This window comes from Physcomitrium patens, chromosome 6 (assembly GCF_059467195.1).
Source record: "Physcomitrium patens ecotype Gransden chromosome 6, ASM5946719v1, whole genome shotgun sequence".
NCBI classification, from domain to species: Eukaryota; Viridiplantae; Streptophyta; class Bryopsida; order Funariales; family Funariaceae; genus Physcomitrium; species Physcomitrium patens.
The window spans coordinates 14,474,926-14,547,014 of NC_143415.1; the positions used below are offsets into that span (position 1 = coordinate 14,474,926).

The 72,089-nt window shown below is 31.8% G+C and overlaps 4 protein-coding genes and 2 long non-coding RNA genes across 12 annotated transcripts; 3 read left to right on the forward strand and 3 right to left on the reverse strand.

The window, feature by feature from the left end:
- The first annotated feature begins 6,735 nt into the window (after positions 1–6,735).
- Positions 6,736–8,406, forward strand: LOC141045486 (uncharacterized). The gene is made up of 2 exons (XR_012217640.2): positions 6,736–7,272; positions 7,468–8,406. It is a non-coding gene; the product is annotated as an uncharacterized LOC141045486 (long non-coding RNA).
- LOC141045485 (uncharacterized) lies at positions 7,638–10,125 on the reverse strand. 5 transcript variants are annotated; one of them, XR_016503421.1, is made up of 3 exons: positions 9,484–10,125; positions 8,473–8,614; positions 7,638–8,240 (listed from the first exon to the last, which is right to left on the reverse strand). XR_016503421.1 is itself a non-coding variant. In XM_090251380.1 (3 exons), coding segments are annotated over exons 1-3 (225 nt in total). In that variant the 5' UTR covers positions 9,635–10,125; the 3' UTR covers positions 7,638–8,239. The 5 variants fall into 5 exon arrangements, 2 of the variants coding, with proteins under 2 accessions (XP_090107506.1, XP_073390634.1); XR_016503423.1 differs by lacking the exon at positions 9,484–10,125 and adding an exon at positions 8,797–9,473 and having other exon boundaries at positions 8,542–8,614; XR_016503422.1 differs by lacking the exon at positions 9,484–10,125 and adding an exon at positions 8,797–9,473.
- Positions 9,848–10,212, forward strand: LOC141045487 (uncharacterized). The gene is made up of 2 exons (XR_012217641.2): positions 9,848–9,975; positions 10,121–10,212. It is a non-coding gene; the product is annotated as an uncharacterized LOC141045487 (long non-coding RNA).
- Positions 10,213–13,713: 3,501 nt separating this feature from the next.
- Positions 13,714–17,048, reverse strand: LOC112283824 (uncharacterized). Its single transcript, XM_090251575.1, has 3 exons — positions 16,912–17,048; positions 16,005–16,818; positions 13,714–15,785 (listed from the first exon to the last, which is right to left on the reverse strand). The coding sequence occupies exons 1-2, from the start codon at positions 17,046–17,048 to the stop codon at positions 16,221–16,223; spliced, it is 735 nt and encodes a 244-aa protein (XP_090107701.1). The 3' UTR covers positions 13,714–15,785; positions 16,005–16,220.
- LOC112283823 (uncharacterized) lies at positions 16,723–22,600 on the forward strand. Of its 2 annotated transcripts, XM_024523047.3 has the most exons (7): positions 16,723–16,963; positions 17,285–17,369; positions 18,082–20,433; positions 20,596–20,758; positions 20,896–21,059; positions 21,326–21,584; positions 21,781–22,600. In XM_024523047.3, exons 3-7 carry the CDS (start codon positions 18,206–18,208, stop codon positions 21,886–21,888), a joined length of 2,922 nt encoding a protein of 973 aa, XP_024378815.1. In that variant the 5' UTR covers positions 16,723–16,963; positions 17,285–17,369; positions 18,082–18,205; the 3' UTR covers positions 21,889–22,600. The 2 variants fall into 2 exon arrangements, with proteins under 2 accessions (XP_024378815.1, XP_024378813.1); XM_024523045.3 differs by lacking the exon at positions 17,285–17,369.
- Positions 22,601–26,390: 3,790 nt separating this feature from the next.
- On the reverse strand, positions 26,391–31,636 carry LOC112284062 (ABC transporter B family member 29, chloroplastic). 2 transcript variants are annotated; one of them, XR_016503424.1, is made up of 10 exons: positions 30,339–31,523; positions 29,800–29,886; positions 29,356–29,463; positions 28,759–29,028; positions 28,435–28,518; positions 28,037–28,253; positions 27,673–27,758; positions 27,340–27,527; positions 26,963–27,108; positions 26,391–26,675 (listed from the first exon to the last, which is right to left on the reverse strand). XR_016503424.1 is itself a non-coding variant. In XM_024523570.3 (10 exons), exons 1-10 carry the CDS (start codon positions 31,131–31,133, stop codon positions 26,487–26,489), a joined length of 2,154 nt encoding a protein of 717 aa, XP_024379338.1. In that variant the 5' UTR covers positions 31,134–31,636; the 3' UTR covers positions 26,391–26,486. The 2 variants fall into 2 exon arrangements, 1 of the variants encoding a protein (XP_024379338.1); XM_024523570.3 differs by having other exon boundaries at positions 26,963–27,092; positions 30,339–31,636.
- Positions 31,637–72,089: the final 40,453 nt, after the last annotated feature.

Below are 72,089 nucleotides of genomic sequence, written 5' to 3' on the forward strand. Positions count from 1 at the left end.
CTCCTACAGCCAGACGCTCGGCACGTTCTCAAGCAAGATAGCACGTAATACGACACCTGAGTCAATGAAAATCCATCTAGTATTCCACGTGTCTCTTCTTGAACCATACAAGACAGTGGACATACCAAGAAGATGACAAGCTCCACCTCCTCCTATAGAAGTGGACAATAATCAAGAGTTTGAAGTAGAAGAAGTCTTAGATTCAAGGCGGCGTCGAAATAAATTGGAATATCTTGTCTATTGGTACGGATATGGTATTAGTGAACGCACATGGGAGCCAATAAAGAATCTTGCAAATGTAGCAAAGGTAGTGGAGGCTTTTCATTGATGACATCCATCAAAATCAAGATGAAAACCTTCTTTATAAAAGAAACAACATCTAGACAAGATAATATTCTACTTTCAATCCTTGTTTGTAGCTTCTTTGTAGTTGTGACACTCAAGAGATGGAGAACCAACAACCAGTGGATTCGACTCAAGAGCCTTCATTTACTGACTTGTCAGATGAGACATTACGATTGTCACAACCTTCAAGACGATACAATCGAGATGAAGATCTTCAAGAACGACATCTTCTTCCTCGAATAGATGGCGAGATACAACGCGTTTGGTATCACGATTTGGGAAGAGACTCCCGATGTTTGGTGATTTTGCTAGAGGTAAGAACAACTCCTGATGGTGTTCCAAATGTTCTATTCGAAGGAAGTTATGAAGGCCTCAACAATGATCAAATAATTGGGTGGTCTTTCCGCCCTGGTATGGGACACTACGGATGGTTGAGAGGCCCTATCAATCGTCTTCAAAGAGAACAAAGATTAGAGTATGTGGTAAATATAATTCGTCGCATCATAGATTTTCTCAACATATGATGACTGCTTTTCGTGGAACTCGTCCCTAGAAGGAGGGGTAATGTCACGGACATACTCATGTAAGCTAATAATTACATATACAAATAGGTGGAAGTAAGTAAAAGTAGGTAAGAATAAGTTAATTCTGTAGTATTTAATATAGAAGCTTCCTAAAAGCTTCATAGATGCTGCTTTGACTTCATAGGTGTCTTTAATTGACTCTTTGGATTAAAAATGTGGTCAACAAGTTGGCCATGTCCCACACATGTTGTTAGCTTGAAGACCAAGCTAACTATGTGGCCCACATGTAGAAAAACTTGCCTTGTAAGTCAAGGCATGTGTCCTACAAAGTCAATACATATTAGAGGTCCTATAGAACGTCGCCATGTAGCCTCTAGTTAAATAGTATATATAGAGACAAGAGTGAAGCCCTCTTCACTCTTGTCAACTCCTTTCTTGCTTCTAGTCTAGTTTCAAGAGTCTTCATGTTTTCTAGTCTTTGACAATAGCCATTCTAGTTTCTCTTTCAATATACATACTTGTTTATTTATATTTTGTTACATTTCTTTGAGTCGAGGCTCACTTGTCTGAATTGCTTTTTATTGAGTTCTTGTCCTTGACATCTTGTGTCACTCGAAAGGACTAGAAAATCATTCAAAGAGGATAATATATAGAATTAAAATGATTATTATCAAAGACAAGAAGACTAAAAAGTCTTGAAATAAGATTAAAGATTAAAAAGACAAAGACAAGAGTGAAAAAGGCTTTGTTCTTGTATCTATTCATATTCTCTAACTATAAGGTATGAGGCGATATTTTATAGGCCTCCAATATGTGTTGACTTTATTAGATACATATCTTAACTTGCAAGGCAAATTATCTAAATGTATACTACATAGTTAGCTTATTTTACAAGCTACTAATACATGCAATGCGTGGCTAACTTGGTGACCAAGCTTCTTGCCTATGAATTAACTACCAACATTTATAAAGTCAAAGCAACATTTACAAAGCTTCTAAGAAGCTTCTCTGGAAGATATTATGAAATTAATTTACTTTTGTCTATTTCTTCTTAATCATATAGGTATTTATTAGAATAAATATATATATATATATATATATATGTATATATTTTCATGTAATATTGATAAATAATTTTTTTAAATTTGTGCTATAAAATTTTTAATTTTGAAAAGCTAGAAGAATCAAAGTATAAATGGTGATCATAAGTAGCAAAAAAAAAGTATTAAATAGAATATTATACCATATTATTATAAATAAACTTTGCCATTGATAAAAAGAAATTCCAATCATCTTGCTACTTGTTAATGATACATCTTAAATATTGTTCCAAAATTCGATTTATCTGTTTTATTTGTCCATTTGTTTGTAGATATAAAGCCAAAAATAGTTTTATATCTACCTTCAATATCTTGAAAAAGTTTCATTAAAATCTTAATAAAAATTAAATTGTTTTATGTATTATAATATTCTTTGACAATCTATGATATCTATATATAATAGTAAAAAAATAATTTGTAGTTTTTTTAATATGTATTAGTTTTTTTACATAGTATAAAATGTGACATCTTGATGAAATAATCTTCTATCACAAGTATGGAGTAATAAGAACTTAAAATTGAAAGATTTATTATAAAATTTATTGAAACAAAAGACTATGGTAGTATTAATATATATAATGGCAAAAAAAGTGACAATGAGTTTTTGATCTTAAACAAACATCACATGATTGTATAAAGTTTTTCATCGCCTTCTACCTTTACGGTTACAAAAAATATTTAGATATTAATTTTAAAATGTCATATTATTGAAAAAATATATTAAGCTTGAAGAGCATGTATTTGTCTTTTACCTTCTTCAAGATATGAGTATTCTTTGAAATATAATAGATTTTTTTTTAACTCAAATTTAAAAATAAAATGAGATTTAGAAGAATTTTTATTAATGCCCTAAACAAAAATATTCAAAGACATATGTGATTAAACTTGATTAAAAAAAATATGGAATCAACAATTAATATTGATTTCATTGTTTAAAGCTGAAATTGCTTTGACTTCAAAAATAACATTTGTTGTTGATTAAAAGTTGCATCTCCTTCTTTTAGTATAAGATAAAAACATCTAAAAAAGGTGTTTGATAAACCTTGTTATTTTCTTTGTTAATAAGTGATTTTGAATTCAAATATTGACAATAATATGCTTTAATGGACTTAGCAATAATTTAAAATATATGTTGATATGAAATACATGAGGTTCTTATGATTTGTATAAATAATCACTAGATTAAAAGCATCTTCTAGATAATAACACCATTTTTGAAATAAATCCATAATTGTAAAAAGTTTATTGTTTTAGATATTATGATTAATCTTGGATGTTAAAACTTTTTTTAAATAAAAATCTATATAGAGAAGTTTACCATTTATTCTCATTTTATAATTATGTTGTTTTTTAGACAATGTTGAATAGTATATTTAGATTCTTTTTAATATTAGTAGAATCATTTTTTATGATGTCACATTTATTTTACTTTATGAGAGATTTAAAACATATTGTATTAATTTATATAAGGTCATGTTTTAATAAATAAGTTTCTAAAAACTTATGAGTTGTTATTATGACTTGACTAGTTCTTCAATTAAAGCTTTGTTTTTGGTATCTTTCAAAAAGTCAATTGTTGCATGTAATGGCTTATGCAACAAATTATTCTAATGAGTTTGCTTTTGGAATTATAATAATAAGTTTTTGACTCTATTTTTTAATCTATATCAAAATTTATTGATAAAATAATTTTTTTTTATTTTAATTCATGTTATAAACAAGATTTTGCAATTTTGCAACATATTTGATTGCTAAATGTGATCTTTAATGTAAACACAAGAATTTTGTCTTTATTAAATTTTATATTAATTTTCCAAATTTAACCTTCAAAAAATTTAAGAATAAATTTAGATCATATAAAAATTATAAATCATTTTTTCATTCAAGATAGATATTAATAAAGAGCACTTCTAGGTAGGTATGTATCTATGAATATAATTTGAGTAAATCTATTAGAATATTATAAAGGATATAATCTTAGATAGAACTTGCTTTTTTGTAGAAATCCTCAAAATTTTGATCTTATTCTATCAGACTTCCTTGGAATACTAATTATTGTTTCTGTCATACTTACAGTAAAAAAATTTATTGGATTCAATTATAAGATTGATTTACTTGCTTCTTTCAACTATACAATTTCTTGGCATAGATATCAAATATTATTATTGACTTCTACTATAGGTTTATAAATAATATCTTAATAATAAATTTTGTTAATATATCAATTTTTTATTCTAAAAGTGTTGAAAAGCTCATGAAAATTTGCGATAGTTACAAACTTATTTTCACTTTTGTCAAATGTAGCATCTATTGTTTTTCCTTCCATCTCTTCAATAGACAACTTTAACAAATCCACAAGTCAGATAAAAAAAAGTTAATTTGTATTTTTTAATATCAAATGAAAGTTTCTACAAAGAAGCACATTTAATCTCTTTAAGGAAAGAATCAAATAGTGAGGTAATTTATTCATGTCTAAAACAAAACAAAAATAGTGAATTAACATTCTTCTCAAATTATTAAGAATATGAATAAAAAAAAAAAAACAAAGAATCAATACACTCTTGTGTCACAAGAAAAGAATAGATAATCATCCAAAGATGTTATAATATTAAGACTATATAAGTTATTATGAAAGACAAGAAGATTAGAGACTCTTGAAATAAGACTAAAAATAAGAATTGTATTGTAAAAATTCTAAAAGTCATTATTTTTTCTTCTATATATACTATCTAATTAAATGCTATATAGCAATGTTCTATAGGACCTCTAACATATGTCCAACTTGCAAAATATATATCTAACTTGGAAGATTAGTTTCCTATATATGTCCCATATAGCCAACTTACATCACAAGTCACTAATATGTACAACATATGGCTAAGTTTTCAACCTATCAATCACCTACAAACATATAAAAAATCAAATCTTTATTTATAAAGCTTCTAAACGACTTTTCCATAAGATGTTTTCAAATTTATCTACTTTTAATTATTTCTATATTTATTATATAAGTAATTATTAGTATTGGTTATATCTATGATATTATATTAAATCAATAAAAATTTTATAAAGATTAAAACAAACTATGAAATTGAATTAGATAGTAATAGTAAAGAAAAAAATTATATTATTATCTTACTATGATATAAAATAATATTATCTTATGATCTTAAGTACATATGATCTTTTATTCTTATTCTTTGATTAATCAAGTAAAAATGTTAATATATTGTAATCTTAAAATTTACTGTTTGATAAATAAATATATTTTTATATTTTAACTAGTAATTAAAACTATATACATGTAGAATATGTTGAATTGGTTAATCATAGCAATTGTTAGTATTTAATTGAAGCATTGGTAAATGATATGATAATTATTTTTAGTAATATAAATATTAATACATATTTATATAGTATTTTGGATATTATATAAATATACAAGAATTGTAAATAAAATAATGAAATCTAACTTTTTTTTAATAAAAAAAATAAAATTTCTAACACAATATGAAAATATAGAGAGAAATAAACATAGTTTTAAAACTAGTAATAGAATAATAAGACTTGTAAATCATTTCGATGCAATATCAAATATAAATATGTGATTAAATTTTTTGCTTATAAAATTAATAATAATAATAATAATAATAATTTTAAAGTCAAAATTATTTTTCAAAGATATTAAAATTACAAGTACCTAAATTAAATATGTTTTAAACATTCTTCATAAAGAAAATTGTAAAGTATTTAATATATTTATAAATTATATTATTAAAGAAATATTCACAAATGTTGATTTTTTTATTAAATACTACTGTATATATTAAATTTTTTTGTATATAAAATTATAGTTATTGTTTGTAAAATTGAAGATGATAACATTGGAAGACCTAAATATAAGAAGAAATATTTTAAAATATATATAGTGCTTTTTCTAATAATAGATAATTTAAATATTAATATCCTTTAATAATTAATCAAATTTTGGAAACTAATTATATTCTATAGTGTATAATTAATAATCTGAAAAAGTTAATAACCTGAGATTAATTATATTCTAGAGTGTGTAATTAATAATCTGAGATTTTCAATAACTTTTATAAATTAAAAAATGTATGTACTTATACATGGTTGGATGATGTAATGCCATTTGGCTGTCAAGGTGGAAGCACATGATTGGATAAGACAACATGTTGGAAGCAAACAAATTAGATTGTAGGGCTTTGGCAAAGATGATTTCCATCCTTGCTTCAACATATCACTTTTAATGATTAATAATCTTTGATAATTAATACTTTTTCTTTTGCAACAAATGACATTAATTAACAATGGAGCACTATACATGAATTAAATTATTTTTACATATGAATTATTAATGTGAATTATTTTTTAATTTATTTTTATATTTTTACGTTTTTATGTGAATTATATACAAATGATTTATTTATGTAAAATATTTATGTGAATTAAATAGGATATTTTTATTGTTCAACCACAGGATGATGTTGTAAGTTAAAATTGTGTGACACTTTTAGAGCATCATTTATAAACTTAATTTGTAGTTGTTGGTGCAAAATAACTAAATATTATTCATTGAACAAATAACAAAATTAGGCATTAAACTTTGTCACAAGATCTTGCACATTTAAGAATTTCTCACTTAACATGTTGACCACCCAAATAGAAATCACTAAAAGTGGATGTCTGTTTGTTTATTTGTTTGTTTGTTTGTTTTTTTTTGTTTTTTTTTTTTTAATCTTACAAACACTTTGAAAACAGAGATGACAAATAATTACAACAATAAAATACCTACTAAAATTACATTTAAAGACCACATAAATAAATAAAACAATTGAAAACAAACACAAAAGTTGATTATTCTCCAACGTTGTTGAAACAACTCAAAAGCCATCCATACAAAATCCTTGAAAACTAAAAAATCAGCTCCTTCAAAATCCAACAAATATACTCAAAACCCCTACAAAATTCTCAAACAATTAAAATATATTTGAAAACCCTAAAACACCTCCGAAACGCGAGAAACAACACCAAGACTGCAAATAGGCACGACTCCTCATAAATATCTGCGATAACCTTAAAATAGACAATGGTTCTAAAATTAATCACGAAACCCTAAAATATGAGCGAGGCGCAGATAGAAACGGAGTAGTGGTGATGGGTGCCGGAGGAGCACGAGGGCACGCAGCACGCATGAGTTGCGATAATCGAGGACGCGACACGCGAGAGAAAGGGAGCGAGGGAGCCATTCGGTGGAGAAGAATCGGACACGACTTGACCAGGCGTGCATGGCGCTGTTTCCTTCACGCTTTTTCGTTGTTTCTTCATATTGTTTTCCATTTATTTGTTTATTTCTCTGTTTCTGACTGGTTTTTATTATTTTTTTTTATTTTGCTTTTTTCATTCGCCGCCACTGGGACTTTAGAAAAGAGGTGGTGATAGAGTATAAACTTCCAGTGTTGCGGTGGGACCCGCAGCTTGCGACGCATGTTGGCCTGAGGAGCACCGAAGTCAAGCCCCTCCTCCACGACTCCACCATCTTCGTAGCCTCCGACTTTTGCAGCCTGGCGGGGATCTCGGCGCCTCATGGCTTGTAGCACCATTTAATGCGATTATTCGGCATCGACTGTTTCGGTCTTGTCTGGTGTTTTTATACTCCTTTTCCCCTTGCTTTTTCCTAATCCTGTAATTGTTTGCCTCTTTCCATCGTTCATCTCGAACTGTGATGCTCCTGACGTTTACCTGTCTTCAGAGGTATTACCGGATCTAGCGAGGATTGGAGTGCTTCGAGATTTAAGAATACGGAGGTCGAAGATTGACCGTGGTCGGTGTGGCTGTGCATGCGGCGACGGAGAGTTAGTAGGTCAATCTCTATCGTCTGCGACGTCACTTATAGAACAGATTGGACGGCTGAGTTTAAGCATGATCAATCGTAAACTTCAACTTCTTCGTCGATTTTCGGATGTGTCCGTGTGATTTTCTGCGCTCAAGCAATCTTCAACTTTGATTGTATCAATCGCGTGAGTGGGGTAGAATCGACGCCATCGCGTCCACCTTTACATAGTTCGACTTTGTTGTGGAAATGTGCCACATCGGTGTTTCCTTTCTGTATGGAATTCGCGTTTGAAGAAGCAGCTGTTTCCTGTGCTGGTGACGCTGTGAAGTACGGGATGATCACCACCCTTCCCGCGGTTTCGGTGAGGTTCGCGGATTCCATTGAGAGCATTGATTGTATTCGCTAGTGCCTTACCTGCGTTGAATGGTATGAATGGATTTAGGTTTTAGCGAAGAAGGATTTAAACTCAATTCTCTCAACTAGATTTTCATTTTTTCAAATTGAACAAGTAGACTTCATGACAAAGTTCAAGATGTATGCATTACATGTCCACCACTAATTCTGGATTCCACTTCACCTACTAACATGTTTCCTTCCATTGTCAAACTCATCTAATAGCTGAAAGTCAAGATTAAACTTCGTACACCTTCGAATTCACAATACAGGTAACCGTTCCATATTAACAATCATTGTTTTGAAAATTTCAACATCTCACTAGTCCATCAAGAGTGAAAACTGCGCATCATAATTGTTCACATCAAAGCGTCGTCTGTCCCCTCTGCCGATGCCTAAAGAGAATCACACAGTACCCATATTTTTATACTTATCAGACTCCAAAAGCTATGCAACCATAAACAGTGTAAGTTTGATGGAGCAATTATCTAAATCTATGCCAGTGTAAACAGTCGCCTGGCTTGGATCCAGCAGGTGATCATGGAAATATTACACATTGGAAGGCCTAATTACACACCGTTTTTTGCAGAATGTTGGTTGTGTTGTTCAATGAAAAAGGGGATTGATGTTCAGCTTCACTATTTATATTATTAGATTCACATACTCCTCAAAGCATGAAGTTAATTTGTTTGGAATGACGAATTTATAATCTGTGAGAATATCTGGATCATTTCTACCTCATTCAATTTGATGTAGTGATGTTAATGTTCATCGTTAAACTAAAATTCTTCAATTCAACCTGGACTAATTTCATAACCAAAACATAATTGCTGCGTGATTATGTTAATGTTGATTAGTTTTTGAGGAAATTATGTTTTCAAATTAAATTTTGCATTAAAGACCATTCAATGATTCATCCTTCATACATCACTCATGCTCTTGTAATGAGAATCCTTAGAAATATTCAATAATCCTTGATGTTTACTTAAAGTAAATTAAACTTGTTTATAAATTTTCGAATTCAATATAAATCTGGACATTACTTTCCCAGTTTGTTCATTTTGATTTTAACACTTCCAATAAATATTTAAGTGGACAGTCTCAAACCATTCTTTATCCTATTATAAATATGTATGTATATATATATATATATAAAGAGCGAGAGAGAGAGAGAGAGAGAGAGAGAGAGAGATTTTTTCACGCAGTAACAGAGTGGAGAAAAAGTGTCATGAAATTAAATAAATGCAAGGAATGCCTTACAGACCAGACTGGTTGCAGTTGTCGGCCGAATGCTTCGTGTCGGTGGACGCGTCACTACTGCGGCACTCGAATTCGCTCACCCGGCGAAGATCATTCACGGTGACGCCCCACTCTCGATCGCAAGCTGCCGTTTCTATAAACCACATTCTCGCCATTGCCGATTCCAATCGTCTCAATCTCTTAGCGGCGCCGTAATTCAAGCGCCGAGAACAGGCACTCGGCCATAAACTATCAATTTCAGTCTGATCTAAGTGGGCCTGATATTACGGAGTCGAATGTTGTGATCGAAGTGCTATTCTGCATTCGATGATCTTCGGTTTGAGAGGAGTAGGTGGTTGTTGTCCTTATGCCTCCTGTCGAGATATCTTTTTATTCTGGACAATTGGGATTCGTAGTCAGGGTGGCAGAGTTCGAGTCTGACAGCACCGAAGGTGTGTAGTGGGACATGATCACATCCACGACCGGTTGGGGGTTCGCCTTTCGCATGACCTTCTAGGTACTCTTCATACCCTAGACTTCGATTTATAGAGCCTTTTATTAAGCCTCGGTTGCTAGAGTCTGCAAGTGCTAGATTGCATTCCCCATCTGGACAATGACCAAGCGGAGCGTAGATAAAACTCGGTTTGATTGTTCGTGATCAGGAACCATTGGTGTCCAAGAGCATTTCTGATCCAGAAATGCGGTAGTGCGTGGTGTTGGACCCCTTGAGCGCGGCGCAGACGGGAGCAGTGAGGTCCTTCTTGAAAAAGTGATTTACTTCCGGAGCACCGTAACAAACTGCAGTTGACATCAGCAACGTGGGAATGTAGTTCACTCTTAGAGCACAAGCATCGAAAGATGCAGGAGAAGGATTTGTGTTCACCGATCTATTAAACTGCAATCAGTTGAAGGCGGTTACAGTGCTTGCAGCGTAACTTCTCCTTCTCCAGTTACGGGTATGTGCAGACAATGGATTTGGGGAGCTTCTATACCGCTGCACTCGCTAACCCGGCTTTCCCACTCACACAAACATGACGCATTCCGTAGACTACGTCCGTGATTCGATCAGTAACCACAGCACGATCGGAATAACCTTACTGGAGGTACACCGTTACCAATCTCGCGCTTCGATGTACAAGTGTTTGTGCACCAGAACCCATATGCTTGGCACCAGATCCATGCAACCGTCCTCTGAGAGTGGATCCATCTCTTGGTGTTTCCTAATTGCGGTGCAGGAGCTGACGCCACATCTGGACCTCCTCGGTCCTGAATGCTAAATACAGTGCAAAGGGGGATCAGTCACCAGTGTTGGATTGCATCGCAGTCGCAACCTTCATCTCGTGCACGGCATTCCATTCTTTGACATCCGATGCTTTCGTTTGGATCGTTGATGTCGACGACGTGACATGGATCCCTGCACTTTGATATTGTGTTAGTACGCCTTTAATAGTAAGTGAGATCAGTGTATTCTGAGAAAAGATTGTTTATCGACGATTCTGGAGAGGAAATGGTGCGTTTTTCGATGATTGTTTGATTAGGAGTTATTGTAATTCTTGCATGCTCAGTGTTTTGATTGGTGTTGATTCCGTAATTACAGATACAATCAAACAGAGAGGAACATTTTGTAAGAAAAATGGAAACATTTGTAAAGTAAGAATGCTTACATCGATGATAAAAAAAAATCATATATGTAAGCCATATGTATATATATATATGTATGTGAATCGGTAAATGAATGTTCGTTAGATCTGACAGTTGAAGGATAGACTGAAAAAATGCAAGTGAAAATATGTGCCATTTCAATTCCATGCGACTTTTACAATGCAAGTACAAATAAAAATAATTGTACATGCAAACATTATGGAGTTTACATAAAAGACATGCAATAATTTTTAATTTGTATATTACTTATTATTATTTAAATTATAAGTTCAAATCGCACAAGGAGTTGGTACTACAGCAACAACCTATACAATATTAGTATTATTTTGTTAAACCATAAGAAGGACTTGAACATTTGTTATCAAACAACATTTATAATTGATGATAAAGGCCGTATAACTTTGCCTGTGAGACATAGAATCAGTTCCTTTATATTATGGTGGATTGTTGCCTACTTCATAAATTCAGCTTTTTTTCACAAAAACCAATATATTACATTTTAAGAAAATAATCCTTGGTATTCGTATTTTTTCTTTCTTTTCATCTCATATGTTGAAAACATACAATTGTTGTACTTTAATCAAGTTTTCTACTTTCAGTTTAGTTTATATTTATATTTATATATATTTAATCTTAATCATACATTGAATTTAGTTCAAATAAGCTGCTGTTAAAAAAAGAAAAAAACAAACAAAGTTACTTCAAATAGGCAAATATATCAAAAATATTTTTACTTTTCAATTCTGTTTCAACGGACGTTGAAGCTTCCAACTACTCAACATATTACTAATTTTTATAACTTCTTTTGAGTTTTGTAATTACTAGAGTGTCATGTGTATATATTTGAAGCAATCGTCACATAGTTCAATGAATGTTGGAATTATATCTTATGGAATTACTATTGTTTAACATATATATATATATATATAATTGTTAAAGATGGTATCAAGCTAAACATGTACACACACAATCAATTCCCAAGTAGTCATATATCTCAAAAGGAAAATAATGAAAATTTTAGGCATGTGTTAAACTTATCAGTGTATTATATAATTATAGAAAAATATTTGCTACTTTCGAAATTCAATTCTCAAGTTTTCAAACAACAAGAAAAAGTCATAGAATTAATAAGTAGGAAAAGATTTTTTTTATTTGTTATTTTTTTTGAAGTTTATATTGAAAAAAAATATATTCTATTACGATTTTAAATAATATAACAACTCCTGAAGATCTTTTTATCATCATCTTTATGCCCTTCAGCCTTAATGTATAGCCTTACATTTGTAAAGTAAAAGGGAAAAGTATCCAAAAGTGGTGCAAATTTAGAACAACAACATTTATGACTTAATTTGGGAGTAGGTTTATGTGCATATATCAATCTTTAAATATATATACTTTTTTAAAAGTAACAAATTTGTGCTTTGGAATTGAAAAAAGATGAACAGTTGTAATTTTTTATAATTGTGATCAATAAATATTAAAAGGTTGAAATAGTTTATTTTGGGTTATCGCCACAGAAACCAAATCACCATCTGTTAGCCAAATAAAATTTAGATATTCGTTTACACTTTCTAAAAGTTGTTAAACTGTAAATTTTAACCATATTTTAGTATCAACACTTAAAACTCTGTATCAGCTTGATTGTAATCAAAGTTATTACAATCGATAAAATAATCACGTCATGAGAAACATGGCAAGTACACAGTTTTGAATCCAAAATGACAAAGCTTCAATTATGTGTAAAATTAATGAAATTTGCAACAAAGTTGATTGATTGATTGAACTTTTTTATGCTACTATATGATATCATGGTATCCAAATTAATGGCACATTTTATGAAACCACATATGGTACAAATACAAGGGGCGAAAATAAAATAAAATAAAATAAAGTAATTTAGACCTCAGGTCTTAAATTAGAGCTAATAAATAAGCATGTTTGTAAATTTTCATCACAATTGCAAGGGACAAAATAGATGGCAACTGAACTGTGGAGGGAAGGGGGTGGAACTGGCCTGGGAGGTCCAGCCCATTAGGAATGCTACGGCAAACATGGATTATCAGCATTGAATTTAGGATTAGGGTTAGGGTTTGGGAAAAGATAAGAGGAGACATGTTCAACTAGGGTTTTGGCTCCTTTTGGGAGGTTTTGTATCTGTCCACATTGGGGCAATGGGTCCATCCCATTCCTTTGCATTGTGGGGAATGGGAAGGACATCACTTCTTATCATCATCTTCATCCTCACCCATGTTTTATTTTTTGTTTAATTTTTTTTGTTGTTTTGTTTTGTTTTTGGGTCACCATGAGGATGAAATGAGTGGGGTTGACGTCCATATCGCATCGTGTGTGGTTTACATTCCTACATGCACATTGTGTGACTTCCTTCCTTGCAGTTGTTTCTTTCATTCTTGCTTCTTCAAACTCTTTATTATGAACCCATTAAGTTGCCATCAATTTACTCCACCTCCATATTATTGATAATATTATAGATAAATAATGGAGAGAGAGAAAAAAAAAAAAAAAAAAAAGGCAGAAAAAAAGGTATTGTTGCAACCATACATCCTGATTTTATTTATTTAATTGTTTATTTATTTATTGTTCTCAAGGCATATTTAAATATTTATTTATTTATTTATGAAGAAAGCACACTTTTCTGACAATGCAACTCACTATTGTCAAAGGGAAAGGATGCTTAGCTCTAATTGACTTTGAAACCCACCTCTTTTTTTTTCTTTTTTTTTTTTTTTCTCTCTCTCACATTATTCCTTTCTTTGACTATTTAAAGGAATGATCGTTTTAATTTTTAATTTTTAATTTCTTTTTTTACAGTCATGATAAAATATTGCAATTTATTAAATATGCAAATTTGACCGACATTAGCTTATAAATTATCTTATTTTCTTTTTCTATTATCTGTTCTCTTGTCTTCCATGCATTTTTTCTAAAAAGAATGAGAGAAAGTATGTTGTTTTACAATTAAAAATCACTTGCTATAGTAAGCATGCATTTGGTGGCTTGTAAAATTAGGGTTTCCTACATTGAGTTAGTTCATATCACTCAAAAGTAAATTGATCACCATCTCTATACAATTGTTTGTTATTGTTGCGATTTATATGTGAATAAAAGGGTTAACCTCCTCTGTTGTTTGAATATCATAACCTTGAATTTCGTGTTACTTATTTACTTTTAATTTATTTTTCATTAAAAGAATGAAACAAAGCGTTCATAAAATTATCAAGGTGTTCCTTGCAAACAATTGTTGGAAACATGTTACAAACGAAGCTGTGAATTGTAAATCTACCCTACCTCGTTAAAGAATGATATTAAGCCCTATTGGAATTATAGCAAGCACTTTTAAAAAATCTATAAACAGTAATTGAAATACTCTACATGTTGATAAATTCAAACATGGGTGAATCAGCCAAGAGGACAAAATCTGAATCTGGAAATCACGGGCCCACCAACCTCACTCTATTCTGCTGATCTGTTCAGACAGGTTTCCAGTATTCCTACACGTACAACTACCACGTATAAAAATACACCTTCATACCCGCAAAAATTCCAACGTTTGGTCTGAATTCTAGTTCAGCTTAGTTCGTTTTTTCACATAGAAGAGACTCACAAGTAAAATAAATACTTCATACATTCTAGCAAAAAAATAAAAAAAAAAAAAAAAAAAAAAAAACCCAGAATCAAAATAAGCTTGTAGTGACAAACTTTGAGTTTGACCTTCACCCATGGATTCATTTTCTGCAGAACCATCGCAGTAAAATTGGATACATGGCTTGGTATAATGTCACCTGCCAACAGGTTCATTTATTACAAAGGTTTTTGAATCTAAGTCTCAGCCCTATCACTGAAGTGACTGTTAGATAGAGTTATGGGATGTGAAGAATATATATTGGCATGGTGATAAGAAGAAGCGAACGGACATAAGATAGGTAGAAAGAAATATATATATATATATATATATATATAGATGGATAGACGGAGTGGGCAGTATATTTGGTTCACCTGAGTGGGGGCTACGTCGTCAGCAGCGCGGTGGCATATACATACATACAAAGAGATACAAGGTGGTGTTGGAGTACGTGCATGCCAACGCCATTGCATTAACTGCTGAGAAGTGGCTTTTTGAGGGTGATTAGGGCCATGAGGAAGGACAGCGCTACTGCCCTGATGCTGCAATCGTAGCAGACAATGCAACAAAGCAGCAGCAGCAGCAGCAGCAGGGCACGGGGGAGCGGGAGGGAGGGGGGAAAAAGCCTACGCCCAGACCTACGCACAAAAAGGGAAGGCGAGGATGGAAGAGAAGAGAAGAGAAGAGAAGAGACGACTCGAGAGGGGCTACGACCACAGTGACACGAGCAGAAGAGGACGGAAGAGAGAAAGACAGACAAACAGACAGAAAGAAAAAAACAGAAAGGGAGAGAGAGAGAGAGAGAGGGGGGGAGAGAGGACGAGTCTTCACGGAGACCGAAGCGGAGAAAAGGAGGAAGAGGCCAAAAGGCAGATATTGTCAGGCGCCACAATCATCACACTCTCTTCCGCAGCAGAAAGAAACGCATCTCACTCGCTGCTCATGGGTGGGTGGGTGGGTGCTTCTCTCCGCAAACCCTAAAACCCAGGTCCCTCCTCCAGCCCCCCATTGCGGATGCCTTCTCGCTGTAGCAAAAAAATAAAAATAAACAAACAGAAATAAAAATCCCCCTCCCCCAAGGAGGCACCGATGCGGCGTAGTCGACTCGGATCGATTTCTTTGTCGATTGTGGGAAAATAGAAAAGAAAGAAGACAACGCGGAAGTTAATGTACGCGCAACAGTGCAATGCAGAGAGACTGTTGCAGCAGCTACAGGGAGCCACCACAGGGGTCAGGGATTGTACCGTGGTACCAGCCTCGCAGCAAACAGTGAGATTATACAGGATTCTTCCCAAGTCTAGCTGCTGCGATCGAGCTCTTCTGATTGAAGAATGACGAACAGGCAGGCGAGGCAGCGAGAAGGCGCACAGAGACCATGGTAGTAGCCTTGTTTTGAAAGAATGCCCATCAATCAGAAGCTACAGGAAAGGATGAGGAGGGAATGAAGCGGAGAACCCGAGTCACGTGCGAGGCTGCGACAGGTGGGGCACCTCCGTCACTCCGCGATCGATCGATCGGGCCCCTGCTTGCCCTGCTTGCTCCCTCCCTCCCTCCCTGCGTACCAATTTCGGCGCCCCAGAGAATTGAATACTCCCATCCCCGAGTGCATGAAGCAAGCAGGGATTGGGGGGGGGGGGGGGGGGAACGTCGTGGCGAGCACGTACCCTTTGAACTCTTTTATTACTCGTCACGACCCTGGTGGCAGTCGCTGTGCCGCGCTGATCACGGCGCGGGCGTCCGGGAGCCCAGGCGCGGCGCCGCTGGGAGCAGCCCAGCCAAGCATGAATTTTGGTGACGTGAGCGAGACGAGCAGGGTGTGAGAGCCGCAATGGCGCCGTTCGCTGCTGCATTTGCACAGACGGGAAGAACTCGCCGTGCCGCGCCGTGATGTGCCGCCCAATTTCTGTGCCGCACAGGACTGCTGCTGCATCTGCTGCCTCTTCTTCTTCGTCTTCGTCTTCTTCTTCTTCATCAGCATTACACTTCTCGTCCGTTGCCACTCCAGGCCTCCCCGCGTTCGCTCCCCCAGCCCCCGCTTTCCCCCTTTGTGTGCCTGGCCTCTCCCGTCACCACCCGCCGCCTGGCTTTCCCTCCCTTCTCCTCCTCGCTTCCCTAGCCACCATGTCCAAGCTCTTCTGCGCCTTCACAGACAAGAGGCTCCACTCCCTTGCGATGGCGCGGTCTCGGTCGTAATTAATCGATGGTGCGGGCGTCGTCTTTCCCACTCTTGTGTGCTGTATTTCGGGGTCCTTGATTGTTGTGCTGGTTGTTGTGTGGGCTCGGCCCATTGGGGATGCTCAGCCGTGGACGGTGCTATGGCCTCTGTTTCGTGCACGACTCGAGGTGTGTTCGAGGGTGGCGAGATCGGGGACGGATTTGATGAGTAGGGAGTAGTAGGGAGGTGAGTGCGGCTGAGAGGTCTAACGCGGAGGTTGAGTTTTAGGCTGTCCATTACTTTTTATTTCACCTTTGATGGTGGGTTTGCGAGGTTTCTTATTTTGTTTTTGATTTGAGGTGATGACAGTGGTGGTTGGGCTCGGAATTTTGGGCTGGTGGTGATTTTTGGGGTGAGGAAGAGGTCGGTGGAGGTCACCCGGAGTTTCATCGAGGTGCGAGTTGTATTGGCTAGGTTTTGGCTTTGTTAATTGATCGGAGAGGTTGGAGTGGCCGATCGTGGGCGGTGAGAGGACTGAGGAAGGGAATCTGCTGAAAATGATATGTGATGCAGTGGGGGTTTGAGTGGTTTTTCTTGCGGTTGTGTATGCAGTGGCGCGATGGTTGTGCTAGATTGAAGTGCCGCCTCTATCAATCGCGATTGATGGAGACTCTGGTCTGCTCTGGGTGGTTTCGCATTGTTTAGAGTGTATTTTTGAAATTATGTTTGAAATCGTTGCTCTCCTACGACTATTCGATGACGAGGGTTGCCTGACTGTAATAGAGCAGAGTAGCACCGTGTTCGGTTGGCTCCTGGTAGTTCCTGGTTTGGCGATTTTGTCGATTGAGCTGAAAATTGCATCGCGTACCCTGCTTTTTGTAGTGAACTTACGCAATACGTAGTAGAAGCGAGACAATGTGTGCGTTGAAATTGTTATATTCGGCGGTACTTCTGCTGGTTGCATCGGTCTCTCCGCGTTAGGGATTTCCACCGGGGAGAACCTGATTCTACTCGCATAGGGACGTCGTCGTCTGGATTTGTCAGTCGCGTCGGCTGTTTGCAATTGCTTAACATTGCAGGACAGTCCTTAATTTGGAGTCTAATGCACCCTGCATCAGTTAGAAACGACCAAATTGACAAGCCTACACCACCTGTCCTCTGTTCAGGTGTTCCAAGCGAGCGTTACGAGAGGTGATCTTGTATCCGATGATGATCAGAAGTACGGGAAGGGAGTACAAACAGCTTTGAGAATCTTTTAGAAAATTATTGGGCCTTTGAAGCTTTGGAAGGATGGAGCAAGACGACGAGGAGTTCGAGCAACTGCTGCATGAAATTCCCCAAGCCACTTCGCCAGATACGCCGAATGAGGTCCCCCGAGCTACCTCTGCTCCACCTCATTTGGAAGAGCTGCAGCGTATGTATGAGCATAATGTTGATGCACATAATTTTGGGTTGCGGCCGGATGAGCTACCCGTGAAACCCTTCATTGACATTCGATGTGACGAACAATACGAAGATTTCTACAAGTCGTACTCTGGGGCTAAAAAACTGCCCCCACCAATGGACAATCGAGCCTTGTATAACGACCTTCCTGTTCTTTCCCCGAAGGCCAGTCAGCTCTCTTACAGTCTCGCTGGACTTCAACTTGACAGCCCTCGCACTAGACATCGAAAGCATCGACAGCTTGAGGCGCAGCAGAAGCAGGTTCAACAGCAGCAGCAGATGTTTCAACAACAGCGTGAACCCTCCCCTAATCGTCATTCTGCTGCGGCTCATCACTTCCCTAATTCACCTTCAAATCAGATGTTTGGCGAACCGAAGATGACGTCCGCCTTTGGTAACTTGAATTTCGATGGTAACATCAGTAGGGGATTGCAATCAATTCCTGATGACACAGGAGACAGTTTGTCCCTGAGTCATGGTGCGAATGCTGGGCTAAATGGAGGGAACATGGCAAAAACTGGTCAAGGTTCTGTAGAGTCCAATGGTATTTATGGAAAGATGGATGCCTTTGGTGTAGGATCGGGGGGTTACGGTGCAGGATCCGGAACTTCGTTGGAGACATTTACCTCTAGGTCACCCCCTCCAATGGACCTGTTTCCGAGAACTTCGTCTGCAATTGATGCACTTGGTAACGGCCTGTACAATGGCATGGGAGATTTTTCGCAGGTCTCCTCTCAAGCCGTCGAGAAGTTATTGAGGCAGGGTTCACCAGGGTTGAATAGTTATACAGCTGCGAGAGGTGGGGAGGCTTATGGATCTGCTGTTGCATCTCCCTACGAGCAGCAGCAGCAACAACAACAACAACAACAGCAGCAACAGCAGCAATCAGAAGTCTTAGAAGCTGTACATGCGGCAACACGTGTCCAAGCTGCCTCTGCACCTGTTACGGACTTCTACTCACCTTCATCCCAGCAGCAAATTTTGTACGACAAGGATTTTTCCTCTATATACGAGGCTCAGCGTCTCCAGGCACAAATGGCGGCTATTAGGTATGCACAAGCTCAAGCGCAAATGGAGGCGCAGATGGAAGATGAGAAGAGGAAGCAACAGCAGCGTCTGATGATCCAACAGCACCAACAACAGTTAGTTGATCGCCAGAATCAGATTCTTTTGGCTAGTCTGCAAGCCCAGCAGACTACGTATGGTAGGGGGGGTATTGCCCCCACAATGAGCTCTATGCATAATCAAGTTGCTTTACAGAAGTTGCGTCAGCAGCAAATGTTAGAGGGTCTTTGGGCCACCCAGGGGTTGGTGCCAACAGCAAGTTCTCGTACCACTCCTGCCACCAGCACATGCAGGTATTATAATCAGGGTTACTGTAGCCGCGGTGATATTTGTCCATTTCTACATGACCCATCCGGAGGTAGTAATAGAGTATGTCATACAGTTCCTGCATCCCTGAAAGAGGCTGCTCGAAGTGGGCAGTCTACGACTGTGTCTCGGGATGAACGACTGCCTGCATATCCAGAGAAAATACTTCAAAGGCGAAGTCCGCGTGCGAGTAATGGAGGGTCTTCTTCGGCATCTATTTCCACTGTGTTTTGTAGGAAAGGAGATGTATTGACTAATGGGCATGCGAATGGTTACAGCAATGGTCACATTGTCATGGGTGGTACAGCCCACATGCCCTCACCATATATAGCAGACCCGCAGACTCATCGGGCTATTCAGGAAAACGTAGAATTCGATTCTGGACTATCGGTGGCCCATCATTTGCAACAGCAACAACCGAAGTATACTAAGCTCGAAGAGGTTGAGGGCCGTATCTATCTGATTGCAAAGGATCAGCACGGTTGTAGGTTTTTGCAGAAGAAGTTCGATGAGGGTGGGCATGAAGATGTGCAGAAAATATTCCATGAGATAATTGGCCACATTACAGAGCTGATGAAAGATCCATTCGGAAACTACCTGGTACAGAAGTTACTAGAAGTATGCGACGAGTCCCAGCGAATGGAAATCTTACGAGTTGTGACCATGGATGGAGAGCTGGTCAAGATATCCTTGAACATGCACGGGTAAGTCGCTCAGGGTTTTGGTGTACGTAGTTAGTTTTGAGAATTAGGATTGTAGGTCTAAATAATGTTTGTCATTCTAAGTTCATTTACAAACGTTCTGGTAGTAGCTTTTTGAGGATAGCAATTCAAATTTGGACTCATGTTTGTTCGCTGTTCTTTCAGGACTCGAGCTGTGCAGAAGCTCATCGAGACATTGAAGTCTCCTGAGCAGGTGACTATGGTTATTACGGCCCTGACTGAAGGGGTCGTTGAGCTGATCAAGGATTTGAACGGCAATCACGTGGTGCAGAGATGCTTGCAAAAACTCTGTCACGAAGATAGCCAGGTCCGTGGTGGTGTTGTGGACTTTTGTGCATGGGTTAGTTAGTGTTCGGTTCATTGATCTTGGTTGACGAAGATCGCGTTCTGCTTTCGTCAGTTTTAGGGCCAGTACTCATCTATATTGGGTGTTCTATTGAACAGTTCATCTTTGATGCGGCTGCTGCACATTGCGTGGAGATCGCTACGCACCGTCATGGGTGCTGTGTTATGCAGCGATGCGTAGATTTTGCTTCTGCTCCTCAGAAACAACGACTTGTTGCAGTTATTGCTGCAAATGCTCTGGCCTTATCACAAGATCCATATGGGTTAGTAGCTTAAGCTGTTGAGTTGCTCAATAAAGCACTAATTTAGATCTCATGGCAGTACATACTGCTGAATTTACGGTTTGTTTGTTCGTCACTTTTGTTTTTGTTTGTTTTTTTCAGTTGACAATTAATTTCACCCACATGGAATATGATGTTCTCTGTAGTTTTTTTGTGCGATTTATTGTCACTTTCAGTTACAGAGATACGTCACAAAGTATGGTACCACTACAAGAGCTGATGTTCTCAATCTTTGTTCGATGCTGCAGAAACTATGTTGTTCAGTACATCCTTGACCTGAAACAAGGATGGGCAACTTCAGAGGTGATGGTTAGGCTAGAAGGCAGCTATGCCTTTTTGGCTATGCAAAAATTTTCTAGTAATGTGGTTGAGAAGTGTCTTAAATTGGGTATGGAGGAGAATCGTGGTCGCCTGGTGCGGGAGCTGACAGCTAGTTCTCGTCTAGGCCAGTTGCTTCAGGATCAGTATGCCAATTACGTCATTCAGTCCGCTCTTTCAGTGTGCAAGGTGTGTTCTTATGGGAGCTTTTAGTTCAATCCTGGAAAATGTTCTCATCTTGATTTATTCGTGCTTTCTGATGTATCTTCTAGGTTTGTTTTGAAATGGTAGCCAATATGATCATTTACCATAATGCAGTTTTTGTATGAATCAATGCGACACCTAGCCCAGGCTCATAATCTGTATTCCTACTCAATGATTGCAGGGGCCTCTGCATGCTGGGTTGGTGGATGCCATACGACCTTATTTGCCAGCTCTTCGCAACAGTCCTTATGGCAAGCGGATATTATCACGCACTAACATCAAAAAGTGATCAGCCAGCATTGCTTGGAGGCTCAGTGGTTACTTTCTGTACACTTCAATCCCTTTGAGCCTTGTTAAGGAGTAAATCTGCTTAGTGGAATAAAGACACTGAGCAAGGTTTATTTTGTGTACGAACCATAATCTGTCTTTATTAGTAGCTCTGATTTTGATGCACACGCAGGAGATATATATTTGATATTGCATCATGCGTGCAGTTATCAACCATTTAGTATCTTTATGACGGATGTACAAAAAGTACGGCGGTCAATGGTAGCAGGGTAAAGTTTTGGAAGGGGCTCTACTGTCTAGCGAACTGTATTTTGGGTGAGGAGGAGCAGCTATTGGTCTTGTACAACAGAGCCCTGCAAACAAAATTATGGTGCTGGCTACCGCAGTCATGCAGTTGGTTTCAGAGTAGTGAGTGTGTCAATCGACTCCAGAGAAGCTGTTGCAGGATCGCTATCCCCATTCAGTTGAAGGGTAGAGGGTATGTATGAGTAATAAGAGGGCACCCAAGGTGTGGGAGAGCAACTATAGCCAGGTTGTATCAAATGCCAATTTTCTGCTGGCCGTGGTGGAGGAAAAGGATGTATTTTTTTCTGGTGATAGGCATTGTGCCGGAGGTATATGTATCTTACGTGTGCCGCTCTGCACTGTTGTACCGTAGACACACACTTTGTAACTGTTTCACATTCAATACAACATTGCTATTATCTAGCGCATTATGTCTTCGAGGTTTATATATTCCTTCTGCCACTGTAAAATCTTTACTAAGAGCCGATTCTGTGGGGTCGGGGTCTTTGTTTTTTTCTCAAATTGTTATGTGCAATTTTGAGTTGAGTAGCTTTAACAACCATATATGTACTTCATACTTCTACACATCTGATAGACTGTACTGTAACATTTCTAATGTATGCATCTAATATAGTTTACGTATCAGTTTCTGTTTCACGCTCTTTTGTGGACAATAAGGGATGTACCTCGCTTTGACATGATTGGCAATTGAGGTTTCTTTAACTTATGGTACTTCCAGTTGTAATATCTTTAGACTCTGTTGTGTACCCTCTCTATGGACTACCTGCAGCAGATATCAGATTTGACCCTTCCATGCTGATTTTTCTCACTTCTCAATCAGTTCAGTAGATTCAAAGATTCATGCATATTCTGCATGCTTTTTACATCTCCTTGTTTTGTCCTCAGAATATTTGGGAACGATCGCCATGAAATGAGTTTTCAGGGGTATTTTTAGAAACGATGTTTTGTCGTTTTACACATGGCTACAGGACCCACCTTTCCCCGTTGATATTTTCCAGCTAGAGCTGTAGTGTGACCTTCCATTTTCAGTTTTCACACTTTCTGGCATATCAGAACAGCAACGGATCAAAGCAATAACGTGAGATTGTGTGTGGTTCATTAAAATGACACGAAATACATTAATGGGAGGATGGAAGTGCAGCCTTTTCATTGTTGGAGGAGCCAATTTGTGGCTGGAGATGTCGGGTTCACAGAATAGTGAAGCAAAAAAGCAGTGAAGACCTGTCATCCTCCCCCCTCCCTCCTCCTTTTGCATGCGTTTTTCTATATTTTATTTATTAAATTTTTGCTTTCAAAATGATTGCACAGAGACTGCATAATCACAGCTCAGACAACTTGTTAGATTGCATGTACAACACCAAGTGGGTGGTCAGTTCTTGTAGTCACAGGTTGAAAGGGATTTGACTCCTCTGCAGAGATGTCAATTTTATTAGTGTTTGCTGTGGTCTTGTTTACTCTTGTGACAATACGAGTATACCATTGCAGAAATTTTCACATTTTTGTAACGAATTGCTGATTTGCAATGAATATGCAATCATATTAAAACTCGTGTTTAATTTAATATAATTTAATTTTCTGAACTCTCAATCAAATGGCCAATCTTCAAATATATATGTGTGTATATATATATATATATATACACACACACACACTCACTTTTAAAAGATAAGAATTTAACATAAGTTTGATAGTTTATTTTGAAATACTTTTTTTATTTCATAAATTTATAAATTTGGTTAATAATAATACACTACAGATTAACAAAAGCAACTGTAGTTGTTACTAAAGATCAAGTGCTAAGTCCAATAATTCCGTCCCAGACTAATGTATGGGATATTTTAAGTGTGATTCTGTTGGACACTGACAATGCTCAGAATTTGTTTCAAGGCTTCATGTGGAGATAGTTGAAAAATTGAAGTGATTTTAGTGGCAGACTTGAAATATTTTAGAAAATCTCTTTTACATATTGATTTATTTTGAAAATAATTCATTTAAAAATATTACAAATGCAATGTTCAAGAAAAATCACCAGAAACGTTTCCAATCCTATTTTCTTTCAAATTTTTCATGGTGAAGTTGTAGTTATTATTGTTGTTATCTCTCTATTTTCTCAGTATATATATTAAAATTATTTTGAAATAAGGATGACATGGTATGGAGTCATGATACATCTCCAAACTTTATTTAGGCAGAAAAGGCTAATTAAATTTTAAATACTTGAAATTTGAAATTCAAAATACAGATACAAAATATCAGTAATTTTGTTTGTTTGTTTGTGTTGTAACATTGGTCAATGTAATCTTTTCTAGTTATCATTTTACAAATAATTTTAATGTATGATTTCTAATAAGTTGGTTTTTTGGCCAAAATATAAAGAAAATTTACCATTTAATTTTGTGTTAGGCATGCATATATATTGGAAAATGATAAAACAACCCAATTTTTTTTAATAAATCCATCCATATGTTTAAACCATCATTGTACTCTTTCAACCATGTCCTTGTTCCCAACCATTGCCTCCGTTCCAAGCCATTCCTTGCCCTTGACCTTAACAATGGTTGGGAATGGGGAACAATTGGGAACAAGGATGAAGACTGCAAGGGTGCAATGATGATTTAGAGTGAGTCACTTTAGTAAAAGTTTGGGTTGCTTTATCATTCCTCTCTCTCGATATATATATATATATATATATATTAAAAATACATTTGGATAAAATATTGAATAAAGTTATTGATATTTTTAAAAAATATTACATAAGTTTGTTGCTAATGATAAGATTGTTTTCAGGATTTTGTTACTTTGGAAAATATCCTATTTATGTCTTGCAAAAATGAAAATATATTTATATATAAAAAATTTGATAAAATCAGTGAATTAATATTTCTGAGGGAGTGTCATTACTTTTTTGTTAGAAAAAAGTTTAAATTTATAATTTTATAATAATAATTAAAATTTATATTTCTTTTCATATGATTTTTATGTATGTTTTGGATTTATTTTGCATAAATACATGTATCTTTAGCCAAATACAGTGTAATAAAAAAAAATACTTAAATACCTCAATGTTTACAATCACAGAATAATAAATCTGAAATGACATATTTAGTTATAAAATTTATTATATAAACATTGTGGACAAAGAAAAAAATAATATATATATATAGAGAGAGATATAGTGTATATAGTACATTTATTATAAAAATCAATACAATATTTAGAACATGTCATGATAGGTATTTGTATTAATTTTTTTTTGTAAAAAATACAATAGAATATTATTTAATTGAATTAGACTATTTGTATGAAATATTAATAAAGATAATTACATATTTCTAAACAATGCAATGAAAAGAATATAATAATCAAGTAAAATATTAAAAAAAAAAAAGTTTCTATTATAAATAATTGAGAAGTAGTTCTAAACTATGGATGTTGCTAATGCCACTAGAACTTGCCATCACCACATGCTAACACAATTTTTTCTAATGTTACCACAACTTGTCATTCACCACATGTCATCATAGTTTTTACTAGTGCCATCACAAGCTATCCTAAACTTGTGTTGCATATTACAATAAACTTTATAGAACATTGCTACTGCACCACAGTAGATAAAGTGCACATTTTTTATGAATGTGTTTTTAGTGTTCCATAAAGTATATTGTGGTGTGTAATGCAAGTTTAGGGCAACTTGTAATGGCATTAGCAAAAATTGTGGTGACATTAGCAATATCCTAAACTATATAGATCTAATTGAAAATAAATAAATAAATTCTAGAGTAGTCAAAATTAACTTATTATTGCAGTAATTATTATTATTATTATTTTTATTTGTGATAGTTATTATGATTAGTATTATTTCTATCAATTTAGACAATAAGGTTGCTCGCACACAAAATAATTTAATACATTTATAACATGAATTTAATTACTCAATGAATAATTATATTGGATATTTAAGCAATGCATAGGATTAACTAGATCAAAAAAAATAAAAAAAAAAATGTTTTAGGGCAAACGATGATTTAATTTTTTTTTAATACTACACTCATTTCTTCCCATGGTGTCTTAGTCTTGTCCATATGGCATTAGCCCAAAAAAAAGATATGAAATGCACAGATCATGGGGCTCCAAGCATGAATTGATATTGAGTACCAATATAATTTTTCTCTTCTCATCCAAAATGTGTCTGAAGTATTGAAGGCAATCAACTTACAAGTCTATCATTAAATTTTTTAAAAATACAAATCATGTCTATGCTACATTGAATTGTAAGAACGGTTCATTCTCATCTCAAAACGTCTGGCTAGGTATCTTCTGCAGTGTACTATTACTGTCCTGCATGGAAAACAGAGACGCATACTGTCCACCTTTTGCAATTAGGGTGGAGTGCGTTCCTTCTTCAACCAACGTGCCAGAATCTAGTAAGAAAATTCGATCAGCTCGTCGTACTGTTTCGAGTCGATGAGCGATGACAATCACCTACAAGCAAGTTGTAATCCCATCATCAGTAAAATTGCCGATACGTATGTGCTCTTCAAAAAAAGGTATCACAACCTTCTCATCAGATAATCTATCTATGTAGATAATAACATTTCAGACTGATAGATACATCAGATTTTCGGGCTGTCATTTTAGATCAGTCTGCCTTGCGTACGACAAAAAAACAAAACAAAGATGAGTTCCAAGAGTCAGCATCAAAAATCAACATGATTGGCCATCTATAGTTGCATTACCATGAAATCACGTAATCAAGGAGGAAAACTCACAGTGTGGTCGACCATCAGGCCCTCCAAGGCTTCACGCACAAGCTTCTCTGACTTAGTATCAAGAGCAGATGTCGACTCATCGAGTATCAGAACAGACGCCCCTTGGTAAACTGCTCTAGCAATAGCCAACCTAATCACAATGCAAGCTAGGGATGATTATTTTATCAGTGGATTGTGAAGTGACCGATAATAACCATCTATGTTACTATGAATGGCCCAACACTTCTAGTTAGAACTGGCTCCTTCCTTTATCCAACCTTGTAAGAGAAAGAGAGCCAGTAAAGGAGCATATTTTGAAAATAGACAGAAGAAGATGAGACGGAAATAGAAGCGAGACAAAAGTCCACAAGTCAAATGCAACAATAAAGAGGGAATACCTCTGGCGCTGTCCCCCACTGAGGGTTGTAGCACGGTCACCCAAGTGTGTGTAATAACCATTTGGAAGATTCTTTATGAAGTCGTCAGCATTAGCCATTCGTCCAGCTTCCTCTATTCTTTCCATGTCAAGCGTTTCACTGATATCACCATAAGCAATATTCTCTGCCACGGTGCCAGTAAATAATGTCTGTCATCCATAAACTGTGTCAGTTAAATTCTCATGATGTAAACAAAGAATATCAATATCAAAACTAAAACTTTATAGACGAACGAAAAAAGAAAAAGAAAAAAAAGAAAAAAAAGAAACCCAGAACAAAAAGAAGCAAACCGACCGTTTCTTGAGGAACGATCGCAACGTGCTTCCTTAAACTACATATGTCTAAATCGCATATATCATGTCCATCAATTCGTATACTTCCTGCACATCCAGAACCATGAGCTCTACAGCAATCGAAGTGAAATAGACGTTTACAATCTAAATCAACGCAAACATGGACAGTACAAGTGAAATCACTCCGAATGAACCTGGACATATGGCAAACCAACAAGCACTTCTTCATGATGAATCCGAGATTATAAAACACCATTACTTCGTCCACACTTCCAGATCACATTGCAGAAACACAATCATATCATCAAGCGTCGTAGACGATACCATCACTACGAATAAGACAGCCCAGTCCACAAATCAATTACCTTGAACAGGATCGTACAGGCGAAGCAGAAGCTTGGCTAACGTACTTTTCCCACTTCCAGAGGGTCCTACAAGTGCCACTGTCTCTCCCGCACGAACTTTCAAGGAGAAATCATTCAGCACCCACTTAGAAGTATCCTTGTACCGGAATCCAACATTACAGAACTCTATTTCCCCTGCGACCTTCTCCAATATTGCTGTTCGCCCTTCCCCAGCTACCTGTAGGATATAAAATCTCACGTTTAAGATCAAGGAATGTGTACAAAATTTCGAAAAGAGATTAATCATTCCACGCAAAAATACAGATTCGGAAACTAATCATCCTAGTGAAGTCAATGATACGTGACACATAAGAAACAAGATGGCCGCAACAACTCCTAGGATGATATATCATTTAAACCTTGGGTTTGAAATTTGTCAAGTCAAATAGACGTTCAATTGCTGGTTCTCCTTGCTTCAACTCATTGTAGGCTTTGCCCATAGCCTGATTCCAGACAAACCAAGCAAATCCGTTATGATTGAAGTGAACTGTCACATGAGAATTGTATAGGAAATGTAAATCGCAAGAGTGCTTTCTTTGCATGTTACTAAATTAGTACCTATTTACGATCTACAGCATAGACTCACGACAGAGAAAACAAGAGAAGTCTAATCTGGAAACATCAAGTCCATGAAGCCAATTGATATTAATGGGACGGAGATCCAGATATTTCCAGTAGGTAACCTGGATTGGTTCAATCAAAAGGACCAAAGATGTCACGAATGCCACCATGCCGGCGCCATCAAATTTCCCCTGAGATATAATCCACGTGCCCACACCGAAGAGGGCAATAGCAGTAGCTGCATATACAGCAGTGATAATCTCGGGTATAAAAGCCTTCATTCTCTTCTTTCCTAAGTGTGCTTGCCAGTCCGACTTTGCAAGATTCTCAAATTTTCTCCTTTCAAAGGCCTCGGCAGCACGCGATTTCACTACGAACATTGCAGGTAAAACCTAAACATAGAAGAACACGCAATGAATTCAAATTCAAAGTATACAAGAAGATACATGGAAACCTGGCACAAAATGATACCAAAAAGAACCTTCTGGTAGCCTTACAAATACAGTTTTCCCCGTAACCGACGATCTCTGAGCACGGAAAGACTCACAAGCAGTCTATGCAGATCTCAAAATTTCATCACTTTAGTGCCATAAAAAACCAACCCGATGGCCCAATGCAGACCATGCATGCAGAGCAACAATGCAAGAGGGTTTATCTACACAAAGATACATTAGTGTCATTAGCTAAATCCTATAGTATTAATGAACTCCTTTAGATACCTCATTTAAATATGCTGAAATGCCTGCGATACTTGTTTGTGCATTTTTTGAGAGAAGTCGTAACTTTTCCCCCAACATAGCTATAACAACAAACATCAAAGGGATCACCTGAAAAATCCAAGTCAACATACATACGATTAGCTCGCTCTATTTCTCATAAATCAGTAATGTTAGAATATTGAACATAAAAAGCGCTTTTCAAACAAAAGTATGCAACGGAATCACCAGAACTAGCATTTCGACCTTAACGCAATAAAGTTGTGCTTGCAATGTGAAGTCAACGATATTATGTATTCAATTCTATATATTCATCAAATTAGAATGAAGCTGCACTTGACACTTCGGAGGAGCGTGATGGAAGAAGGATGCGACTAAACATTTTTGGAAAAGATCCGCATCCTGCACAATCTACTGTAGATGGATACAAAGTTTGTAAGAACTTACTGATATAGTTGCGATAGAAAGGAGCGGACTCAATGAAACCATCCGAAAACCCATGGCACCCAACTGAAGCGCACTAGGTACCAACATCTGCACATTCAAAGTCCAGTAACTACTTAAATCCGAACTTGAAAAAATACAATTACTTTAACATGGATTCAATAAATAACAATTGTTAAGATAAGATTACCTTACATAAAATATTAGCTTTCCTATCCAGTTAAAAGAAAAATAGACCAGACTAGAATCATGACAAATAACTATAAATTGCATCGGCAGTGATGATATTGGCGACATTAAGCTTTGAAAACTGCAGTGAAGGCAAAGTGAAGACTTAAGGAATTCCACAAGAGTATTAACGAGCACTTAAATATAGGTCCAAAAACAACAAACATAACACTCTATATTTGTTACTCAATGCTAATAGCGTGTTGAATTTATCAAAGGACTCCAAAGCTTCTCGATTTTCTAAAACTCTCGGGCATGCACTTATTCCCAAACGAAGGTTGATAGGTTAAGGCGAGACACATAATTTCTCTTACATGTAACAGGGAATGAACAGTATCACCGACATCTTCTGCCTCAGCTGTCAACCGAAAGGCAACATCTCCAGTTGCAGCACCGCTTTTTCCACCTTCGAAGTAATCCAAGTCTCGCTCTAGCACTCTTTCGTAAACGTGCGCCCGCAGCTTGTATGTAATTTTCAAAGCTGCTTCCCACAGAAACGCTTGCTGCCAAAATTGAGCAATTGACCTCACCATTACCAAGGTCAGTACCACCCCTGCCTTTGGAACCAACTGCTGCATATCACCCTTCGATAACAAGTTGGATAGATTACCAATTTGCGGAACAGTCAAAAACAGTGCGCCCACAGCGATTGCAGTACAAACCCATCCCTGCAGAATTAATCCCACTTCAGTATATATGAAGGGCTCGATAAGCGGAAAGGTTCTTCTCATGGGGATAAAATAACTCCACACTGGTTTATTCCGAAGTTCTTCATTGGGATCCAAAACGTCACTTCCATCAGGTCCTACAGATTCCGAGGCGGCACTAGAGGAAACGGACGACGAAGCACGACATACTGCAGCAGCGCTTCTCCCCAGACGACTCCGAATCATCGCACAAGTATCCCATGGCACCGGGCTTCCAATTCTCTGCCGTCTACTCTCCAAGCACCTAGAATTAGAATTGCCAAACCCTAAACCTCTGCAACCTGCGAATCTCTTCAAATCCATTTGAAAATTTGAGCACATCATCGCCCCCGAAGTCGACCATCCTGTCATGCTCGTCCCCGTCGGCAATGGGCTTCTAACGAGAACACCCATTTTATCCATGAAAGCCAAATTCTCCCTCTTTCTCCTCTATCTCGCTCTCGCCCGCTCAAAAAAACTCTAAATGCGACGACCACACAACTCTTTCCTCATTGCCGTTGCCCATAATCCCTCTCGCAGCAAAATCACACCTCTTCGCCAATTATAGACACAACCAGTTTCATGATTTCCTCACTGGTGGAATCAGCAGGACAGCGTCGAATTCCAGCGATGCCGATGTGCAGGTACGAGCCTCAGGTGCAACAAAACATTCCCTTATCGATGTGCAATTCGCTGCGTGGTCATCGTCGCGGTGGCGATCCAACACCTTCTCGGTGCCAAATCCAACGAGATTTCTTGTCATCCGCTTCGATGGGCTCCAAGTGAGGAACGGGGATTCGTCCACCGCATTATCGACCCTACCAGTGTAGACACCGACGATTCTCACGCAAGCCATCGATTTCACAGCCTACAATTCAAATCCGTGGCTTACTCGCAGAAGAATCTCGTAGATTTTTGCCGACTGCTAGGAGAAGCTTAACTTGTCGTTTCAAGGTCGGAAGCGTAGTCGAGGTTTGTGTAACCCTAAAAGTCCAAGTTTTAGGATAGAGTACATTCGAAGAATTTTGTGAGCATGAATCTTCGGGAGCATCTTCTAGGACATCACTATAATCAATGAAAAAGTTATTGTATTTTTGAAATCTTCAAACAAATCCACCTTTTGTTCTTTGTTTATTTGTATTGTACCACATTATTTCTTTCAATTTTATCAAACAAACTTATTTATTCATGTATGGATATATATATATATATATATATATACAAATATTAATTAAATTTAGGATTTTACAAAATCAAACCATCTATCCTAACCATCATAAAGAAAAATCAAAATAAAAGATGACCTCTAAATTCATTTCTCCACTACTGAATTTGTAACCAATGAAAACCAACCACATTCATTATGCTTATCATATTCTTTATTATGCTTACAATCATGGCTGCCTCTCATTTTTTGCCTTATATAAAAAAAATGTTAATTTTTTGTTTACAAAGGAGTAAGAAATATACCTTAGAATAGTTTTCTTGCCACACTTCCCATCTCTCTCTCTTACTATCTATCTTATCTCATCCATTGTCAATTTCTAGTACTTCTATTTTTTAACCCTTTGTATTAAGCTTCTTCAATAGTCGCATGTATTTATAATACTATTGCTATTGTTATAAGCTTATAATTGGATTTGATTTGCTTTAGTCTCTAGTCTATTTAAGTTGAAGCAAAATTGTAAAAACATCTATAATATATAGAGCTGCAAAGCTTCAATTAGTATTTTGCAGCCACTTGTTGTCAAAGACAAAAACTTGATTGAAGAAAATAAATAAGTGAAACTTTTTTCAATGAAAAATGATAAATGAAAATAAAAAAATATGTATATGCAAAAGAAATTAAAATGGCTATTGCTAAAAAATAAGAAAATTAGAGATCCTTGAAAACTAAATTAGAAGTAAGAAAGGAGTTAATAAGAGTGAAGAAGGCTTCATTCTTGCTTCTATATATACTATCTAACTAAGAGCTTTGTAGCGACGTTTTATATGACTTCAAACACATGTCCAATTTGTAAGACACCTATCTTAATTTGCAAAGTAAGTTTCTTATATGCGTGCAACATGGTTAGCTTCTACCATAAGTTACCAACACATACGACATGTGGCTAATTTGTTGGCCAAGTGTTCAACCTACCAATTATCTTTAGATACATATAAAGATGAAACCACATCTATAAAGCTTTTAGAAAGCTTTTCTACAAGATATTATTAAATTTATCTATTTTTAATTATTTCTACCTATTCTTAGTATCTAAATAATTATTGGCATAAATATATATATTTGTGATATTACTTCTCCTTCTAAGATCAAGTTCCACAAAGAGTCATGATTACATATTGATGAAGTCCAAGATGTGATAAATTGTATTTGCCACATATTTTGATTTTTATTCTTTTTAAAGGTAGTTAATAGGTTTTCTCAACCATTGATAATATTTCATTCTAAGGCAAAAGGTCCATCTTATTATTTAATTATTTTTGAGGCATTCATAACTTCTTTCAAAGAAAACATTTGTAACAGCATCAAGAGTTGCTTCTACATCCAATAAAATCACCAAACATCGAGAGTCTCTTTTAAGATCGTGATACTTAACACATTGTATTTCATCATTTATTCAATAAAAAAATATGTTGTTTTTAAAGGTCTTTGTATATATTATATTGTCTTGAAGGGTGTGACAATCAAAATGTCTTGTTTGATAAGTCAACAAACAATAGTTTTTGAGTTAAATTTGCTTGCTATTGATTCTCTATCTCCTTAGCGCTACAAATATATAGAAACTACAAACAAGGGTAGAAAGTCAAATGCAATATTTTCTAAATTTTGTTTCTTTTATAGCAAAGATTTGCTTGACTTGTCATCTTGGTTTAGATAGATCTCATTGATGAAAAGCTTTGACCTTCTCTTTTTCTTTTGCAAGATTCTTAATTGGTTTCCATGTGCATTCACTAATATCATATCTACGCTAATGAATAAGATATTCCAACTTAACTTGGCGCCATCTCAAATATAAGAATTTTTTCACTTTGTATTCTTAATTATAATCTAGTTTTATAAGAGGCTATGGTATTTGTATTATTTTCAAGAAATTCATTATTTAATATGTCTCAAAAAGAGACACATGAAATATGAGATGGATCTTCATAGACTTTAATAGATGTAATTGATAAGCAACTAAATTGATTTATTCATATATAAGAAATGGTCTAAATCTACAATAATCTAACTTGTTACAAGAACAAATAGTATTGATGTTATAATAATGTAACTATACTTTATTGCCAATGTAGAATTGAGGTTGTTTTTTGCAATAGGTATCTGCATTGATCTTTTGTTGTTCTTAAGCTTCTTTTAATTGTGCTTTCATTATTGTATGTAGCTTAGATAAATGATTCACAAAATCTTCTACCATAAGATCAACTTTTAAAAAATTAAAAGCACTAAGTTATAGAGAATAATCATAATTAGCAAAAAAAGGTGTTTATTGCAAAGAAGAATGTATCATGTTATTATAAGCAAATTTTGCCAATGGTAAAAAAGTTGTCAAATCATCCTATTGGTAGTATACCTCAAATATTATTCCAAAACTTAATTTATATGTTGTGTTTTTCAATTAGTTTGAGGATAGAAGGTTGAAATTAGTTTTATATCTACTTTTAGAATCTTGAAAAGAACTCATAAAAACTTTGGATACTAGCTCCAAAGTCTTGTTATTGAGAAGTTATAATGAGTTTGAAGAATATGTAATTGTGCTTCATATTTTGAAATATATAATCATCATTCAAAATAAAATATATTATTATTGAATTTAAACTTAAAAGCATCATGATTTTTATTTTTATTTTTATTTTTATTTTAATATTATGAACAAAAAATTAAAAGATATATTTAATCAAACTTACTAAAAAAATGAATCAATAATTAATATTATTTTTATTACATGTAGATGAAATTGCTCTAAGAAAATAGTCTGTTGTTGATCAAAACTTATATATACTTTTTTTGGTACAAGGTGAGATTGTCTAGAAAGAACATCTAACAAACTTTGTTGTGAACTTGAAGTCAAATCTAGACAAGAATATGCTTCAAAAAATTTGGCAATGATTCAAAATATGTGTTGATATAAAATATTTAAGGTTCTTGTGATGTATATAAATGGTGATTGGGCCTGAAGTGCCTTCTAAATAATAATACCATTCTTAAAACAAATCCACAATTACAAAAAATTCATATTCTTTTGTAGTCTTAGAGTAGATTAAAATATTGTCTAAGTAACACTAATCTTTAAATAACAAACAATAAAATCATTCAAAAACTCTCAAAAGACATCATTCATTAGATGTTGAAAAGTTTTTGGCATATTTGTAAATTCAAAAGATATGACATTGTATTCAAAATGTCCATACCTAGTTTGAAACATAGTCTTCCATTCATCTTTATTTTTAATGTATATTAGATTATATGCTCTTTGTAGATCTATTTTGGTATAGATTTTTTCTTGATTTAATTGATTAAGAAGTCTTGATATCAAGAGTAGAGTGTACCTATTCTTAAAATGGTAATCTTGTTGAATCCTTGATAATCGACACACATCTCTAATAATCTATTTATTTCTTTACAAATAAGATTAGTGATTCTATTGGAAATTTTGAATAGCGTATGAAATTCTTGGCCAAATTTTTTTTAGTATATTTTTTGAATTTAGCTAATTCAATTTGCAATAAATTATAGATTGGTCCAAATAATGGTTGGACTTCTTTTTGAAGTTCAATTGATCAATTATAAGGACAATGTTCATGAAGAGCATCTACATTTTTATTTTCAAAGATATCTTGATAATCTTAATATTGGCTTAAAATGCCACTTGAAGTCTTTCTACCATTAAAAATAAGTATAGCATAAATAATACAAGGTAATCTTTTTTTTGTACCATGTAAAAATTCTTATGCGTACAAATAAGGATTTAGTTATATTAAACTTTTGATTTTTTATTTGATTGATAAAACTCTTAATTTCACTTTGAAAAAAATTAAGACTAAAATTAATCCAATCTATTTGAAGATTATATTTTTTAGCCATAATAAACTTAAAATGATTAAATTAAAAAAATATCTAATTATATTAAATATCAAAAAGCTATTATGGTTACTAGTTGCTACTTCTATAGTAAAGATTTTATGAATAACATCTCCAAAAGATAACAAATGATCATCTATGATGTTAACCTTAGAAATTATAATTAATAAAAAAAGATATATTAAAAAAATAGAAAAAATAGAATAATATAAAAGAAGAAAAAAAAAATTAAAATTTGGTATAAAAAACAACTTATAGAAACAAGTATAAATAAGGTTAGAAAAGATAAAAGAGTATGAAAAAGAAAAGAAGATAGCCACTCATGTGTTTATAAGATAAGATAATTAAAACCACCTTTGATAGTTATGGTAGTTAGAAATAAATTAATTTTATTATATTTAATTAATATTAGAAGAAATTTACTATAAAAAAACTATAAATAGTTTCAAAGATATGTTATTATTATTAAAAAAAACATAATAAAGAAATTACAATTAACATGCTTGCATGTCATTTCATATACTTTTGGTTTAGTATTGAATGTGAAGAGTTGTCAAAAGAAATAAAATTATAATTTTTTGAAGATTAGGTTGGAGAAGATAAAGACAAGAAGGAAGTAAGGAAAATATAGATGTGTGAAGATTAGATCAAAGTATACAAAGAAAAGATAAAATTGATGAAGATATAGGTGTATGAAGACAATATGAAATTGACAAAAAAATTGAAGATAGTTTCTAAGATAAATTATCAACAACTTTGAGAAAACTAAGAGTCATGAAAGACAAGTACAAGGATAATTCTTATGTGAAGATATAGAAGGGATACTTGAGATTCTTGAGGTATGAAAATCTAGATGTTCATTTGGCAACTATACTGAGGATATATTGTTATCCTTGGTAATTAAATTCATAAAATTTACAAAATTTATAAAGGTGATTTATTAAAGACAAGCAATGTTTTTGAATAGAACTTATCAACTTTATTGTGAGTATTAAAAACCATGAATAAAAATGATATGAAAAAATTCTATATTATACATTAAATTAGAAATATTAAAAAAATAGAATAAAAAAAGAAGAAATAATATCTAATATTAATAAAAAATAAAAATAAGATATACATTGCTTTAGTACTCTATATCAAGAAATGTTGTATGAAAAAAAATGTTGGAAATTAAGAAATAAATAAAAAATTATATATATATATATATATATATATATATATATATATATATATATATATCTGTAAGTTAGACATTATATTAAATAATGATCCAAGAAACTAAATTCTTAAGAAGTCTAAAAATTCCAAAGGAGCAAGGTGTTGAATAGCAAAATATTTATAGAATATTTAAGAAAAAAGAAAGAAAGAATTGATAGTCAAAATGTTGAAAAAAAAGAACATTACAATAGAAGAAAAAATTCTTTTCGAAAATTTAAGTTAAAAAACTTAATAGAAGATATAGCTTCTTATAGTGAAGATAATACAAAAGACAAAGATAGAAGTTCTTCAATTATGAAAGAATTTACAAGAGAATTAAATTTAAGTATAGTATTATTTTTTTTAATATAATACTCTAATTTACTTAAATCATTATAATAAAAAATATCAATATGGTATTAACTATTAGACATACTAAATTAAGATTGCTTAAGTTTAAGGATAAAAGAAATCTAGAAATTTACATTAAGAAATTTAATAATATTTTTCAAGCTAATAAAAAAACATTAGATGAGGACAAATTAGCTCTTTTTTCAGTAACACTAAAAAAAATGGCACTTGAATAGTATGCTTGTTATCTTATAGGATATTTTATTTTATGGAGGAATCTTAGAGAGGCATTTATTATTTGTTTCTAAGAAAAAAAGAGTGATAGAGAAGTCATCAATATTCTTTCACATTTCAAGCAAAAAAATGATAAAGTTGTGGAAGAATTCTTTGAAAGAGTAATACAAGCAATTAATAATTTTTTCCCTCAATTCCATGATCTGTTTAAAAAAAAATAGTTTTAAATGTATTAAAAAAAAGTAGGTAAATATATAGCTTTATTACCAATAGATATATTGAAAGAAGCTCTATAATCAACAAAAAAAAGTTGAATTAAGTATATGAATAAAAAAAAATGATTTTATGATACAAAATCTAAAGATTTGAATAAAGATTCAGATGGAGAAGAAAGGAAAAGAAAATAGGAGAAAAAAAAAACTACTAAAAAAAAATTAAAAGAATTAAAAGAAAAAATGTCTCAATTAAGTATTGAATCAAAGTAATTTAGAGTAGGTGTTATTTGTAGAACATGCAATAATGAAGGGCATTTTCTTTTTGAGTGTTATATGAAATTTTACACAAATTATAATATACACATGTACTAAACTAATGATTATACTTACAATTAATAATATAGAAATAGAAGTTTAGTAATTCATCAAATACAACCACAATTAAATAATATGAGAAGAAGAGAACTTAAAAGAAGAAATTTATTCATAAATCAAGATAGAGCTCAAGGATCCTTGAATCAATAATATTATAGGAAAAATAATACTTATAGAAGGGAAGAAAGATGTCCTTCTAGAGAAGGATATAGATCCAATTATTGTGAAGATAGATTATAGCCAAGATATGAAAGAGAAAAAAATATAAATTTATAAAGAAGAGGTTATATAAATCAAGCAAGAGAGGGTAATCTTAATTATTATTATTATCATGAAAATAAAAATTTAAAAGTAGATTGTCCATTATGGCTTATATACTGAAAAGAAACTAGAGAGGCACAAATTTAAGATCAATTGGTTGTAGTAACAAATGTAATAATTTTAGAAGTTTGTATAATGACTTGAATTCAAAGAGATAAAAAAAGAAATTGAAAATAAAGAAATAAGCAATAGTAGTGACAAAGATGAGGAAGACAAAAGTAGGAACTAACTTGAATTTATAAACTTAGATAAAATATAAGAAAAAGAATTTCAAGAATGGACCAATAAAAGAAGAATACAAAAAGATGTAATGAAAGTAGTACAATAATTACAAAAGGAGTTTAGGAAAAATCCAATTTTAGAATTAAATTCACCTAAAGATGTTAAAGAAAAATTAGCAAGTAATAATATTGAAAGAATATTAGTAGAAAAGGAAGGAAAAATAATTGGTGATGTATTTTTATAAAAAAAAATAAATATATCTATTAGAAAAATATTAGAATTAGCTTCATATTGCAAAAAAAGTTAATAGAAGCATTTTTTTCAAAAAATAATTTTGAATCAAGCATATTAGAAGCTTATGTTATTATGATATAAAAATGCCTATGATCATTGTTAAAATTAAACATCAAATTATATAAGATGTATTATTGGATGGAAGTTGAAGAGTAAATATTATTACAAGTGAATTATATAAAAAACTAGGTTATAATAAAATCAAGCCAGCACCTTTTATAATAAAAATGGCTAATCAATAAAAAATGAATCCAATGGATATTATCAAAGATTTATATACAAAAATCAAGAAAATTTATTTATAACATTATAGTAATAGTTTTTAAAATGAAAAAAGAAACTCAAAGCTATTCTACATTACTAAGTCAACTATAGTTTAAACAAGCACAATCTAAATAAAACTATATTAAAAATATGTCAATTATTTTTTCTAAAAAAAAAACAAAAATATCCAAAACTTTCACCATCAAAACATCATATGTATTTGAAATGTTATGATTGAAAAGAAGGATTAACTGATTAAAAAAAAAAAAAAAACAAATTATTTATCAAGTTATATCTTTTTTATATTCTATAATTGGCATTGAAGTATTTGATTTAAAAGAAATATTAGTTGTAATTGTAACATGGTAGAAAGGATATCACAGAATGATACAAAACCTAAAGAAAAAATAAAAAAAAAATCATATAAATCAATTGAATCAATGATGGAATTAATCAAATATCTTGATAATTTCTATAAATAGAAAATAGAAGCTAAGTAATTAGATAGAATTCCAATTTTAGTAGAAATTAAAGAAAAATCAATCATAAGTTGGACTATCAGTGAAAAAGACTAAATATACGAAGTAAATTCGGAAACTAAAGCTCAATCAAACTTACTGAAAATAGAAAAATAAAATAATGAAGGTTTTAAGAAAGAATTAATAAGACTATTAAAAAAATACAAAGATACTTTTGCATGGAGTTATAAAGATTTAAAAAGAGTGTATTGTCGTATTACAAGTTGTCTTGCTTATGAATGCACCAGGCACCTAGCTGTGAAAGATGAGGTTGTATTTCACAAGTATCCAAGAAACCCTAATAGATTTCACCCATATGAGAAGAATATAATCTGAATTTCAATTCAAAAGTACTAAAAAATACTCTTCTTAGTAGCCTTAATTATACATAAATCCCAATAACCTTATTACTTTTATATTTAAGCAATTTAGATTTTTCTTATAAGCCCCATCCTAATTAGTGAGCTTTAATAAGCTGTAACTTCTAATCTGACTATCTACTTGATGTAAAATTTTTCATGCAATTATCAATGTAAGTCTTCTATACACTCAAAAATTTTCAGCCCAATCCAACTTACAAATTTTGAGAAAACCTTCAAAAATTGTACTAATGCCACTTGGTCTCCAACATGAAAAGTGAAGAAAAAATCTCAATAGTGATTTCTCCTTCTTCAAATTTTAAATTTCACTCAAAATTGGTGTACAGCTTGATCTTCAAGTCCTTCAATACCATGCCAAATTCTACCTTGATCTAATTAGTAGATCTCTAGATATCACAGAAACTCTACCCAACCCCAAACTACCAACTTCTGAAATCCTCTTGTGCTAAAAACTAGATATCTCTAAACTACATTGTCAAATTATTAAAAAATTTTGTATATACTTATTATACTCATTAATCCAAATAGTTTCAAATTTTGAACCATAGATGGTACACCAATTGCACGAACTAGTTAAAATTGCTAATCCTAAATATATTATATAAAACCCAAATCACCAATTCAAACCCTAACTTTGAACAACAATTTCTAAGTCCTCAAAAATCCCCCAAAAAAAATCCTTATGCTTTTAAAAAGAGCTTTAAGCTAGCTCTCAAATTCTAACCTTCGATCTTTAAATAAATCCTTAATTTGCCCTAGGTAGTCATTTTAGTGACTAGAGGTCTGATTTCGACCCTGTCTCACAAACGGTCGACCTTCGGATATCAATCTAACCGATCCTAAGGAATTTTTAGCCCAATCCTACCCTCAACTTGATCCTAGTATCAACTATACCAACCATTACCTCTTCTATTTTGATTTTATCAATTTATGGCCTTTCTAAGATAATAAAAGAATTTTTTTATTCTAGAAGGTAAAAATACTAACTAACTTTTATCTACTTGCTATTAAGATAAGAAAATAGGCTAAGAGGCCTTCATAAAAGCCTTATTAAAATATTTTAAATTTTTGTTGGACTAATATAATAAAGTATTAATTAAAAATTTATTTTTAGTCATATTTTCACCATATAATTGTGTCACAATACGACAACATGCTGAGATTTGTGAATATCAAATTGAACTTAAACTCAATGCTTGACCAATTAAAGGAGTAAGATATTGAATGAATCCAACATATGCTGCTAAAATAAAAGAAAAAATTAATAAGTTGCTCAAGATAGGATTTGTTTATCTTGTAGATCAAATACAATGATTATCTCCAAAATTCATTGTTCTTAGAAAAAATATAAAACTTTGAATTTTCATTAATTATAGAAAACTTAATGGTGTCACAAAAATAGATCTTTTTTCATTATTTTTTATTGATGCAATACTTGAAATAATAGCCAAACATGAATTATTTTTTATATTAGATGGATTCAATGGTTATAATCAAATACCAATGGCTATAAAAGATTAGCTTAAAACTTATTTTACTATAAAATATGAGCCATTTTCTTATCAAATAATGCCTTTTGGTTTGAAAAATGTACTTGTTATATTTCAAAAAATAGTTATGTATGCCTTTGCAAAATAATTGAATAATTTTATGCAAGTTTTTCTTGATGATTTTAGTGTGTATGGAATTCAACTTAAATATTTAGAGAATTTACAAAAATATCTTCAAAGGTATTGAAAATATGAAATTATTCTTAATTCAAAAAAATATACCTTTGGAATTACTTTTAGTACATTATTAGATCATATTGTTTGTAAAGAAGGACTATTAGTGGATTCAATTAATATACAAGCTATCATTACTTTACCACCACCAAAGAATCTTAAAAGTTAGTAAAAATTTATGGATTCTACTAGTTATCATCAAAGATTTGCACATAATTTTGCAAATATATCACAACCATTGAAAAAATTAACAAAATCCAATATAAAGTATACATGGACCATAAAATTTCAATAAGCCTTTGATGTTTTAAAAACAAAATTAACAACCACTCCAATTTTAATCTCACCACATTGGAATAAAAAATTTCATGTATATTGTAATGCTTTAAATGAAGAAATTGGTTGTATTTTGGCTCAAAATAATATAGAAAAATTAGATTAATTAGTTTATTATACAAATTAATTACTAAATCAAGCTGAATAAAATTACAATATCAAAAAAAAGCATTAGCAATAGTTTATTCAATTCAATTTTTTTATCATTATTTGCTAGAAAATTATTTTATATTTTATATCAATCATCAAGAATTAATATATTTAATTAATAGACTAATATTTTTGAGATGAATAGCAAGATGGATTTTATTATTACAAGAATATGATTTTAAAATTATTTATAAGCTAAGACATCAATATGTCTTAGCTTATAAGCTAAGACATCAACTTGTCTAAAATAACTACCAAAGAAGCATCTACATATGTAGAAGATATTTTCTTAGACATGAATTTATTTATGGTCCAAATTAATCTCAAAAAAGACCACCATTGATTACTTTTCATGGATTGGAGAATATCTTTTATTGATTTTTTATAAAATAGATGACTTATTACAATTACTTTAGTTAATATCACATAAAAAATTGCCATACAACGTTGATACTTTTATCTAGTCAAAATAAATAAATTAATGAAAACTTGTTCAGATGGAATAAAATGATTTTGTTTAATAAATCCTATCACAAAAGCTATTATTATTGAAGTACATAAAGGACTTGCTAGAGGTCATTTTTTGACAATAATAACTTTATATAAAATTCTTAATACTTTATTTTGGTAGCCAATGTTGAGATGGCATATATATGATTATTGCAAATAATGTAATGTTTTCTAATAAACAATGATTGAGTCAAATAAAGACAAAAATTCTTTATATTCAATATTACCACTAGAAGTGTTTCAAAGACATGAAATTGATTTTATGGAATCAATAAATCCACTAGCTAGTTTAACAAGGAATTAATATATTATAACCACTATTAATTATACAACCAAGTAGATAGAAGTAAGAACATTAAAAGATAATATAATTAAATCAATTACAAAATTCTTATATGAAGAAATTATTATATAATATTATTGTTCTATTGAATTGATAAGTGATCAAGGGATATATTTTATTAATAAAACAATTCAATTATTAACAATGGAATTTATGATTCAACATTAAAAATTCACTACTTATTATCATCAAGGAAATGGATAAGCTAAATTAACTAATAAAGTTTTCAAAGCTATGTTAATTAAAATAATTAATACAAATCAAAAAAATTAGAATACTAAATTTTATTTGGCACTTTGGGCATATTATATTGCATACAAAGTCACAACAAAATATATACTTTTTTCTTTAGTTTATGGCATGAAAGTACTTTTGCCTATTCAATATATAAATGGAATTAAAAAAGAGACTTAAGTTTTTAATATGCAAACTGTAATGACAAATAGGCTTTGTCAAGTTTATAAGATGGATTTACAAAAAATAGAAGCTGAAGAAAACATAATACAAATTCAATTATAACAAAAATTTTGATATGAGCATTTTTTTGATTTAGTAAAGATAGTACACAAATTATTTGATAGGTTTTGAAAAAAAAAAACCACACCATGCTGATCAACATGTATGGTGAAATAATTTAAAACAATAAAATAAAAATAATCTTAATTTTTTTATAAATATAAAGAAGATTAATTTATTTTATGGTTAAAAACAACCTCAACAAGAAAAAAGAAAAAAATTCAATACAAATAGATGGAACCTTATGTGGTTAATTTGGTGTATTTCAATGGAATAATGGATTTATTGTTATTTGATAATATTATTGTTAGAATTAATATAAATAAAATCAAACCATATAATAAAACAAGAAAAAAAACTATTTACATATTCATTTTTGGTCATAATTTTATAAAATAAAAATAAAAAATAAATGATTGACATAAATTTAATTTAATATATTCAATCAAAATTATCAATAGTTAATAAATTGAGTTACAAAAGTAAGCTAAATATTGTCTCTTTTCAACTGATGAAAGTTTTACTTCCAAAATTTAGCAAAAAAATTCATTATTTTTATAATTTCAATACAAATATAAAAAAATTAAAAAATTATGATTATAATTTTCTAATAAAAAATTTAATCAAAAAATTGAAGGAAACAAGTATTAAATTATTTTACTATGATTTTATAAAATCATAAAAATAATAAGAATAGAATTTATTAAAATAGATAGAAAAATAAAGATTATCACTAAAGTTGCTACAACCATAATAGTTATAATAGATATAATCAAATTGGTTGCAATTAAAATAATTATAATCAAAATATTTAAAAATAATTTAATTATTTTTTGATCATACATTATCAATATATATATGGAAATAGATTTTTTTTTTTATACAATATTTTAAATTTTTGTTTTTCTATCAAGACAATAGCTGAGTGTAGAGACAAATAAATGACAAAAAAAGAAAGAGCTATAGAATTTCAATTTGGTATAGTCAAACAACATCAATAGACTAATGAAGAAGAAGAATTATTGGACATAATGGGATTAAAGAGTTTTGTACAGGAAGTCAATTGGAAGAAGAAAGCACAAATAAATTTTGTAAGAAATACTTTATTAAATATAAGAAAAAGTTTACTATGATAATATAATTAAAGAAAAGAAATTTAATTTTGTTGCTACTCACCATTATGCTTTGTAAAAAATTACATTTTGTTTAGGAGATTGTGTAAAAGTTTAATACCTATTAAATATAAAATAATACTTTATTTATTTCTTGAAAAAAAAATTATAAAGCTTCTATACTAAACATCTCTACTTGTAAATCTGATGCTACAAGACAAGTACTTTATTTCTTGTGTGCAACATTATATTTTTAAAAAAAAACTAATGATGCACCTACAACTTTCATTAAAAATATTCAAAATACATTGAATGGTAAACATGTAGATTGGTTTGTTATTTTAAAAAATAATTTAAAAATAGAATTACAAAAGTTTTAGATAAAATAAAGAATTGATCACAAAGTTATACAAGCAATGGCAGTTGTCCATATTAGCTTATTGATTGTTGAGATCCAAAGGATTAGAATGAATAAGAAGTTAAGAGAGGTTGAATTCAAAAATAAAGAAATTGAAAAAAAATCATTGTAAAGAAGATTTATCTATTTTTATTATTGCTGCTATTATTATAGAAACAAATTCAGTAGTAAGAGTTAAAGCAATGGATAGACAACAAGGTGTGAAATATTTTCTAGTTCTAATTCTTACATACAAAGAAGTTTTAACTAGAACTTCATCTTCTTTGAACAACTTGGTGAGGAGGCCTACATGGTTGAATTGATTATTGTTGTATTTGATGCTGATATTAAGTTGGTTGCTATGATTGACTAGCTGGATATAGAGATGGGCAAAATTATGCTCAATGCCTTGATTGTCCACACCAAGAGTACCAAAAGCCTATTGTATATACTTTAGATTTTTGATAAATTAGTTTTTGTGGGATTTGATTTTGCACTAAATAAGCCATTTGCTCATTGAGGGCTTGTATAGTCTTTAACATTTCTTCTTTCAATCCATCAATGACTTGTTTCACTTCTAATTGGCTACAAATCAAAATTATAAGGAATAGATGCCAATAGAAGAGCTGACTCTTGAGTAGCTAATGGTAGTGGCGGCAACATTAGATATGAAAGCTCTAAATTATGTTTCATGGAATTATATTGATATAGATTATTTGATTGATAGTAGATTAGAGTGAAGGATAGAATTGTTTTTTTTTGATGCCTTATCATCTTATCATTCTCTTTATCAATGATCTTTATATCCAATGCCTTTGTAGTTATTGCTTCTAAATTTTGTGGCTTACAAGTCATTTTTTCTTCAAATAGTTGAAGTTCTTTCAAAGCCTTAAATGAAATAATGTCAAATTGTGTCATTATTAAGAAGCATCCTAGTATAATAATTATACATTGTAAAAAATCTCTATACATAAGAAGTAATATCTTCTATAGATCCTTGATGAAATTCCATAGGACGTGCTAAAGCTTGTTGTTGTCCAATCTTAAGCTATTTTTTTTTACAAAAATATAGTTTGTAGATGGTTCCATGTCCTAAAGGTGGATGTTCTATAGAATTGATACCATGAGTATGCTATATCTTTTAGTATTGTAGAAAATTAAGCAAGATAATACTTGAATTTGTTATCAAATTTGAAATCAAAAGCTCTATAAAACCTCCTATGTGAATTATTGGATCTTTGTTGCAAGACCTTGTAAATTGTGATAGATTGAGTGGTATAAGAATCTTCCATAGACCTTATGGAACTACAATAGGCTATCTTTATGAAAATATTATTAGATATGTCAAGTTTTGATGGATTCTAATATTAAGAGCTATATCTATATTTTGAGGTTGCAATGGAATTGCTTTAAGACCACTAGATGACATTGTAGAAGCCACTAGCTTAGTTAAAAAAACTGTGGAAGTAAAATATATTCCTATGGCTACTAGTAGAATTGCAATAGATGTAGACGGTTCTGTTAGTGGAACTTGAATTAGTATGGAAGTTGATTGAATTAGTACAATTAGAAAAAATATCCTGCTTAAACTTGCTATTTTTAATGTTGATGGAATTGAATCAATCTTATTGTCTTTGGATTCTTGAGCTTATCATTGTTAAGCAGTTGTTGATCTTGTAATCTTCTTTGATGATTTAGATGCCAAAGTATCAGGTTTGGCTTTCGGCATCTAACATTCTATAGTTCTTTCAAAGCTGTAATCAAAAGAATTGAGGGAGAATAAAAAGAGGATTTTAAGATTTACAGCCTTACTTCACCTTGTTATGAGCAATAGAGCTTAAGAAAATTAAGAATAAAAATAAAAAAGAAATAATAGTTTTTTTTTTTTTTTTTTTTTTTTTTTTGAAGTACTTATGGGTAAATAGACAACTTACACCTACAATCCCACCAAACCTATAAAGTCTTACCGACCATTAATCTGACTTCATTCTATGCTCAGCAACATAGATAATGATGTTGGTACAACTTAATAAAAGATACAACTATAAAATTTAAGAAATAACACATCAAGGATAATTAACAATCAATCCAACCATGTAAAACATATTTTTTTAGGTATGATAAGATGTAATGTCTATTAGAATGCACAAACAATTTATACAATAGGACATGATCACTATGATGATATTTTTTGCTCTACAATGACCTATAGGATAAATTAATTTACAAGTCTTTTAGGCAAATTATGTAGTTGGATAATCCCAATTTATAAGGCAATGCAAGAAATAACAATATTGATTCCAATGAAAAGTGAATTGTCACCAAAATCAAGCATACAAGCACAAAATATGAAGAAGAAATTTTAGAAAGTTAAAATTTATACTTGAAGCAAATTTACAACTACCACCTCGCTGCACATGCACCAAAATGTGAGCCCAAATTTGACTACTTTGTGAAACTAGACCTATACAATAGGTTTGAGAGGAAGAATAGAGAACTTCCAATTGTGAAATTGCTAAATTAATTCAATTGTGGATATTTATAATTTAATTTAACTTATTATCTTTTAAAAAATGATTATCAATGTTAATTAATATTTATTCTTATTATTATTTTATTTTATGTATTCTTATTTATTTATTTATTTATTTATTAAAATAAATTTAATTTATTATTTTATTAATTTATCAACTTTAATATAAATATATAACCATAAATTATGATAATAATGATTTATTGATTTATTTTATCATATAAAAGTTAATTTTTATATAGAAAAAAAAGAAAAAAATTAAAATAAAATAATATAAAAATTAAAATTAAAAAATAAAATAAAAATTAAAGTAAATAAAATTTAAAATAAATTAAAGATTGAAAGTTAAAATTTGAATTAAGGTTAAACCAAAAGTTGGAAGGTGAAGAGTAAAAAGAAAAAAACAAGGTAAAGTTGGAAAGAACTAACTTCAATCGTGCTCCACTTGAGGGCATCAGGCCTCTTTCTACTCCAAAATTTTCCAAAAATTTGGATCAGCTCCAAATCTAATGATTCTTGCTTGATTGAAAATCCATCTTAAAAGCGCTCTTCCTTCAAAAATCTTTATATTAATCCAATACTTGAGCCACGAAAAATGACCCTTCAAAGTTAAGTTATTGGGATTGCCACAACAGCTAACTCCCCTTTACTTGGAAATTCACCAAAAATTCAAATCGGCATTAATTTCTATGGAAATAGTGTCCTTGAAAGATCAGCTTATAATTTTTTTTTTTATCATAAATTCAAAATGATCCAATTATATGCACTGAGGATTACCTTTTCAAAATATAGTAATTCAAACTTCCAAGATAATTGACCCCCTTGCACTCAGCAATTCACCAAAAATTCATTCTAACTCCAAATCAAGCAAGCCTTAGCTTGCTAGAAAGCTGAAAACAAGAGGTATGTGCTCAAAAATATTTTATTTTCAATATCCTAAAAAGCACAAACTGATTGAGGAAAATCCGAAGCCGTTCAATCCCCTTTGACTATCAAAGTATTTTAAAACCACTAATTCCAATGGAGTGCCTTCTAAATCACAATAATCACCACTTACATACAAAATCAATGACTCCACACATTCATAAGGTACACAATGAGATCTAAAATCCAATTGAGATTAAAGTTATAATTTAAGGCCAAAATTTGGTAAAGCTTCATCCTTCGCTAAAAAAAAGAGAGACCAAAAGCTTGGGCAACCAAACCCTCTTATATAAGTGAATGGAGGCTCACAAGAGGCAACGACATTTCCACCCTTGATCTCCAAGATCCCTAATCTAGATCTATGGCCTTCATTCATCTAAAAACTAATTTCGTTATTAAGGCTGATGGCTACTATAAATAGTCAAGAAAATATTTTTTGATAAATCTAAAACATCTTTTTATGTTAAGATCAACTACTCACATGTCCTTATCTTTGTTCATATGTAATTTTTATAAAGATACTTACTTCCAAAGATTTTAGCAATTATTGAAAACTCTTTCAAAAATGACATCTTCATGGCTCCATTTTTATTTTAGTAGAGAAAATGCTGATATTTTTTTTTCACTCCATGAGATGAATCTAATGTTGTCAATATATTTGAAAGGCTTCCTTTAATTAAAAAAGTTCCTTTGCTACTTAAATTTTTTGAATTTGAAAAAAAACTTTAAAACTACCATTGTTAATCTTCTTGAAAATCTTTTAGAAAATGAAAATTTTAATTTCCTTTAAATCATATGAAATGATTATAAGTGAACTCATAGGTTGTCAATCAACTCTTATAGAAATGACTAACAACTTGTAAATTATAAAAAATTAACTAAATTACTATTTTAATTTTTAAAATATATATCTTTTTTATTTTAATAAATCTAATTTAAGAAATTAGATTAGAATTTATACTATCAAAGATTATAACTCTCAAAATTTTATAAAATTAGATTTTTCTTATATAAATCATAATCTAATCTATTCAATTATTATAAAATAAGAAAAAAAAATTTGGAGCATAATTAAGAGTTCACATGGACTAAAGGTGTATTAGTAAGGTGATGCAAAATGTCTTAAAACTAATAGCAATGGTATAGTAAATATTGGCATTTTTAATTTTTTTTAGCTTAAAAGATATCATTTAATTCAAAAATAATGATTGCATTGTTATCTCAATTATGACATTATATATGTATTGATAGTATAGCAAATGTACACATCTAAAGAAAAAAAATAAGCTTCTCAATTTTAATGAAAATGTGACTATCCAATTCGAAGGCTATAATGGTGGCATTAACAAATCAGAAGACTCAAGTAAGATATAGCTTACAGTTTTAGATCCTACAAGAAAATGCATTCTTGTGATTATAAAGGATATCCATTGGATTCTTCGAGTATATAATACTTTGTTATTAATTAAAATTTTATACAAAAAAGATTAAAAATTTAACTTAGATGTCAATAGAATTGATTGGATTCTAACTTCAAGTGACTTATTTATATAAGGCATGCTCGTAAGTAAAGCTTATCTTATGCCTTGTGAAATTGAAGAAATTACTATAATTTTAAGCTCATCTATTTTAAATTATATGCTTATTGAATAACATCAAATATTAGCATATACTTCAATTCATACAATAAGAGAGAAAGAGCAGATGAATTATATTGAAGGATTAAAGAGCAAAGGAGAACAACATAAAATACACATATGTGAATCATGCATTATTGGCAAGGCCCATAGGTAACTTTTTTCACACAAGAATAAACATGCCAATAGTATTTTAGATGTAATAGTGTTTGATCTTAGTTATTTTGATACGACTAGGTTTGGTGGCAACAAATAGTTAGCTATATAGATTGATGAATATTTTGGCTATTGTAGCCTTACATTTCTTCAAATTAAAGATTAAATACATGTTTTTTTATAAGATTTAGAAAGCGGAGATACAAAGAAGAACTAGAAGAAAGATAAAAACTTTTTTCATTAATTAAGGCATTGAATTCTTAAATAATAATCTTGATTTTTACTTCAAAACTAAAGGCATTCACCACATGATTACTCTCATACATATATATGAAATCGTTGGAATGATAGAGCATATGATATGGACCATTTTTGAAGGAGTACAAATACTTTTAGATGATACCAAGCTAAATAGTCAATATGAAGCATTTGTGACAAAATTTGTGATTGAGACTCACAATTGCCTTCAACTTATAAGTCTCAATGGTAAGATACTACATGAAATTTTTTATGGTAAAAGACCTTTTCTTCAAAATGCTCATTGCTTTTATTTTTTTGCTTCGTATTATATATCAAAGAAAAAACATCAAAAGCTCAATGCAAAGGCAAAGAAGGATATTTTTGTTGGATACTTAAAAGTGGCAAAAGGATATGAAATTTTTCTACCTAAGGAGAAGAAGATGATTCTTAATTGAGATGTGATCTTTTTCAATAATAAGGATGAATTATGTAATAAGCCACTAACTCCTTAAGAAAAAAATAGAAAAGATATGGATGATAGAGATAATCTTAATATATTAGATTTTTAACATTAAAATAAATTAAAAATATCCCAACCTCAAGCTTTAAGATAAGATGTACACAATGCATTAGATGGAAAAATGGTTGAAGAAGAAACAAATCTTATACCAATACAAGTAGTAGAATTCTGTCAAAAAGAAGTGGAGGCATTTACTCAAGCTCCATGACTAAGACATTGTTATGTAGGTGGCATTGACCTAACAAATATTATAAGTAGTAGGAAGATGCATCACATGATTTGAAAAAAAGATAATAATTTTATTTGAGGAGATTATGAGTTACCAATTGAAACAGTGGATATGGTTCATGTTGATGAATATGTAGAATCAGAGACTATTGAGCAAGCTATGAATTCACTTTTTTACAAAGAATAGAGTCATGCCATAAAAAAGAACTTGATTCTTTGAAAGATCATGGTATATGGAAATTTTTATTTTTATCCAATCATAAAAAGGCTACAAATTTAAAATAGATTTTTGAAAAACAAACTTGCCAGCGATGGCTCCATTAAGTGTTTTAAAGCACAATTGATTGCAAAAGATTTTACACAAATAAAAGGGCTTGATTATCAAGAATTTTTTTTTCCAGTTGCTTGCCTTGTAATAATTTTTATATTTATTATAATTTCTACCATCCTTAATTGGAATATATTATAACTTAATGTTGTTTCATCTTATTTAAATGACAAACTTAAAAAAGAAATATTTATATAAAAATTCTAAAAAATTTGGAAGTTCCATTAAAATACAAAGGCAAGATGTTGCAATTGCTAAAGAATTTATATGATTTGAAGCTATTTGAACATGGATAGAACAAGAATTTGGATAAATCATTATTAAATCTTACTTAAAAGTATTTAGAATCAAATCCTTATTTATACACAATGTACATAGAAAGACTAATTCTTATATTAATTATCTATGTTGATGATATATTTATTGGTAGAAAGAACTTTGAAATCCTTTTGAAATATAAAGATAAATGGCAAGAATGGTATAAGATGAAAGACCTTAATAAGCCTGGTAATTTTTTTTTTGCATTGATTTTTTGAAAGATAAAAAAAAATAATACTATTAATTTGAGCCAAATTAAGTACATTTAATAAAAATTGGAAGAATTTCGAATAAAAGATGCAAAAGCAATTGCTACACCAATTTTATAAAATTATATTACTAAACATGAGAATGATGATCTTTTAGATATAAAAGATGTAAAGTTTTATTGAAAGGATTTAGATTTGTTATTGTATCTTATAAATGATACAAGGTATGATATTACATTTTCTTGTCAATACTTTGCTTAATATATGGCATATCTATATGTTTTACATTTGCAAAGAATTAAATAAATATTTTATTATTTATAATAAATAAAATATTTGCTATTGCAATATGGAAGAAAATAAGTAAATTTATAATTTGTAGGCTACAATGATGTAGATGGAGCAAGTTGTGTAGAGATATGCCATTCAATAAGAGATTATGCATTTATATTGAATGAGATAATTATCACTTGATTAAAAAAATAAAAAAAATGTTTTGTAAACAAAAGCACAGTATTTAGTCCTTGATACTAAAAACAAAGGAGACTTTATGGCTTCATAAAATACTTAGGAATATTGATATTTTCAAGCCAAAAAGGATTTTTATTTATTTGGATAATCAAAATGCCATTGCTATTGCCTAGAATGTAGTACACCATGGTCATACCAATTTAAAGCATGAAAATTTTAATCTAGCATTTGTCGCTTATAATTTGTCAAATGTTGCCTTCCTCAATACAACACAATTTTTGCCACACTACTTGCAAAGAAGGAATCAAGATTATTTAGCCTAAAATCAAAGACTCTTGGTATTGCAACAATACTTGAGTTACCAAGCTACTTAGAACTATGCAAAAGAAGATGGAAATTCTTAGCTACAAATCTTGATGACATGAAGCTTATTCCATATACAAGAAAAGAAAATAAAAAGAATAAAAATACCAGAACAAATTTGGTCTAATACATAAAGCATATACATTGTAATAATAATGTGGGGCTCTCAATTCAATACTAGAACCAAAAAAACAAGAGTAGAACTTTGTAGGAATTCTTCACAAAGAAATAATAATAAAAAAAAAAAATAAATAAATAAAAAATAAAAAAAGAGGCAAAGACCTAGGTGGCTAGAATCCTATCAACAAAGAAGATTTTGTTATTCATAGGCAACCTTTTATCTTCTTGATCGTCTTTTTATTTCATTTTTATTTTTATTTTTTTGGTCCTCATTTTTTTCTTTTTTCATGTATTCTTTTTTTTTGATCTTTTTATTTTATTTATTTTATTTTTTTAATTATATATATATATATATATATATATATATATATATATATATTTTAAGAATTATTAATAAAATAGATTTTTTTCTTTTGACCACAAGGACTAATTTTATTGAGCCATCATCTAATATTAGATACAAAAAACTATTCTTCATAAAATTTTGTCTTAGTAATTTCTATTATAAATTATATATTTATTATTTGCAATCTATTTTATGTTTTTTAAAAAATGCTACTATTAATTCTTAAAAATTGTGATTTTAGGCACCATAAGTGCATTTTTTATATTCAATATCTAAATGAGAGAATTCAATGATTCACATATGGCGAGTATTTGAGACAACTAGAGAAATAGAGAATCTAAAACTATTCTTCCAAAGATAAGTCTTTATTTAAAATTAGTCTTTAGTGTTATCTCCTATCAAAACTCAAAAGAATAGTACTAAAGAATCAATATAAAATATTTATAAATATATTGTAGTTGGTATTAGTTTTATTTCTATCTTTTAATGTAATCTTTTAAGAATTTGGATTGTAGTTAGTATTAGTTTTATTTCTATCTTTTAATGTAATCTTTTAATACAGTTTTAATTTTTTTGAGATAAAAAGATTATTAAAAAAAAAGTCTTTGTACTAAACCAAATTAAATAATTTTATAGAATTAAAAAAAGATAAAATAAAAGAGGTAGAATAATAGGAAAGAAAAGAAAAGAAAAAAATTAAATAAAAAATCTAAAAATTAATGCTATATAATTTTTATCTAGGGAGAAAATTTAGAATAGAAGCCATGAAGCCTATATATCCTATAGGTTATACAAGTTGGCCACTTTCCTACACTAACACTAGCTCAAATAAATAGTTGCCTTTGTGGACTGAATTTGAATCTAAATCAATTATTCTGTAACTATGTATGTGGCTAATTGTCCAATAACTTAAAAATATTAAGCTATTTCAAACTAACTCTAAATATCAAAGGCATCAACTTCAAAGAATTAAAAGATCAATCTACTCTTGTGTCATTTAAAAAAGACTAAAATATCTTTCAAAGATGGTAATATATAAATCTAGAATAGCTATTGCCAAGAATAAGAAGATTAGAAATTCTTGAAATAAGACTAAAGACTAAAAATCATTGATAAGAGTAAAAAAGGCTTCATTCTTACCTTCTTATATACTATCTAATTAAGAGCTATGTACTTATGTTCTATAAGACCACCAACATGAATTGACTTAGTTAGACATATATCTTAAAGAAATTAAAAAAATCCTAAAGAAATACTAAAAATAATAATCTTAAATAAAATTTAATTATATTTTAATATAATTCAAATTAAAATTCTAATTAAATCTTAATCAAATCCTAAATCAAATCTTAATTGAAATCTTAATTGAATCTTAATCAAATCCTAAGTCAAATCTTAATGAAATCCAAAAAAAATCCTAAACTCTAGACAAATCCTAAATAAATCCTAATCAAATTCTATTCAAATTTTAAACCAAATCTTAAGCAAATCCTAATCAAACCTAAGCTCCAAATCAAATCCTAAATAAATCCTAAATCCTAATCAAATCCTAAATTAAATCCTAAAAAAATCTTAATCAATTCTTAAATAAAATTCTAAAAAATCCTAATCAAATCCTAAATCAAATCTTAAGCCATAATAAAATCATAAAAAAAATCTTAATCTAAATCATAATCAAATCTTGAATCTTGAAGAAACTCTTAACAAATCTCATAGTAAAATAAAATCTCAACAACTAATGATTTCACTATTCATATCAACTCAAAATTTGCATAGTTTTTAAAAACATGGTAGATAACAAGCATAAGAAAGATGAAAATGATTGCACTTACCAATTGAGAGAAATATAAGATAATCCAATTGGGCATTGAGTGGCCTTCCATTCCAATCTAAATAATGAATTTCTAGCACCAATATCTCCTTGAACCATTGACTTATTCTCAAATTTTATATAAATATTGAAAATCAAGTCAATTATCTATACAAATTTTTTTCACTTCAATCCAATTGGCAGATTGTTGAAGACCTTAAAAATACTCAGTAACCTTCAAACTCCAATTTTTGAGACCTCAATCTACAAATACCTTCATATGCTTCAATCTAATTATTCAACTGACTTCAAATTTTACATACATATTTACAACTAGCATATTAATATACTATTCAAATTTCTCCTATATATATTAGAGAACTCAAGAAACCCTCAAATTCATAAATATATTTTTATTTTTCAAATCTTAAATCTACCAAGAAAATTATTAATTTTAAAAATTCCTCAAAATTTTAATGTTGATTCAAATGACATAAAACAAATACTCAAAAATATCTCTTTAAGTCTACTTTTGAATCCCTATTTTTAATTTACAAATAATTCCTAGAATCACCACAGGTACATGGTTTTATACCTTGAGGTCTGATTTTGACCTAAGTTGACAACCGATCTTCTTTGGGTATCAATTCTTAACATCTTGACGTAATTTTTGCTAAAATGAACTCCTAAATTCTTTCTACATGTGCTTATATCCTTTATTTTTTTAATGTACCTTGGATCAAGGTCATGAATCTCAAAGAAAGAAAATCCTCAATACACTCTTGCATCATTGAAAGGAATTAGAAAATCACTCAAAGATGATATAATATTGAACTAGAATAGCTACTGCCAAAAATAAGAAGATTAGAAAGTCTTGAAACAAGACTAAGGACTAAAAAGGCATTAACAAGAGTAAAAAAAAGGCATCATTCTTGCCTCTATATATACTCTCTAATGAAGAGCAACGTAGTGATATTCTCTAAGACCTCCAACATGTGTTGACTTTGCTAGCCATATATCTTAACTTGTAAGGCAAATTATCTATGTATGCACCACATAGTTAGCTTGTTCCATAAGCTACTACATAGAATTAATTTGTTTCACAAGCTACCAACATGTGGTTAACTTATTGTCTAAGTTTCTATTCTACAAACACATCTAAAATCACAATCGCATCTTTAGAAGACTTTATGAAATTAATCTATATTCATCTACTTCTACTTGATCATATAAATAATTATTGGGATAAATATATATATCTATGATATTATTCTCTCTCCTCCCCCTCTTTAGGGATGAGTTCCACGAAGAGTGGTCATTATCTTTCATGGATCTTTACAATTCTTCATCCTGAATTTGATGGATGTCATTGATGAAAGGCATCAACCTTCTTTGTTGGATTTGCAAGATTCTTTGCTAACTTCCATGTGCATTTGTTAATATCATATTCATGCCAATGAACAAGATATTCTAACCTATTTCGGCACCGCCTTGAATCTAAGACTTCTTCTACCTCAAACTCTTGATTATTATCTACTTCTATAAGAATAGGTAGCATTTATCTTTTTCTTAAGATATTCACTATCTTATATGGCTCAAGAAGAGACATGTGAAATACAAGGTGGATCTTCATAGACTTTGATAGATATAATTGATAAGCAACAAGATTGATTTGTTTTACAAATTAGAAAAGGTCCCAACCTATGATAGTCCAACTTATTATAAGAACAAGTAGTCTTGATATTATGACAAAGTAACCATATCTTGTCGTGCACATTGAATTGTGGTTGCTCTTTATGATAAGCATACTTGTAGGTCTTTTTTCATTCTTGAGCTTCTTTTAATTATGTCTTGATTATTGCATGTAGCTCTAACAAATAATTTGCTAAATCTTCTGCCACAGGATTATCAATTTTTAAAAAGTCAAAAGTATCAAGTCGTGGATGATAACCATAATTTACAAAGAAAGGTGTTTATTGAGTAGAAAATATATCAAATTATTGTATGTAAACTTTACCAAGAGCAAAAGAGTTGTCCAATCATCTTGATGATAATTGATAGTATACTTCAAATACTGCTCTAGAACTTGATTCATCCATTTTGTTTGCCCATGAGTTTGAAGATGAAAAGCCAATGAGAGATTTATATCCACCTTTAGAATCCTAAGTAGGATTCTCTAAAATTTTGATAAGAATTAAGTCCCCTTATCAAATGTAATGTCTTTTGGTAATCCATAATAGTGATAGATATTATCTATAAAAAGCTTAGTTGTTTCTTCATTTAAAATAGATTTTGTAAATGGTACAAAATATGCCATTTTGATGAAGCAATCTACAATTACAAACATAGAATTATATGAACTTAAATTTAAAAGATCTATAATAAAATTTATAGAAATAGAAGATCATAATTATTTGAATATAGGTAATGGTTGGAGAAGTCTATAGGATTGATGACGAGGAATTTTTGATCTTGAATAAATTTCATATTATTAAAAAAAGTCTTTTATCACTTTTTTATTTATATCCACAAAAAATCTCTAGATATAAGCTCTAAAATCTTATTGTATTCAAAATTTTATATTATTGAAAAGTTGTGACATGCTTAAAAATACATAAATATGCTTCTATTTTTAGAATATATAGGCATCTTTTAAAGTAAAGTAAATTATTCTTGAACTTAAACTTTGAATTATCATGAGACTTAGAAGAAAGATTCTTGATATCATGAACAAGAGGATCAAAGGACATACTTGATTGAATTTGTTTGACAAAGGTCAAATCAACAGTCAATGTTGATTTCATTGCTCAAAAATAAAAATACTTTGGCTTCAAGAAGATTATTTTTTGTTGATCAAAAGGTATGTCTCTTTTTTTTTGTACAAGATAAGAGTGTTTTCATAGAGAGAGAGTTTGCTTTGAGAAAATATTAGGCTTTTTACTGCTACTAATTGCTCTACTATCTTGTAACTCTAAAATATTTATAATAATCTATAAAATAAGAATCTTTTATAAACTCACTTGCCATCATATCAAAAAAAAATCCTTTCATTAAACATTTACAAAAATAAAAAAAACACAAGAGAGCCAAAACCTCCTTAAAGTATCTTTATATCTTCCTCCTAAGATGGTTGCCACCTTTTTAAAATCCTAAATTCTATTCCATTTTTAAATCCAAAATCCTAAATCCTACTTCTAAATCCTAAATCCTAAATTCTATTTTCAAATCCTAAATCCTACTTCCAAACCCTAAATCCCAAATTTTCTTATTTTTATTTGAATTTATAAATCTATTTTTTTTAAAAAAATAAATTAAGATTGAAGATTCCAAAAGATTAATGCCATCTTACTTTAAGCTACCACCAACTTATAGCTTCTTTTTTTTTAGGATAAACTATATATCAATCTATCAAAAAGATGAATATATAAAAGGCATAGGTATTATATATCATGCTACTATTAAATGAAATTCCTTGTCCTTGCCTATAGGTGACAAGTATCCTTGTTATCAAACATAATCTCCTAATGCAAGCATTCCAAGGCCAACCATCTAAATATCTTGAATAAATTAAGTGAAGATTTTTTTTGGTGAGAATATTTCTTCATCTTCTCTCCCATGTGCGACCATGAGATTTCAAACTTAGAACTTCGTAGGTGCCACTCAAGCACCTTATCATACATCTACCTCTACAAGCCTCATGTTGCTACTTGATGTCCCAAGCCTCAATTTGTCTCCTTATAAGCTTGTTGCATGTGAATGGTTTTTTTTCTCCCTTCACTTAAATTTGATTTAATTATATTATAACTTAAATAAGAGCCTAATATTAATTGATGTAGAGATGCAAATCATATGTAAGATAAAAAAATGATATAATAATCAAAATTAATCCAACAACATAAATAATTTAATTATATATTTTTATAATTTAATTTTTAGCATTTGTACTTTATTTAGTTAGGTACCTTCCAAAACTTATTCTATCAAACTTAAACTCTAAAAATTACGAATTAATATAAAATAAAGAAAAGAAAAAAAAATAATTAATACCACGTTGAAGTAATAATCTAGGATTTTCTATAAAGATATTAAACTATGTGAATCAGAGATATATATAAGAAGTTATCCATAGATGAAGTTTTGATGACCAAACTTCATTCAAAATTGAAAATCCTGTAATAAATAGCCTTAAATATTTAAGTTTAGTATTAACATGAAATTAAGATTTTTAAGATAAAAGATGAAAGTTGCAAGATTGAAAAATAAAAAATAAAAAATAAAAATAAAATTAAAGTTGAAATTAATAACTAAAAATTGAATAAAAAGTTCAAAAGTAATAGAAGTAAAAGTTGAAGATTAAAGGTAAAATTTTAAAGTTGAAGATTAAAAGTAAAAGTTTAAAGGTTAAGCTTAGAAATAAAATGAAAAAATTAAAAGATTAGATTAATTTTTATATATTTTTTTATTTTATCCTTAAAAGGTAAAAATAGATGGAAAGATAAGAATTTAAGATTAATTTCCAAAGTGAGGTAAAAAGTTCTTTAAAATTATTAAATAATATTAATTAATGATAATAAGATAAATGAGTAATAATATAATAATTTAGGTGCTAAACAATGAGATTAAAAGGTGACTAGGGAAGGAAAACTTACTTAGAGTATGTCGAGTTGAGGCAATAGACCCCTTGTTGTTTAGAAATTTGCCAAGATTCTTCTACAGATCTTATGTGCTTAAATTTTTTTGTGATTTAACTTGACTTAAGATTGTTTCTATCTTCTAAATTTTTTGGTGATCCATTGCTTGACGGTTGAGATATGAATTTTCAAAATAATGGGACTTGAGCTGCCTAAGTAGCAGACCCTCTTCTACTTAAAAATTTATTAGAAATTGGTTAATGATTCAAAGTTCAAAATTCTATTTTTTCCTAAAACTATACTTTGTAGCACTTCTTCCTTAATAAAATTCTATGAATGAGTTATGATAGATTAAAGATAGAATATAAATAATAGAAAAGTTAAGTGAACAATTTTTACCTCAACGGTAAGTTGCTTAAGAAATCAAGAGTTCGAGCCTCACTAAGGCTCACAAGTAGTGAATATTGGTTTTCTAAAGAGGCCTTGAGGCCTTAGTCTTATCTTCCTACCTATACCCAAGGTGCCACAACCCATATGGAAATTGTGCACCTCTCTTCCTATAAGGACTATACTAGCTACTAGTCCTCCTATTTTCTACTAGTAATACTACTTCTTTTGTATTTTTGACTTTACTATAGTGTTTAAAAACATCCAATTAGCCTAGAAATCTTGTATAGCCTTCAAATCTTACTTCATTTCTTCATAATGGCTCTCAAGGTGGTAAAATTCAATTTTACCAAAGTCTTGAAATTTTTTCTAAAAATTCATAAAAAATTCTAAATAAATTCTAAATAAATCCTATAATATTTTTTTAATACTAATATCCATATTAAGTTATATATTTCTATCTTAGTAATTTTTTATAGTAATAAAATTAATTTAAATCTATTAAAAATCCTATTTTTTATATAATTAACTAAAAAGTCATGAAATTCTTTTTCATGCTTCTTCTAACTACTAATTAATCATTGATAGGATTTTATAAGTAACACATATAGATAGGAATCTAATAAAGATATTGGTCTCAATAATTAACTCTTAATACTTAACAATAAAAAAAATACTAAACTAACTAAGATAATTACTTCTAAGACTTACTAAGACTTTATTTTTATAACTTTCCTTCTAATAAGACTTTTATAACTTATAAATATTTTAAAAATATAATAAATACTTGGAAAGTCAAAAAGACTGTCTAATCTTAATATTTGTATAATTAAATGACTTAAAACTATGTTATTAATTAATCCACCAATTACGATCAATTTATGGGACTCACAAGATTCAAACTTTAATGAGATCCCAAACAACACCTCAATGCCTATTGGACATGACCTTCAACCAATGAAAATGAAATTTTCTATTATTCACGTTATCCACCTACATGGAATGGCTTAGGAGTCAAAATATAACCAATGAAAATAAAGTTATTTATTATTCACCTTATCTATCCACATGGGATAGCTTAGGAGTCAAAATGTAACCAATGAAAATAAAATCATCTATTACTGTCATGGACATACTCATGTAAGCTAGTAATTACATATACAAATAGGTGGAAGTAAGTAAAAGTAGGTAAAAGTAAGTTAATTCTATAGTATTTAATATGGAAGCTTCTTAAAAGCTTCATAGATGTTGCTTTGACTTCATAGGTGACTTTAATTGACTTTTTGGATTAGAAACGTGATCAACAAGTTTGCCATGTACCACACATATTGTTAGCTTGAAGATGAAGCTAATTATGTGGCCCACACGTAAAAAAAATTGCCTTGTAAGTCAAGGCATGTATCCTACAAAGTCAACACATATTGGAGGTCCTATAGAACATCACCATGTAGCCCCTAGTTAGATAGTATATATAGAGACAACAGTGAAGCCCTCTTCACTCTTGTCAATTCCTTTCTTGCTTCTACTCTAGTTTCAAGGATCTCTAGTTTTCTTGTCTTTTGGCAATAGCCATTCCAATTTCTCTTTCAATATACATACTTGTTTATTTATATTTTGTTACCTTTCTTCGAGTAAAGGCTCACTTGTCTGAATTTCTTTTTATCGAGTTCTTGTCCTTGACAGATTGACAAGAGTACACTTACAATATCAAAGCTTTGTCTAATCTTGATTAAGAGTGGATTATCCCTTTTTCTTGATAAGATATAAGCATATTAGAAGTTACGGATTACCCTCTTCTAAACTAATATTGTCTTTAGTATTTTCTTTGTTCTCAAGTCCTCTCTTCTATTTGTCTTGAGTGATATTAGATATCTTCTTTTTCTAAGTGTTATCATGACAGAACTTGTTGAAATGAAGAGTGCAATAGCACAAATGCAAGAGCAATTGAGAGAATTAATGCTTGCGATGCATCAACTCAATTTACCACCATAATGAGCAATAAGATTGGCAGAAAGTAAAGATATAGAAATGGTTGGAGCTGCTTCAACATCTGCACCAAATCATGTCATTTTTCCTATAGTAGAGCGTCCTTCCAGTGTTAGAAAACCAAGAATTGCTCTACCCAAGAAGTTTGATGGCACCAGATCCAAATTTTGAGGATTTATCAATCAAGTGCAACTTGTGATTGAACTTCAATCCCAAAGCTATCCAACTCCAGGATCGCAAGTTAGATTCATTGATATGCTTCTTTCAAGTTCAGCACTATCATGATTTTCATCTTTTTTTGAACGATGAGATCCAATATTAGATAATCTAGAGGTTTTTTTGGTAGAGTTTTGATCTATGTATGGAGAACATGATGCAATTCGTATTGTAACCAATAAGATCCATATTTTACGGCAAGGCAATCGATCAGTAACGTTGTACGCTTCACAATTTCAACAACTTGCAACTGATATCAAGTGGGATGATACTACACTTATTAGCCAATTTCTCTACAGATTACAATATGAGGTAAAAAAATTAATGCTCAACTTACTTGATCCTCAAACATTGACTCAAGCAATTGACTTTGCTATGAAGTGTGACAATTGCCTTTTTGAATTCCGATCCAAGAACCGACCTCAACGTTACTATAATTCAATGGCAACACCAACACCTCTTCAACACATACATTCGGAAGTAGAGGATATGCAAATTGATGCAATACGTTTCAAACCTCTTACTGATCAAGAAAAGACTCGTCAACGTCAAGAAGGATTATGTTTATATTGTGGAGAACTAAAGCACACTGCTCAATATTGTCCAAAGAATCGACGTAATTACAAAATAAGGAGTATGGCTGTGAAAGAAGATAATATGTCAGGAAACGAGTTTGTCTAGCTACAATAGAGACTGTGCGGCTGGAACCTTGCACAACATCTAGTAAAGGTCCTATTCTCTCCTCAGAGCCTTCTCCTTGTTTTACTTTAAATATTATTTTAGGACCTATATATTACAAAGCCTCTGCCTTATTAGATTCATGAGCCTCAGCGTGTTTTTTAAATGAAGAATTTACTAAAAGACATAACATATCTTTAGTAAAGAAAACTAAACTTGTTCATGTAGAAGTCATAGATGGTCGTCCATTGTCTTCTGGGAATATTACTCACAAAACCTTTCCTATAGAAGTAATAATCAATGGTCATAATAGCTTTGTAGTATTTAATATCATTGGATCTCCCTCTAATCCAGTCATTTTAGGTTTATCGTGGTTAGAAAAATATAACCCTCAAATAGATTGGATTTCTTGAACTCTTACTTTTTCTAAAAGTATAACTAATAGTATAATTAATCAAGTAGAGAGTCATAAGTCCAGTTCAATTAAATCCATATTTATAGGTGTAAAAGCTTTCTTGCATGCTGCTATGAAAGAATCACCATATATTATTTATGCCACACTTATTTCTACTGGTGGAAAGACTTCAAGTCGCATTCCAAGCCAATATCAAAAATTTCAAGATGTATTCGAAAAAAAGAATGCAGATAGACTCTCGAAACATCGTCCCTATGATTACTCAATTGACCTTCAAGAAAGAGTACAACCGCCATTTGGACCAATCTACAGTTTATCACAAAATGAATTAATTGAACTCAAGGAGTATATTGAAGAAAATCTAGCCAAGAATTTCATATGCCATTTTAAATCCCCGGCAAGAGCTCCAATTCTATTTGTGAAGAAAAAAGATGGATCATTGCGGTGTCGTATTACATGCTTTCCTGCTCGAGAACGTGTCGGGCGTCTGACTGTAGAAGATAGTATGGAGATTTGCTAATATTTAAGCAGTCTATCGATTTTTGACTGTTGGAATATAAACGATTACAAGAATATACCATAAATCTATATGGATGTCCTTCGACTGCTCGCCAAAATCCTTTTTGCCCCAGCCGGTAGGTCTCTAGACATTACAGAGAACCCCGAACAACCCAATCTGCTAATCTTTGATACCGCTTTATACTCACGACTTTATATCCACTAATTGTCTTGTTAGATTAACCCAAAAATTTTCATTCACTCCGCATATTCAATCCTATAGATACCCTTTTAATTCTTCAATTACAGACGTAACTTTGATTTCACAAAACAGTCAAGAATAATCACACCCACTTCATTAAAACCCTGATTCACCAATACAACACATCGACTTTCAGCAACGATTGCCTCAGTCTTCCCAAAATCCTATGAAGAAAAAAAACCCCAATTCTCTGTCTTTTTTTTTCCCTCCCCCCCGAAGCATGAAGCTAGCTCTTCGACCCTTAAAACCCTTATTCTCTCCCTTTCATTTCTTAACCTATCCTCCCTTTTAATCCTAATTCTCTCCTCTTTCAAATCCTAGCCTCTGAATTTCTTCAATCTTTCGTCTTGGATCCGGAATTGGCTCCGTTGTCAGAGCTTTCTCCTCTATTTTTTATCTTTTAAAAGATTCTTTTTTTGGAAACAACGTTCCCTGAAACGGCACAGAGAACAAGACAGCCTAAAACGGAATCGGAGCCCCGTAATTGGACCGCATTGAGTTGCCCGACCAAGTCAGGTCTCATATTGGGTAAGAGGCCCGTAGTAAGACCTGGATGTTCCCGTAACTAGGTCCAATTGGTCCTTCATGTCAGATTGGCTAAGAGGCCCGTAGAAGGTACAACGGATAAGACGTTGTATCTTGAACAAAGAAATGTTGCTCCGTCGCAACATCCCTAATCCGAATTTTGACATCTGGACAAGCTCCATATAATTCGCCCCGTGTGTTATTAGTTGCTCGTATTGCCTATCCATGTTCCATATCAATTGGCCATTTTTGCTTCTTATAAAGATCTTTAGACATGAGATTTATTTCAGAACCATGGTCGACTAAAGCAACAATTGGTTCTTCTATATCTCCTACTTTTACCAATACCTCAGTAGTTGCCCTTGCCCAATGCTTTTGAAAATAATGGCTCAAAGTTTTCATTTTCTTATCACTATAATCTTTAAAATGTACTCGTTGATTATACCCATTCTTTTCATTTGTTGGTTGCTTGTAACCAATATCAACCTCTTCTTCATCTTTATATATTCTTGCATCAATAGCATGACTCATTCCAGTTTTGCCCATTAATTGCCTCTTTCGCTTAATGTTGTCAATGATAACATCATGAAACTCCTTCTTTGCAATTCCCAAAACTTCTTTCAATGTGAATTCCACCTTAGCGTTTAATATACGTTCTTCCAACACTCCTTTCAAATTTGTTGCTGCTTCAATGTCAGAAAGTAGCTTATAAGCAATTGATTTGCCCTTATCTTTTGTCTCCCTTGTTTTTTCTTCCAATGATGTTGAGGTATCCTTTACAGGTAATTCTTGTGAAGCTACCTCTCGAGCCTTGTCTCCTCGAGTTTGCCTCTTAGAAGAATTTCCTTCTCTCGTATTATCAAAATTTCCTCGTCTCTTTTCTTCCATCAAAGCTTCATGTTGGCTCTTAGCAATATATGCATGAACTGAAAGAGATTCAACATGATCCTCCCAGCCTGTTGCACCTCGTATTGTAGCTGTAGTCATCAATAATGCTTCTCAAGGTAATTTCTCTTCTTGCATTGTAGAAATGGCAGAAGTCCAAAACTCACTAGTTTCTGTACTTCTATCAAGGTCATCATCTACTCTAGCACCATAACTTACACTTTCTCGTGCTGCTATTTCATGCTCTTTTAAGTAATCTTGAATCAATGCTCTCATTCCTCCCTTGCCAAAATTGGTTTGAAGAAGATCCTCCCTATCTTTTAATGCTATCTTTCCATCTTTCTAGTAAATAATTCCTTGCCGTATCATATTATTAAATTCATTGCAATCTTTCCTAGTGTGTGAAGCATCATCACACCAAATGCATCTTTGTACATATCCTTATTTTGAAACATTCTTCGAATTGTTTGTAGAAGTATTCTCTTCAAGTCTTGTCAATTTGATTTGAGGATCTCGCATTCCTCATATAATTTCTTCTATCCCCATATCTGCTTTCTTTGATAAGGATGTCGAAGGTTGAACTGTAGGCATTGTTGGTAGTGTTGTATGTACTAGAGCTTTGGATGCTTGTACTGTTTTCGGAATATTGCTCCTATACTTCCTCCTTTCTCTTTTTGTAAGCAACCCACTACATCTTCAACGTTCTTTCACTTTGTTGTCAATCCTTCATCTTCTTCTTTGTCTTCAAGAAGGAATTCTAATTTCCCTTGCAATTTTCCATCAGCAACTTGAAGAAATAGATCAACTTTGTTCGGCTCTAATGTCAATTTTTCTACCTTCGATAATTGAGAGTACTGCCTCTCAAATTCCCTTAGTAGCTCTGTTGCTTGCAAATTCTTATTAGGCCGTTCAATCCATTCCAGAAATAGCTTCTTAGTAATGCGATCAACATCTTCCAAGAAATATTCATCTTTCAATGCATGTGAAAAAACCTCTCATGAATTCCCATAACGATCCGTAATCGATGTAATATGGTCTCTTATCTTTGGTATCGTGGCAAGTCCAAATAATTCAACCATTTTCTTTTCAAAAACCTGATTTAATTCCATTTCACGAACATAACATCTTAAATATCTTGAAATATTCCTTCCATCAAATTGATCAATTTTATTGACCACTGCTTGCAATGTTTTGGTTGCCAAAGCTTCCTTTCGCTCATTGCTTTGCTGTTGCTGCATTGATAATGAGAATGCTTGAAACATACTACCAATAGATGGATCCATGTGCATACCTTGTCTTTTAGAAGAACCTCCACCAAAAACTCCTCCCAAAGATCCTTCAAAATTTTTATTTTTGTTCTCCATAAAAATAAAAATAAAAATAAAATCAAACGAAATCCAATACCTTCAACCTCAAGCTTTCACGTCGGGTTCACCACTTGTGTCGTATTACGTACTTTCCTGCTCAAGAACGCATCGGGTGTCTGACTGTAGAAGATAGTATGGAGATTTGCTAATATTCAAGCAGTCTATCGGTTTTTGATTGTTGGAATATAAACGACTATAAGAACATATCTTAAATCTATACGGATGTCCTTCGACTGTTCACCGAAATCCTTTTTGCCCCAGCTGGTAGGTCTCTAGACGTTACAGAGAACCCCGAACAATCCAATCTGCTAATCTCCGATACCACTTTATACTCAGGACCTTGTATCCACTGGCTGTCTTATTAGATTAATCCAAAAATTTTCATTTACTCCGCATACTCAATCCTATAGACACCCTTTTAATTCTTCAATCACAGACGTAACTTTGATTTCACAAAACAGTCAAGAATAATCACACCCACTTCATTAAAACCCCGATTCACTAGTACAACACATCGACTTTCAGCAACGATTGCCTCAGACTTCCCAAAATCCTATGAAGAAAAAAAAACCCCAATTCTCTGTCTTTTTTTTTCCCTCCCCCCCGAAGCATGAAGCTAGCTCTCCGACCCTTAAAATCCTTATTCTCTCCCTTTCATTTCTTAACCTATCTTCCCCTTTAATCTTAATTCTCTCTTCTTTCAAATCCTAGCCTCTGAATTTCTTCAATCTTCCGTCTTGGATCCGGAATTGGCTCCGTCGTCAGAGCTTTCTCCTCTATTTTTTGCCTTTTAAAAGGTTCTTTTTTCGGAAACAACGTTCCCTGAAACGGCACAGAGAACAGGACAGCCTAAAATGGAATCGGAGCCCCGTAATTGGACCGCATTGGGTTGCCCGACTAAGTCAGGTCTCATATTGGATAAGAGGCCCGTAGTAAGACCTGGATGTTCCCGTAACTGGGTCCAATTGGTCCTTTGCGTCAGATTGGCTAAGAGGCCCGTAATAAGACCTGGATGTTCCCATAATTGGGTCAAATTGGTCTTTTACGTCAAGCTCGCTCAGTCATCGATTTAGTCCTTTCAATTCTGTTGACTCCCACTATTGGACTCGAACGGAGCATTTCGTTACTGGTAAGTGTGTCCTAACCGGCTGTGATGGGGTGTCTGAACTGACCCTTGAATATTGGCACTGGAATTGGTCGTTGCTCCCAATATTCGAAATAATTGAACATTAATAAAAGTTCCCTTTCTTTATATTTTCACGATATACTCGTGTTACAATACAACAGCGGATGTGTGTTGATTATTGAGGACTTAACAAGATTACTATCAAGAACAAGTATCCACTACCTTTAATATCTAGACTTCTTGATCAGCTGAATCAAGCTAAGATCTATACAAAAATAGATCTCCGGGGAGCATACAATCTAGTAAGCATCAAAGAAGGAGATGAATGGAATACTACGTTTTGAACTAGGTATGGACATTTTGAATACAACGTCATGCCTTTTGGACTTACAAATGCACCAGCAGCTTTTCAACATCTAATGAATGATGTTTTTCGAGAGTTTTTGGACGATTTTATGGTCTGTTATCTAGGCGACATCTTGATCTATTCTAAGAATCCAGAAGAACATGAACTTCATGTTCGTTGTGTGTTACAAAAATTAAGAGATGCGGGACTCTATGCCAAGATAGAAAAATATATATTCCACACTACTCAAGTCAATTTCTTAGGTTACATCATTTCAAATGATGGACTTATGATGGATCCTAAGAAAGTTCAAACTATTATAGATTGGAAGATCCTAAAAATGGTAAGAGATATCCAATATTTTTTGGGATTTGCCAACTACTATCGAATCTTCATCAAGGACTTCTCTCGAGTTGCAGCTCCACTTATACATTTGACTTGTAAAGACAAACTCCAATGGAATCAAAAAGTGGAAGTTGCTTTTGAATCTTTGAAGACAGCATTTATTTCTGCACCAATCTTGTATCGTGTTGATTTTTCCAAAGCATTCTTTATGAAAACAGATACATCAGACTTTGCTTTGGGTGCGATTTTATCACAAATGGAAACAGATGACAAACTTCATCCAGTAGCCTTTCATTCAAGAAAATTCTCAGTAGCAAAAATCAATTATGAGATCCACGATAAAGAACTTCTTGCAATCATGGATTCTTTTCAAGAATGGCATCATTATCTAGAAGGCGCTTCCAGTCCAGTCACCATGTATATGGTTCACAAGAACCTCAAGTATTTAATATCATCATGCGTATTAAATCATCATCAAGCTCGTTGGAGCATGTCTTTATCAAGATTTGAGTTCATCATCACTTATCAGCTAGGAAAACAACAAGGTTTGTCCGATGCCTTGTCTAGACATTCTTATCTTGCACCAAAAGAAAGAGATGAAGCTTTTGAGCAACAAAGAATGGTTCTCTTGAAGCCAGAGCAATTTCATCTTCGAGCAATAAAATCAACATTGACTGTTGATTTAACTTTTTTTAAGCTTGTCCAGTTAAGTATGTCTTCAGATCTTCTTCTTCATGATATCAAGAATAATTCTTTTAAATCTCATGATCCCTCTAAATTTGAATTCCAAAACAACCTACTCTATTTTGAAGGATGCCTATATGTTCCAAAAGGAGAAGCACGTTTACATATTTTTCAAGCTCGTCACGACTTTCCAGCAGCAGGACATTTTAGATATAATAAGACTTTAGAGCTGATATCTAGGGATTTTTTGTGGCCTCAAATGTGGAAGGCCTTTAAAGATTTTGTACAATCATGTGATGTTTGCTCAAGATCAAAAACTCCTCGATATCGACTTTTTGGACTTCTTCAGCCATTACCCATTCCAGAACAACCATGGTCTTCTGTTTTTATGGACTTCATCATGGATCTTCCAATCTCAGGTTCTTATGATTCTATATTCGTGATAGTAGATCGTTTTACCAAGATGGCACATTTTGTACCATGTACAAAATCTATCACAAGTGAAGAAACAGCTAAGCTCTTTCTTGATAATATCTATCACTATCATGGATTACCCAAGGATATTATATCAGATAGGGGAACTCAATTTGTATCAAGATTTTAGCAGATTCTTTTCAAGATTCTTAAAGTGGATATAAAACTATCCTCGACATTCCATCCTCAAACTGATGGACAAATGGAGCGTGTTAATCAAGTTTTGGACCAATATTTAAGATGTACCATTAATTACCAACAAGATAATTGGACAACTCTTTTACCATTGGCAGAGTTTGCTTACAATAACACGGTACATTCTTCTACAAAACAAATACCTTTCTTTGCTAATTATGGTTATCATCCATGACTTGATACTTTTGACTTTTCAAAAGTTGATAATCCTGCTGTGAAAGATTTGACAATTCATTTATCAGAGCTACATGCAACGATGAAGGCGCAGTTAAAAGAGGCTCAAGAACAACAAAAGATCAATACAGATGTCTATCAAAAGAAACAACCACGATTCTATATGGGTGATAAGATATGGCTACTTCATCACAATATCAAGACCACTCGTCTTTATGACAAGTTGGACTATCGAAGACTTGGACCATTTTCTATTTTTGCACAAATCAATCCAGTTGCATATCGTTTATATCTACCGGAGTCAATGAAAATCCATCCAGTATTCCATGTGTCTCTTCTTGAACCATACAAGACAGTGGACATATCAAGAAGACGACAAGCTCCATCTCCTCTTATAGAAGAGGATAATAATGAAGAGATTGAAGTAGAAGAAGTCTTGGATTCAAGGCGGCGTCAAAATAAATTGAAATATCTTGTCCATTGGCACGGATATGATATTACTGAACGTACATGGGAGCCAATAAAGAATCTTGCAAATGGAGCAAAGGTGGTGGAGGCTTTTCATTGACGACATCCATCAAAATCAAGATAAAAACCTTCTTTATAAAAGAAACAACATCTAGGCAAGATAATATTCTACTTTCAATCCTTGTTTATAGCTTCTTTGTAGTTGTGACGCTCAGGAGATGGAGAATCAATAACCAACAGATTCGACTCAAGAGCCTTCATTTGCTGACCTGTCGGATGAGACATTACGATTGTCACAACCTTCAAGACGATACAATCAAGATGAAGATCTTCAAGAACGACATGTTCTTCCTTGAATAGATGGCAAGATACAACGCGTTTGATATCACGATTTGGGAAGGGACTCCCGGTGTTTGGTGATTTTGCTAGAGGTAGGAAAAACTCCTGATGATGTTCCAAATATTCTATTTGAAGGAAGTTATGAAGGCCTCAACAATAATCAAATAACTAAGTGGTCTTTCCACCTTGGTATGGGACACTACGGATGGTTGAGAGGCCCTATCAATCATCTTTGAAGAGAACAAAGATCAGAGTATGTGGCGAATACAATTCGTCGCATCATAGATTTTTTCAACATATGATGATCACTCCTCGTGGAACTCGTCCCTAGAAGAAGGGGGTAATGTCACGGACATACTCATGTAAGCTAGTAATTACATATACAAATTGGTGGAAGTAAGTAAAAGTAGGTAAAAGTAAGTTAATTCTATAGTATTTAATATGGAAGCTTCTTAAAAGCTTCATAGATGTTGCTTTGACTTCATAGGTATCTTTAATTGACTTTTTGGATTAGAAACGTGGTCAACAAGTTGACCATGTGCCACACATGTTGTTAGCTTGAAGATCAAGCTAACTATGTGGTCCACATGTAGAAAAATTTGCCTTATAAGTCAAGGCATGTGTCCTACA

Excerpts from the sequence above, each read along its gene's own strand:
- LOC112283823 (XM_024523047.3), top strand. The coding sequence starts at position 18,206 with ATGGAGCAAGACGACGAGGAGTTCGAGCAACTGCTGCATGAAATTCCC. Across the intron at positions 20,759-20,895 it reads TCTGTCACGAAGATAGCCAG|TTCATCTTTGATGCGGCTGC; the intron begins GTCCGTGGTGGT and ends TCTATTGAACAG. Across the intron at positions 21,585-21,780 it reads CCGCTCTTTCAGTGTGCAAG|GGGCCTCTGCATGCTGGGTT; the intron begins GTGTGTTCTTAT and ends CAATGATTGCAG.
- LOC141045485 (XM_073534533.2), bottom strand. The coding sequence starts at position 9,634 with ATGGCGAGAATGTGGTTTATAGAAACGGCAGCTTGCGATCGAGAGTGG. Across the intron at positions 8,241-9,483 it reads CGACAACTGCAACCAGTCTG|GTAAGGCACTAGCGAATACA; the intron begins GTCTGTAAGGCA and ends CATTCAACGCAG.
- LOC112284062 (XM_024523570.3), bottom strand. The coding sequence starts at position 31,133 with ATGGATAAAATGGGTGTTCTCGTTAGAAGCCCATTGCCGACGGGGACG. Across the intron at positions 29,887-30,338 it reads CTGTTCATTCCCTGTTACAT|ATGTTGGTACCTAGTGCGCT; the intron begins GTAAGAGAAATT and ends TTGAATGTGCAG. Across the intron at positions 26,676-26,962 it reads GCCTGATGGTCGACCACACT|GTGATTGTCATCGCTCATCG; the intron begins GTGAGTTTTCCT and ends ACTTGCTTGTAG.
- LOC112283824 (XM_090251575.1), bottom strand. The coding sequence starts at position 17,048 with ATGGGCCGAGCCCACACAACAACCAGCACAACAATCAAGGACCCCGAA. Across the intron at positions 16,819-16,911 it reads GCAAGGGAGTGGAGCCTCTT|GCCAGGCACACAAAGGGGGA; the intron begins GTCTGTGAAGGC and ends GTGACGGGAGAG.